The following is a 55,935-nucleotide window of genomic DNA, read 5'->3' as shown; positions in this document are numbered from 1 at the left end:
AGGGTGGCTGGACAGTTGGGCAAACAGACGGGGACAAGGGGTAAGTGATTGGCATCAATGGGTGGATGGATATTTTTTTCAAATGTTATCTATTTTGAATGCATTCAGCTCGTTGAAATGTGTTTACTTTGTCATTTTGTGTCAGTTTAGCTGCTGAATTCCTTTCGATTCCTTCTTTTCCTCCACATGTAGAGTTCCTTCTGTCTGACTTTCTACTCGTCTTATCCATCCAGAGCTCTGTGGTCTTTAGGTTGGTACCAAGAACCAGTTGAGCAGTTGGTTGGCAATCATTCATACATTTAACTGTTACATACATTGTGTGGAAAGTGGTTATGATGGATGTGTTAAAAGTGTGTGCAATCTTCAGTAAAGCAAATGAAAATGCAGCTGATGTTGAGTGTGCTTGTTTTGTGTAACAGGGATAACCCTTGCAACCCATTGAGACAATATGTCATACATTTGTGGTGTTTTTTTTTTAATCAAAATGGCTGCTGTGCCAAAGTCAGTGTTGTGTGACCACTCCCCCTGGATGAAGTATGTTGGCAAGCTGCTCAGAGGAGGATATGTTCATATTTGACTTTTCAGGGAAGTCGTCTGTTGAATTGGGGCACAGGGTTTAGGGTTTACTTAAATCTAAATGTAGTTAGAATTTAGCCCAGGTATGGTGGCGAACGTAATGCACGAGTGTTGGGAAGTAGTGCATCAATCTTGATCAAGTGTCTAAGACAAGAGCAAGTCTCTCAGATGCAAACTGCCCCCATACTGAGACTGGAATCATAAATGGGGTAAGATGATGAGATCAGTCCTTCCTGACCACCACTGCTCCATTTCATTTAATATATATATATATATTATTAGAGGATAACCTCTGGATGACATGATTATACCTAAACATTTTTCTTCTGAAAGAGCGGACTCCTCTCCCCTGCAGCCCCACCCCCACCTTTAGACTCCTCAGGTATGCGAGTGCAGCTGGCTCCTAACACTTTACTCAAGAGTTATGCTCCAGTGCCTGTTTTGGCTTGTCCTTTTCTTCACTATCATCCTTCCCACTGTCCCCCAAAATGCATATACACAGTGGCATATGCCCTGCTATTCACATTTACACACACACACACACACACACACAGTTCGTTTCTCAAAGGTGTGTTGCGATTTGCTCAGCAAAGAGTTGTAGACCTATTGCCATGTGCCCATTATAACCTGCTGCTTGTGCAACCTGAGCTTAGCACGTGTGTGTGTGTGTGTGTGTGTGTCAGCTTCAGATCCTCAGGTCTGCCTTTGAAACAGCTGCTTAAAGAGCCTTGAATACCTCAGGAGGTCAAAGGACACAGTTGCTTAAGAACAGTGTGTCAGAGCCAAAAATGGATTACGTTCTTTATTCTGCTGTGCCCCCCCCCCAATGAATTACCCGAGGCTTCATTGTTTTTCATCTCCGGTCGAGATGAATGTGACCAGTTGGGGTTAAAGAAAAACACTGGATTACAAATGTTTTTCCAGAGTTTAACTGGATTAAATTACTTGCACTAAAAAGTGGTGACATTTGCGGTAATAGAATCTGTTTCCAACCTCAAATAATTCATCTCTCCCAGTCAGAAATAGGCCTGTTTTTGACCAGCATTAGTGACAGTAAATGAGTTTCACATCGTCTATTAAAAGACTAGAAGCAGAGACTCTGACTTTGGTTACCATGTTTCTACACCTTAAGTTTCCTGCCTTCTTCTTCAGAGATGTTTTTGTGTGACACTTGATGGGGTTATTTCTGGAACATCAACAGTTTACATGGTCAAACCTTGTTTTATCCGCTGCTTGTTTTGTTTGGAGGTCTGTGGAGGAAGCGCAAAGGGACTCCATATCCAACTCAAACAAGAACATAAAGAGCAGTCTAAAAACACAGGACATTAGTAGTGCTGTTTTTATTTCATACTGCTTCCAATTTCTGCACTGTGGGGCTTGTTTTCTATCCAACTCCCTTTCTCTCCCTTCTTTTTACCCATACTGGGCTTGAATCCTCGTCTACATGACCATCTTATTGAAGACAAAGGTGTTTCTAATTTCTGTCTCTACATAATTTCCTCCGTTTTAGTCAACAGACAGGTGCCGAATGTAGATGGAGGCTGTGAAAATGTCGTCACCGTGGCGTGCATGTGATACGATGCAGTGAAGATGGCTAGAGGGAAAGGATTGACAACATGCGTAGAGATATCTGGTTACAAAGGCTGGTGGGCATACTTCTTTGGAGGGTGTGTCCACCCACGTGACCTTAGATCCCTCTGAACAGCACATTCTCATGTATCTCCCTGTGCTCTTTTGTTGACATCTTGGCCTAACCTTTCTCAACTCACAGCCTGAGGACAGGAATGATCCCATCCTTAAGCTAACTTTTTCACAATAAATCAGGGCTCCATTCTAGGACCCTTTAGTGGTATTTTAAATATTTTTTTCCTCTCAATTTAATAATTGGTTACTCTTGAGAATGTATGTGTGTGCAGGCGGGGTGATTGATTGAAACTAAAACCACACTTTTAACAAATTAATAGTTGCCAGGAACGTTTGAGATTACTTTTTGTATTGTGCTGTCAGAATAGTAAACATTAGCTATTTGTAGGTATTTGTACAGCCAGCCGCTGTCCCTGTCTGTCCTCGGTGTGAGAATAAAACAAGCAGACGTCAGCCTGTTCACAGTGGCAAAGAAGTGCCACTGGACACTTATCACCAAGAAGTTCTCGGAGGAGCTGCTGTGTCGGCTTTCTGTAACACATAAATGTCTGAAGTGTACAGCAGTGAACACATGCAACTTTCTGCTGCTCCATTTTGACCCAAGAATGCGCTTATTGTAAGTTGCTTTGGACAAACGCATCGGTCATATGAATGTAATGTAATGAATGTATGGTACAACGGTTCGTTTAATATTTTGTTATGTTGAAACAGCACTTGCTAAGTGTCTTCAGGTGAATTTCCTCTTAAGTGTTGCTTTGGACTGGGACAGTTGAAGTAAGTGGCAACTCAATCTGGAGCCCTGTAAACTCATTCTCATGTTAGCAGAGAGTTGCAGAAAAATATTGGACAGTTTTTCAAACCTATTTTACCTTCTGTCTGCCGGCTAGTTATGTACTTTATCAGCATGGGCATTTGTCTAGATGTTTCCACGTGTCTGACAGCTCAGGGTTTGCAGCAATTCTCAGCTGGAAAAACAAATTGCAGTCTATGTGATTTTGCACTGTCAGGTCCTGTGTGTGTGTGTGTGTGTGTGTGTGTGTGTGTGTGTGTGTGTGTGTGTGTGTGTGAGCTCATATACAGTATCTGTGTATGCAGAAAGAAAGCAAGCAAGCAAAATGGACAACCATACCCTGAGAGAATGTGTGTGTGTGTCAGAGATGAGAATGAGAGGACAGAGAGAACATGAGAACAAGATAGTGTGTGTGTGTGTGTGTGTGTGTGTGTGTGTGTGTGTGTGTGTGTGTGTGTGTGTGTGTGTGTGTGTGAGAGAGAGAGAGAGGGGGAGAAAAGAGGGGGAGAGAAACAGGCAGCAGCGCTGCTATTTTCTGGGGCAGGCTATCAGGCAGCGAGGCAGCAGGGAGGGATAATAACAGAAGCTGTTACATTCTTGTGGTTTCTCTGATTTCAGCATGAGGCAGGGGGCTGGCTCTGGCTGACTCACGGCTGCTCTATGCCAGCATGGAAGCTACTAGCAAGAGGACAATACATGACATTTCTTGGACACTTTAATCTAAGACACATCCATTACAGGACTATGAATGCGCATATTTTAGCACCTCTTGCTCAAGAATTAACCTAGCAACTGATAAACACTGGCTGGGCTGCCACTGTGAGCAGTGGCAAGCATTTTACTTTAGAGTTTGTTCCTCAGGCTATTTGAGGTCCAATTTCAGATGCTACAGTTGCGGACTGGCCCTTATTTAGATATTAAATGTCCTTGTATCTGACCGGTTGTGTTTCAATACAGCTGCAGTGTATTGATTTTCAGAGGACTTGATAAATCGTCATAGCTACATGAACATAACAAAAGCGCTCTTTCATTGATTAACTCCAACGACAAAAATACTCTAGAAAAACGTAGCTGGTTGGAAATGAATGGGATGCTACTGTGCTTATGGTCAATAGGAGCAAAGTGACAAAACAAAAGCATTTCGAGAGATTTCACTGAAAGAGTTAACATTATGACAAGAGCAGGTGTTCATCTGGATAAAGTATGTAAACTGGCCAAACTGGTTCAGTGACTTCTGGACATTGGAGTCCAGATAATCAAGACATACAAACATCTGTATGGCCAGAACCCTAATGGCCTTAAAATGCATATAGTTTACATATTTAGTGGAACTAGAGAGGAGTAAAAAGGAAACAATTAGAAATACATATAAACATAATAGATGTTACTCTACAGCCAAACATTACAACATCAAAAATGTATGACGCCAGGCAAAGTCAATGTGCATTTGTATTTGTGTCTTGTGCTTGGTGGCTCTCAGTGTTGAGTCCATTTTCGTCACGTTGCTATTCTGTACAACAAGAGCATGACTGAATTTGAATCTGTTTCATTGGTTCATTTAAGCCTTCACTTAGGTCTGGGGTTGCACTAATCTTCTTTTGTAAAATCAGATTAATGCGGAACAGGCTAAGTCAAGCGCTGTTTAACCCGTGGTTATGAAGGTTGGAGGTTGTTGTATGCCAAGCCAATGCTGCAGAGGAAATGCCATCTGCTTAGTAACACAAATGCATAACCTGCACTGACCTACATATGTAACCTTTATAAAGCCACAAAGAATGTGTAGTTTATGGACATTACCAATGTAATGTCACAGTAAACATAAGAAATGCTACAGAATACATGTAATCAACCTAATAGTAATTGCTAAAAGCAGTTGGGGTTTTCCAAACGGTTTGATAAGTCATTATCACACAGTATTCTGTATCAAAGCTCTGCCACTTCTATGACAAAAAAGGCAGTCACTACTATGTCACTCACTGCGTTGAGTGAAGCAGGAATTATACTTCCCTTAAAAAGCCTGATGCTGGGAGATCAGCCGTTTGAGTTTAGCACAGGAGTGTGCACCTTGGTGTTTTGTATGAAGCAAACTGTGGATTTGAAAGAGACTAATCCAGACAAACATTTCTGCCTTCATACCTCAGGCCATGCAAAAAAACAACTACAGCTAATTGCTGTCTCAGTATTTTTCACCAACAGCTAACCTTATTTTCTACAGCGTGGAAACATTGTACAGGCTGTGAGGTGATTGTCAGGTGAGCCCACGCTTTCCTGTTTTGGCCCTGTTTACCAACCACAATGTGTTCCACCCACATCCATCTCTTCATCTTCACCTCTTCATAGAGCCAGTGGTACAGAGACATCCCCTAACACCTCTCCCACACACATGCATCTTGTTATATGAGCTATATAATACATTCAAACAAGCTGTTTAATCATCAACTCCATTTTTGAATCGCCACTTCCTCTTGAATCGCCTGTGTTGCAGCAGGGCCTGTGACTGTTTAGCTTTGTAGGCATATAGTTTGCACTTAATCCACCTTAAGGATATTAAGTTTACTGATTTTTATATTTGGATGTTTTTATAGGTCTTCTATCTTCAGCATTCGTAGGGCTGGTAGACCAAACCCATGTTGAATTGGTATAAGAGAGAATGCAGGCAGACAGAGCAGCAGCAACCGTACATTAAACTGTGGGTTTTCTGAACTAAGTCACAAGCAGACCATTGTTTGTGTATAAGAGATTAGTGTTGAGGTCATTTTGAATTAAAAAGATGACGGCGATGATCACAAAATAACATGGGGGGGAAAGAGAGGTATAGCGTAGTATAAAACTTGCGCAGAGCTTCAAGATTCCTGAATTATGCATCGAGCCGAATCCCTTTCATCAGCAAAATTTAGCTCTATAAGCCTACAGTATGTCCCATCCATGAGGCATACACACACACACACACACACACACACACACACACACACACACACTGGCCACACCAGTTACAACTCTGTAAAATCTGCTGAAGGCAAAAACCGTTTCTCTCAGAAGTGAACATTTGTCTTGTAGGCACCTAGACAATTAACTTTCAGATGTTTTTAAAGCAGCAGATGTTGTGCACGCGTTTGTGTGTGTGTGGCTATGTGACCATGTGTGAATGAGACAGTGTGTTTTAGCATGTTGTACTGAGTGTGTATTTATGGTAGAAGCGATTTGTCTGTCCTCACAGGGTTGTTTGATATTGTGGGTTTACCCCTCAGCTTTCAGCTGACATTTTTGTGAAGGACAGGGATAGGCTGTTGTGTAATAATGCCCATAGCCTGCTGTACATGTCTAGCTAGAGGTAGGAATTTAGTTTCTTTTGTGTATCATATTTTGTCCTTACTCTCCCAGTTTTCTTTAATATAAAGAGGCCTGCAGATTAGGCAGTCTTATCATTTTTCCGAAGAGACCTTGAGAACTCATTGTTAAATGGGAAACATTAATCAGACAATCTCTTTTCAGTGCCTGAGGAAGTGACCTTTTGGAGACAGTATGGCAATGATAATATGGACACATTTTAGTAAAACCTCCATGAGCAGCAGAAGGAGGTGCAGAGTTTCCAGGAAAATGACTGTTGTATTGCCTCTGAAGGATTAGGCTCATGATAAAAGCCTTTTCCTAGTACTCTTTCCTCAACTACCCCCTGCCTATCTCTCATTTTAAATGTCAACCGCAGTCTAATTCTATTTCTCAGCAAAGGGCAGGAATAGGATATCCAAGGCTTCTGAGAAAAAAGGCTTGAGTCGTGAGAGTGGAGACAGGTTATGAACGAGACGGGTAGAAATTTGATGAGATGAATCCTGATTGGTTTAGTGTTTTAGTATCATGGCCTGAACAGCTATAGCTTCTAAGAATAGGAATACAGGGTTATCCTGAGGGTGCAGCAGATTTAGTAAATCATGCAGTCATCATGACTTTGTCACATGCCATTCCCTCTCTGTGTTTTTCTATGAGACTGATAGATTTTGTTACTTCAGTGCCGTGAGAGTATGTTTATATTGAGCTAGTCTGTGTTTTCACCAGTGGCACAAGGTAAAGTATACATTGGTGTAAATGTCTCCACTGACAAAACACAGTGTAGAATGACTTAACACTTTGATTCGGTTAATTATTATTATTATTATTTTTTGCCTTTTTCCAGAGGAAATCGAGTAATTCTTAAGTCATCTTGACATACGTTACCTTGCACTCTACGCCACTGAATTACAAGGCAGAATAGCGTGTTAGAATAGCTTCATACCTCGTGGCGTTCGTGTTCTTTCACTGTAAGACCTGTGTGAGTGCCTTGGTGCACTCAGGCAGGAGCTAGAGCTGCTTTCACATGATCAGAATCAAAGTGCTTAACGCTGTGTAATTCCATTCTTATTTTTAATGTTTGGAGGGAGTGTTGACGCCCGGAAAAAAAAAAAAATCTCTGTGCCCTGATGCTCAAACTGTTTAAACTTTGACCCAGTTAGACAAACACTACTAAGCATGTTTGCCTGAATGCAGCAAGTCTTGTACAGCTGGATGTGCATGTTGTGTAGTTTTATTTTTATGTATTTAAATGTAATTTCAAACCAGTTTTTTTTAGCTTTCAACTGAATTGTAATCCTTCTAGTAATACGGATAAATGGATAAAAATGTACATGTTAATATGTGTATGTGTGGATGCCAGATCACCTAGGTTACCGTAGATATTCATACATACTAACATAGTTCGTACAAGCCTAAACAGCTGAGATGCAAAAGAGCTAAGTTGAGCTCTCACATGCATGAATATACATCTATTTGCTTGTTTACAGTGTGTGGTGTCAAGGGAGCTTTTACAGTCTGATTAAGAGAAGCTGATTAATTTATTGCTTATTGATCCTACACACTGTTAAACACACACTCACGAAACCTGCTGAGAGTGGTGGTTAAAGAATTTCCACCATCCAGATAGATCTTTTATCTAAATTAGAATAACACCATGTACTGCAGGTACAGAAAGGCTTGAGCTGCACACAGAAGCACTCACTGAATCACAACTGTAATCCTGAGGGGTCAAAGTTCGATACTTACTGATTAATCTTACATCACTTCAACTAGTCACTGTGTATTCCTAGAAGTGGTTCTAGGTCTAATTACATGTTACTAGAAATAACAGCAACAATTCACTTGATAATATTTAATTACAAACTTGTTTATGCTGTTGTTCTTTGATTAAAACACACTGACTTTATTTGTTTATTCTGTAATTTTAATTCAAACCAGTGAAACTTTGCTATGTAGTTTTTCTAAATGTGATATTTGTGATGTTATTCAGCTTATTGCTTGGTTTGACACACAATATCAGAAGGTTCTCACCTAAATCTAAAAGACAATATTGATTAGAAAATTACCCTTTTGATTCTGACGGAAAAGATACAAAAGTTCAGACAAAAACATGTAAAATTTCAGTTTCTCAATGTGTGTAGTTACGTGCATTATTGTTTCTGACAGGTGCAAATGTGGCTGTGGTGCTCAGCCATGTAGCTGAGTAGTTATGCCGCTAACCCAGCCTAGCAGCAGGGGGTGGGGGGGGGGGGGGGGGGTGCTTGGTGCAGAACACCTGGCCTCCCTGCTGGCGGGGCAGGAATGTGCAGTGTTGAGGTGGATGCGGGTGGAAATTTGCAGCGTGTTCAGAACACGACCCCTGGTAACATTTAAAGGTGCCAACGTCAGCAGGAAAGGAAAAATCAGGGGAATGTGCTGCTTTAATCAAACCTGCATCTCTGTTTCTCTGCTTTCTGTTTTTCTGTGTGTGCATTGGTGTGTGTGTGTGTGTGTGTGTGTGTGTGTGTGTGTGTGTGTGTGTGTGTGTGTGCCCACATTACTTTAGAGAAGAGGGCCTTGTGTTATTAACACCCTCAGTATTTCTAATCTGGGTGTTCAGGTACATTGCAGTGGTGGTAGATAATGGCCCATATGTTTACAAGCCTAGATATTATTTTATTCTTCTCCGTCTAATCCATTAATCCAGGGAAAGTTGACTTTTATCTTACCAGCGTTTTCATCAATCAATCAAGGTAGCATAACAACTCAGTAGCAAATAATTGTAGAAAGCATCAAGTTTTTATAAAACCTGTCACCTGTAAAGAGCACACAGATGCCTGCAGAGGTGGTAACACGTTTCTTACCTGTTCGACACAATAAAGCTTTGTGAGATGATTTGCAGAAATGCAAAAGCAGCAGTCTGTGTACCACAAAATAAACATCAATTGGATTTATATTTTTTGTATTTTTTATGTTTAGTGTTCAGTTATTTTATGGAGGACCATCGCATTGTTACTTGCAGTGTTAGCTGAAAGCAGGAAACCTCAAAATGTGGGCTTTCTCCACCACTGCCAGCCAGCCATCGCGGTGACATTTGTGCTGCATGTAAATTCAAAACATCAAGGGAAGTCAACCTGGGCGTTTGCATGCCCTGAGGAAGAACCTAGGCGTGTGTCAGCTGTGTCAATCTCACTGCAGTTATGATCATAATGCTGTTGACGTAATGAGACGAAGGTGTTGACATGAAAGTTTCCATAGCTGGCTCGTTTTCTTTTTCAAGTTATTGGTGAATTTTAGGGACAGTCACATTAGTGGAGATATCAAATTCTTGGCTGACTTTACAAGCACACAACAGGGTTGTTAGTTTCTTTCTCTGTTTTGTACAATTTCAAAGAATTATTTGGAACTTTAAGAAGCCTTTAAATTTATTTTAGTGTGAGCTGAATGTTGTCTCGTAGACCACAAAACTGTAAATTCTGTCATGTAAAAAGGCTAACATTTTTAAATCCAACACGTCTGTGGAAGTTACATAGATTAGAGGTATGGGTTACCAGAAGAGGTTATACAGGGGGCGTGTGGTTGTTTCTCCCCAACATGTCCACCTGTATCCATTTGTAACCACTCCCCGTGCAGTGGTAAATAATTGGAAAACCCTGAAAAAAACATTGTATATCTTGTAGAAAGAGAACAGTGTTTTTCTTTTGTGCTTTTCTTCTATACAAACACAAAGCAACCATCACTTTGCCACTTTTGTTTCTTCCAACTTAAAAAAAAAAAGAAGTAATTCAAGAACATTTTGATCCTAAATAACCTTACAATGACTCTACAGAAAGAATGAAAGTTATGAAGCTGTTTGAGGGCAGGGGAAATATCCCTGTGCATTCATTTGGGCTACAGGAAATGCATGTTAGCAAGGTCAAGAGGGAAGGAGAGAGTGAGTGGAACAACAATGGAGAAGAGATGAGGGGACACAACAAGAAGGTGGAAGCAAGATGAAAAGAGAAAACTAGCTAACAAACAGGTGTGAAGGAGGAAAAGGTGCAGGAAGACATAGAAGATCACACTAGAGTGGAGAGTAGGAGAACACGGAAGCTAATAAGAGCAAGGAGGAGGATTGTCTGGTATTATGAGTATATTAAGATGGTCAGGTGAGAGGACATGTGAGGTACATCTAGAGGAGACGAGTGCAGTAGTGTCCAGAATGAATACAGCTGAAAATGACTGTTAGTCTCCATTATCTGTGTCTTTGATTCAGTAAGGAATCTCTGTGACAGGTGTTAAGTTTTTATGAATGGCTCTGTGTGTGTTTGTGTGTGTGTGTAAGTAAATGGCTGCTGCCTGGCACTGATGACTATAATTTGCATAATGGACTCACAGGCTGTACTGACAGTTAAAGACAGGAGGAGAGGAGGGAGAAAAGGAAAGCAGCCGTGATCAAGGAAAGTCTAGCAGGGCTTCTCTCGTGTTGTGGTCCGGTCAAAATTGGATCTGATAACCGTTTTTGAATCCCCTCATTTCAGAAAATTAGGATGTGGCGGTAGGGTTGCATCAGAAATGTGTCAACTGCTGAAATTCCATGTACTGTAATAGGTTTTATCCATATAGGCTACCACTAAATCCGTTACCTTTTCAGCTTACTGATTGACTCGCCTAGTTTGACCCTTGTGGCATTCAGTTGGATAATATTTACTGTAGGAATATTTTACTGGCAGTGGCATTGGGCCTCTGTAGAAACCGCAGAGGAAACCTAGTGGATCAACTGATGCACAACTTTCTTCTCTCATATGGCACGTTTGTTGCAAAACAGAACAAATGTACAAATGGAGCACACCATCTGAAATGTACCATGTGGGGTTTGCATTGTAAACACACACGGTTCTGTTTACATTTCTATCACCAAAAATGGATCCTCTGTAAGTCCAACTGAAATCACAAGCCGTTCCTTTTTTTTTTTTTGGTGACAAATCGGCGTCAAAGTGATTTTCATATTTGGTGTCAAATAAGACATGCATCTTTGTTTGTAGATAAGGGGACACTAGCTAGAAAGCTAATGCAGGTTGTTGTAGTTTAAAGTCTGAGGCTTTTTTTGTTGTGTCTTGTGATGTGAATGCTGTAGCATAAAAACATGCAATTTAAATTCAGTTGGACTTTAAAGCTGCTGTCGGTAAAATGCGGCTCATTAGTTACATCTAGTGACAGCCAATGGCTTGCGACAAGAATGAAAATCAACTCTGAATGAAAATACAATAAAAATAAAAGTCAATATTCAATATTCAAAGACTCTGATTAGGATCCTGCGCCCTCCTACTTCGGAGAGTATTGCTATTCACTGTTGTAGCACGTTTTTATTATGCTGAAATATAAAATGAAGGGCTGTAAACAGCTGAGAACTGGATTGGACTGTCTAGTTTTTCTAATCCATGCAGTCAGGCAGGCTGACTCAGGCTTTTCATTCATGCACTTGAAGAGGCTTATTCCATGAGGGTTCTGTGAGGTTCAAGCTGAGGTTTGCAGACGTTTGCAACTCTGTAGAACTGAATTGTGATGAACTTGAGACCAAAGGTGGGAAACCTGACAGGATATTCTCCTCTCATAATAAGCAGTACACTTGACTTATTTACACTAGCTCTTTATTAAAAACTGAACCACACTTCATAAACCACGTCATTGAAATTGGGCCTTTGTGCAGTAATTCAAACTTGAGCCAAGAAGTAGCTCGGAAAGTAGCTCTAATGGACGATTACAATGCACCTTTATGAGTAACTGTAATTCATTTTTGGAGATTGATACAGACTGGGAAGACTTTAACAGTAGCAACACTTTTTTTTCCCGTCATGTTTTTGCATGAATGATTACAATGAGCCCTAAATCAACACTCTGTCTTAGATAGCCTCAACTCTCACGCATATTGTCAGATTTGCTCACTGTTGTCCTTCATCTGATGGCATGTGCATCCTGTACTCTTTTGGTTTCACAGTGGTAAAAGTGTGAGAACTAAAGGTTGTCCTGCTACAAGAAATGTGTGGTTTAGCAGTAGACCAAGACAACAATTTTGACCACAACATCCAAATCTTCTTAACAATTCTGAGAAAAATTGACTCTTCAGTGTAGAACATCTTTATTATACTGTTAGGGTCATAATGTCACTCTTCTCTTCATTTCAAAGAGACTTTAGCAGTCAGATTACAAGCTGCACTGTATGACTTTACCATCAGCCAGGGCCACATATGGCTATCCCTAAAGGAGGTCAAGGGTCATTCTCTGCCCACATTCCTTAAGCTGCAACTTCGCTGGCACCCCACCTCCCCCACACAGACGCAATTTAAATGCTTTGTTTGAATCTGTCAATTACACACACACACATACAGACATGTAACAGCACTCTGTCTGCTGCTGCTGTTGCCCTACATAAAATAAGTAGAATTAAAGGGATCATGGGGGTGGTCGGGTGCGGGAGGGGGAGGAGGATAGTAGGTGGTAGGACACCAAACATTGGGGGGGAAGGGGTGGCAAAAACTGGGTGAAGGTTAATGAGGGACAGGTAGAAAGAGGATGGGTGATTGTGCTGTGGGGGGTGCAGAGGAAAGAAAGCCCTTCCAGGCTAAGAGCAGATCTTGGCCTTGCTAGTATTAACCAAGCATACGTCTTTGTTTTTGAAGAATATAACATTGGGTCAGGGCAGGTCAGCTTTGAGTCTGCCACGCCAGTGCAGACCTCCACTGAGTGTACAGTGCATGTTTCATTTCTACGTTCTTATTTAAATGTCATATGCAGAGAGAGATAAGGATCTATGAGGGCTTACACACACACACACACACACACACACACAGAGATACTGGCACACATCTGTAATTGACCACCTGTTTGTCTGTGGCCTAGTTTGTGCTTTGTGAAACACTGTGGAGCGGTGATGTACAGTTCCTCTGGGATTCCTAACTGCTAGACTCTTATTTCAATTGTTCCAAAACAACACAAAGGGACAGAAAAAAAACATACGTAGCATGTCTTTTGGGTTTCTTTTGAAGAAATTGGGAGTATAAATAGAACTGTATGGGGCAAATGAAGTTCAGTAGTCGGCCCTTATTCGAACTGGGAGAGGGCGCTGCTTGTTGTGTTACTTTTCCCTTTGAAGACTTTAGTTCTGTTAGTATAAATAAGAAATATGGGGAGAATCATAGTTCAGTAGGTAATGCTCGGATAACTTTTATTGTTGTACTTCTGTGTTTGTGAGCGCGACTATGTGTGTGTATCCTGATTCAGTGGAGCTATATACAACCTGATTCTGATGTTAGATAACGTGCGTGTCCCTGTTTGTATGCATGTGCGGGTGTGTTCATATATGTGTTTATATGAGGGGCGTGTATTCCTGTGTACAGACAGGAAGGCTCCGCTGCCGTCTGTGTTTGCAATAAGCTGAGAGAGAGACAGAGGAGCCCCACCACTGAGGGCAGATTTAGGGTCAAGACACACACACACACACACACACTCACTCCTGCCTGTTTGTAAGCTCTGCTGACTGCAGGAAGCAATAATGGTAGCGTGCTTCCGGAGTTCCGGAGGCTTCTCTCAGGGGAGCGTGGCTGGCTGCCCTGTCCAGCTCAGCAGAGCAAAACTGAAAAGGACACAGCAGAGCAGAAAATTATAGAACATTGAGAATAGGATTGAGTAGAATAGAAAGTGGTACAATAGAGTAGGATAGTGAAGAAAACAGTAGAGCAGGAAAAAACAAAAATTATTAGCGATTAAGTGGTAGCGAACTCCAGAGACGATCCAGTACTGTGGCCTGTGGTTTTTAAATTGTCCTCAGCATGATGGCAGAAATATGTTAGGACAGGAAGAAAGCAGGGAAGGCCTTTGGAGAGAGTCTATGTGTCAGACCTCATCATCTGTGTGTCCTGTAGCTCTTTCACAGTGTGAGCCAGTGATAGGAGAGCGTCCTCCCTCCCTTCCTTCCTTCCTTCTGCATGGCTTCATCTCTGCGTTCCTCTCGCTGGTCCATTCGCTCTGTTTCCCCAGCTGACAGTGCCGCAGCTGGCATCAGTGTGCATGCGTCAGTATGCATGCTTGCCTGTGCTCATGCATGCATTTGTGGCTGTGTGTGTGCCCGTACTTGTGCATCTGTGCCTGATAATGTGTGTATGTGGTTGTTCTGTTGCCAGTCAGAATGTATATTGATCGCACCAGAACGACCTACAGTATAACCAGCGCCACACCATGTTGGATATTACCTGCTAGCTGTCAGCCACTGGATTCTACATTTCCTGTAATGCAGCTCAGCAGCATCCCTTTGATAGGTCCTGCCTGCCTGAAATGCCCACATTTTTCAAACTCCACGTTTGTGACAGAGGCCAGGGTTTCCCCCAGGAAATTGTGAGTGGAGGTGGTGAGCACCGTCACCTGCTGCACTGACTCAGGCAGATGCTGATGCATCTCTTATTGTGATGAGTTTAGTTACTAAATGACGACATAAACAATTGCCACACTCATTATGTATGCTGCTAACGCCTCTGCCCTTTTCATATGTAGGCTAATGCTGCTTTATTTCACAATAGTGTCATTTCTTCTGACATTAGTGGAGGCTGTCTTAATTTCAGGCGAGGTTGTGTGCAGCTGGAATATTTCTGTACTTAAGCTTCTCTTCATTAATATTTTAACATACGTCTTCGATGCTCCTGAAGTCATCAGCCAGACCTTCTAAGGTGTCATGTCAAAAAATGGACGTGTGCCCATTGACTTGTGGTTGAAGCACATGTCTCTGTCAAGCACTTGGACTCGTGTTATGTGACCACCACAAGCGCAGTTGCATGTGATAAAACATTTAATTTCCTGCTTGGTGCAGTAATGTGAAGTGTAGACACATGGTGGTATTACAATGAAACAAGTGAAATCTTTAGAAATTATAGGTTATCAGAGATTAGCAAAAATGTGTCATCATGCACCCTGATATTTAAGAATGATTAATATTAATCTTAGATAGAGATAGATAGAAGATACACATATATCCATCATGGATGTCCCATGTTTCCCTCACATCATATGACCCTGCTTCAGAAATGTTTCTCTTCCTCAATTAGGACTGTTTCTGTACTTTCTGTGCTTCATATTCAGTTTAGTGAGAATAACGTGTTTAAGATGCTATCATACAACATATTTTATATTCTACTTTATATATTTTATATTTTATATACTCCTAAAATAATAAACTACTACTTCTAATTTAATATACTATGTGTATATTAAAACCACTTGTTAAAGATGTAACAATCTAGACTCCTTGGACTTATAACTCAGTCAAATGTGAACACACAGACATGATACACATGATAGACATGATATTTTGTGTGTGCAGCTTGAATGTCTGAAGGTTAGAAGTCGGGCTGTTGCTGCTGTTAGCGGTGGCCTGAAGTATACATGTGTATGTGTGAGTATGTACACAGTGTGCACAGCATATGCCAGTGGTCATGGAGGTTTGTGCTGATGTGTAGTGACAAGCAGCTCAGACACACAGAGAGCCCTCAATATATACTATATACACACACAAATACGCTCACACAGAGCCATCGTTATAAATACAGCAGCTCTTGATGACGGGGCCATGACCCTTGTGAGGTTATTATGTCTCCTGTCAAGATGGATCACCAAAGAATAAGAAAAAGCAGGGGGTGGACAGAAAGGGCGCAACTCCCACTGCAATGGCATATGTTACCCAACAAAATATTTAAAATAATTAAAAACACTGCTGTAACTACGCAAAAACAAAAAGAGCTGGTATGTGCGTATACTTGGTCGCTCAGATGGAGCATTTTGTCTCTCACCTTCTGGTATTGAGAACAAATGGAAAGTCCATCTTTTGATATACAATTATTTTACATGAAGCACCTCTAAGCTCACTAACGAACCCATACAAAAAACAAAGTATAAAATAAAATACAATGCTGTGTTATGGTGGGTTATGAGCCGGTTATGAGACTATTTTTTGGCCAGACGCAGTAACTTCCTGGAGTTTGTGTCCGTTTGTAAGGCTACCAGGCAACCAGTGAAGACTTCAGCAAAATGGCAAGAAAGTGAAAATTGTAGTGAAGATTAAAATAGTGGAAATTTCATAAGTGCGTCCACATGTCAAACCAGGCAGCTGAAAGGACTAGATATCCTGATTGTTGGTTTTTACTAACTTTTTAGCATTATTTCTGCTGTCGAAGATCACATACAGCCACATTTTGAAACAATGAAGCATGGATGGTTGCAAACAACACTGAGTTCTTTTTTTCTCGTTTTATTTCATTATATAGAGGCGTGTGAGTGTTTTAGTGCGAGGCTACTATATAGTTTCCACATCCCCTGCTAGGGAATCTGCTGCTTGCCTACTCATTGACATTCTTTTCACATGAAGCAGTCAGTCTTTGCTGCTTTGCTGTGCTTGCACAGGCTTGCCTTACTGTGTGGCTGCCTTCTCTAAGACAGCGGGGTAAAAAGTAAAGCATGTCGTACTGTACATTGGCTTATTGTGTTCTTTGCAGAAGGACTGAGCCTTTCCCAAAGGGCGTTTTCTTACCTCAGCACACCTAAATAAGTATAGTACGTGTACATCAATGGTTGTCCATTTCTTTTTCCATCCTACTCTTTTGCGTTTTCACCTCTTCTTTCTCCCACTCATCGTTGTCTCCTCTGTGCTGTGTGTTTGGTTGTTGCAGATCCTGGTAGGAGCGTGATGAGCGCGCGCTTCCGCTTGCCTGCTGGCAGATCCTACAATGTCCGGGCGACGGAGCTGGAGCGAGACAGGCAGCACACACAGGTTGTGTGCAACGTACTGCTGCTGGACAACACTGTCCAGGCGTTCAAAGTCAGCGTAAGTACCTGGTCCTGGTCTATATATATATCTGACTTTATATTTTAATGAATCAAATCAATGGCCTTTAAATGCCTGATACATGATACATGATACACATTTTTAGATTCAGTCTGACTTATACAAGAATGTTTTATTTCTGATGTAATTGTATGTATTTTTTTTTTTTTTTTTTACAGTTATCGCAATAGAATAAACAAATAGTGCAACATTTAGCCACATTTCTATATAAAACCCTTTAATTTGTATGTGTGAAGGAACATGCACCTGTTTCCCCTCTCAGTTAAATCAGTTTATATCTGCTCAGCTAACAGTATTTGATTATATCAAAGTATAATACTCTCATTTTGGACAACAGTATGAAGAATACTTAACATTGCTCTACAGAAATAGAACTATACAGGAAGTATGTATATTCATGGAATGTGTTTTTTTTATTGAAGTTTTTACAAACACAGAGAGGACATGCAAAGTAAAACTAAATGCTGAACCTCTGTGCTGCCCTGTGGCCTGTTACTGCCTGTGTGTGTGTTTCTGTCTCACTCCTGGTCCTGCTTCTCCTTCTGCTTCTCCTTCTGCTTCTCCTTCTCCTGCTCTTTGTATTTGCGGCGGTGTTTTGGAGTGACAGACTTCTTGAATCGCCTCCACAAAGAAGGCTTCTTCTGTGTGTCCTGGACCTTCTCTGGAGCGCCGACCTCTTTGATAACCTCAGCGCACTCCTTCAGGTGGATCAGCTCGCACATTTGGATCTTCATCTGATTCGTGAGCACCTCCTCCTTTTTCTCCAGCGCCTGATTGGCCTCTTCCTGCTCTTTCAATTCGGAGTCATTTCCTGCAGCTGCCTCTTTAAGTCCTCCAGCTGCTTAGAAGTCACCTCTTCTCTACAGGCGTCTTTCTGCTTCATCCCCTCCATCTCCTGCTCAAGGTCTCCTTTTCCGGCTGTCAGCCTCTCAACCAGTTTCAGGTCCTTGGAGACTCCATCCTTGAACTGAAGCCTGAATCTCTCTGGTCCTGTCATGGGGACATGAGACTGAATCAGATAGTTTCTACCTGCAGCAAGACTTTCCATCTCTTTATGATCCCCTATGAGCTCCTCTTTGAGTTACTCAGTGGTAGTTGACTCATCCACAGTCTCAGCTGGTATCGATCTGGAGGATTCTTTGAGCCTCTGTACCTCCATCTCATGCTTGACTCTCAAGCGGGACTCCTTCGCCAGTGTCGTCTCTGATGCCCAGAACCTGCTCCACGCGATGGCTCTGTTGTGCTCCGCCATCATCCTCATTTCTTTTTCCCGCTTTAGATAATAGTGGGTTTCCTGCAGGCGCCTTTTCTGACTCCTCACTTCATTCCAGTGGTATTGTGGTGGCCGTCTTGCCCACACTGGATGAGTTGAGGCCTGGGACTGGAGCTCCTTGTGGACATCCTCCATCGCTTGGTGGCGAGCTCCTTGTTCTCACTTCGATTGCTGCTGCTGTTATTGAGTTCGGCTATCATCTCCTCTTGCCTCTTTAGCAGAGCCTTGATTTTCATTTCGGGTCAAGTTTGCGGGAAGTGATGGTTCTTCCATTTCTGTTTAATGAAGACTTAATAGAAGTCAGTCTCTTGTTTGTGAAGTGTTTTCAGTACTTGTTGTTAACTCACCAGCCTTGTGCACAGATTCGGCTTTGGTGAGTTCCAAATTTTTTTTTTCCTTTTATTTTTGCCAACATGCTATTTACATCCTATTTTTGTACAGTGTTTTCCCACATGGCTAATAACTATAAAAACTATAATAGACTAATTAAAGTCACAGTCTGTGATCCAAATGTGAACAAAATGGCCGTCCCGTCATCAACATTCAACACCACCAAATTAAAACCTGCTGTCAACCCCACACTGATCCACAGTTCTAACACACTGACGTGAAAGAACACAAAAACTATGTTAAAATTAAAGTCAATGATGTTTTCTTCAGTGGCAAATATTGTACTTCACTACAGTTATTTTAAAGCTTGTTACTTTTCAGATTTTATATGTAAAACAAATGTTCAGTTTATAAAACATTATTTATTGTTGTATAATAACACTGAAAGGTGCTTCCTGCATACAAGTATGTTTACTTCAGATACTTTCAGTACATGTTGCTGATAATAATTCTGTACTTTTACTTTAATAAGATGTTTACCTTAAACCTTTAACCCAGCTGATGAAAACTCCATCCAATTTAATTTGAAATACAAACAAAACTATACATGAATGCTCATTAAGCCATGGAGTGAGGATTAAATGAGTGAGCCTTCAAAGAATCATACATGAACCCAAGCAAACCCCCAAAAAGGAAAAGCAAGAAATGAGAGCACCCATATTGCACCTCCTCCTCCTCCCCCCCCTCTCACAACTCCCTCCACTTCTCCCATTACTGTCAAGTTCCCCTCCAGCCCACCTCAAATTAACTGTGTGTGTGTGTGTGTGTGTGTGTGTGTGTGTGTGTGTGTGTGTGGAGTATGTTTTGCCCAAGATCAGGTGACGAGTTGGCTTGTGACGGCTGTTACTGTCGTCTGTCACTCTGTGATCACACATTTCCTTTCCTTCTCTCTCTCTCTGTCTCTCTCTGTCTCTCTCTTTCTGTCTCTCTGTCTCTCTCTGTCTGTCTCTCTGTCTGTCTCTCTGTCTGTCTCTCTGTCACCATGTGTTTGATCAGAGTTATGACAGTACGAGTAGGGAAATTCCCTTTGTGAGTCAGAAAATGCCATTACTCTAATAACATCCCCTCTGACAGATCACATCCTGTTGGTTTTTAAGTGTGTGTGTGTCTGTGAGCTCAGGGGGTGCATGCGTGTGAGTACATGTACATGCATGTACATGCATGTGCATATGTATATCTATCAAGCGAAACACACAAATATGCACATTACGACTGTGCCATTCAGAGTACTTGCATAACAGCAAAATTCGTTTTTCTTTCGTTCTGAGAGAGAAACGGCTGATGAGAGAGAAGAAAAAACTTGTAGCTGGTCGGTCTAACTTCCTGACACTCGTCACTGTTCTGCTCTTTCTGCAGTAACCACCAAAAGGACTTGAGATTTACATTTCGCGTGTGAACCATTCGGAAGAATTCCTGTGAAGTTTTATGAAGTCCACAATGATTCAACCAAAAGACCAGTGAACTTCAATTTGCACCATACATCACTTTCCCCTCATGGTGTAACAACCTGTCCTGAAATGTGTTCATGAATTCCAAAGTAAATAAAAGACTTAATCTGATTAAATGATAATAATGAAAATATATCATAAAATCTCTCCTCTCCATGTTCTTTCTTTACATTTCTCCCTGCACACATTCTCTCTCTCTCTCTCTCTCTCTCTCTCTCTCTCTGTTTCCTGCTCCAGACTACCCCCCATTCCCCCCCCTCCCTGTCTCTTGCTGAATGAATGACTCGGTCTCTGTCAGTCTCTCTGTCAGTGTCATTGATCAGACCCCTGCAGCAGCAGTGACTTCCTGGAAAGACGAGCCATCCTCGGAGCAACAATACTTCTATTGATCCTCTCCCTGGCCGACTGGCCTTGATTCTAGCGGAGAGTGAAAATCCAGAAGCAGTCACTTATTGTCATGGGAACCGAAGCGCTCGTGGTGCTGGGGGTGGGGGGGGGGGTGTACATGAGGGCTCATACTGCTGTTTTTATAGATGGGAAGTCTTTGGCTGAAACGATACGAGTGTTAAGAAGAATCCGGTGTAGCTTGAAAGCTTGATAGATGATGAGAAATTAAAAAGCCCAGCCCACTACTGACCAACCTCTCTACAAATACAAAAGCAGGGTCAGAAGCAGGATTTATTCAGAGTAAAGAGACATGCAGCAGTAACCATAGTAACCTCTACACACCACGTAAACATTCAGCTGTCTGCAAGAGCTATTGATAATCAAGTAGCTCTTATTAATGAGCAAGTAAAAGCAGCAAGAGGCAAAGGATGAAAAAACCTGCAGGACAGCTTTATTGCTGAATGAGATACGACTGGGGGATTTTTTTCTAAACGATTCTAATTTTGCTTTTAATTTTGAGGACAGGGTTTACGTCCTGTCTCACGCTTCAAGTCGGCATGGATTGCATCAGTGTTTAGTGGAGAACATGCTCTTTCCCTAACTTTAACCGAGTACTTTGAATGGCCTTAATCTAACCATAAAAAGTACACATTGCCACAAGCGGTGGCAGCGGCATGTTAGAGAGGAAGGTTTCATTTAACCAAAGTGTTACACAAGAAATAACTCAGTGGTTCTCCTAAGCAATGTAAAGACCATGGCAATGTGTTGCTGTCTGAAAACAGCTCTGACACCTGACACCTGCGTTTTAGTACAGATAGTAAAGTAAAAGCCATATAGTGAAGTCAGGCTCTCTCCAGCACAGCACTACAGACGTTAGCTTGACATTTTTTCCACTCCATATATCTCTTTCCCATTAGTTGACCAGCGACCCATCATCCCAGACACTTGTTCTTTTAGAACAGTCCTAATAACAAATGCTCCGTCAGTTAGCGTGCCGTCTCTGCGACTGGGTGAGCCAAAATATAGACTGCAGCTGCTCTGTTTTTGTAAAATTATTTTAATTATGTGTTTCGATTTAGAATTTGTGTGAAAACTGTGGAGAATGGCTCAGCATATTTGTGTTTTGTGCTGTGGGACGGGTGTGGCTGTGGGAGCTTTCTGTTAGCTTAGCTCCCTCTCTATCCAGAAATGGGGAGGTATGTGCGGGTGGAATATACTGTGTGTGTGCCTCTTAAGTTATTGCTTCCATATATTTTTGTCTGTATCCATGAATATATGTAACATTAAGTTGTTTTCATAGATGAAGTCTAAAGAGACGAGCTTTTGAGAACCTCATCACAAGGTGCATTTAGCAGCTGTTCGGGGGTCTTTCTTGCCCAGTTGGAATTGTCGATGTGATCACTACAATTTAATCAAGATCAATCATTTAATCACTAAACAGATCTTGTAGTGAGATTTTTTTTCTCTCAACTGCCGTTTCCATGAACCGTTTTCTGATAAACTGATCAAGTAAAAGTCCCTGGTTACAAATATCAGTGAGCTAGCTAAGATGTGAGTGTAGTTAAGTGATACTGATATTTTGCAGCCTTGAAAATGTTCACTAGCTGTTAGCGGGCTGTGATTGTCAGGCCTACCTTAAAAAACAACATTCATGTAGCCTGGCTGTGTGACACAGGTGCTGTTTTTTGCATGTAAATGTGCGTGTGTTGAGAGTATGTGGGTTGATATTGTTTTATAGGAGTTTTTTTGTAGGGGTGTGTGTGTTTTGAACACAGAGAGAGTAAGACAGAGGTAGATGTGAATGACTCCTCCTTCATGTAGTTCTCTTCCTGTCTGAACACGCTTCCTCACGCATTCCTGAATTTCCACTGTTCTCCAACACAAACACGTACACGCAGCACATTCAGCTGTTTCCTGTGGAAGGAAAGAAATAAGGAGGGAAATAAATGTGTCACATTTTGTGTTTTTTTTTTTTTTTGTTAACCTGCCATAAAAAACATTGGGATTTTCCCTCAGCCTATCCAGTGTGATTGATGTTTGCGGTCTTTTCCCTTCTAACACTTGAGATAAACCCTCGGGGTGAAAAACTTATCAGAGCATCACACTCTCTCTCTCTCTCTCAGCTGGTCTCTTGTGCTCTGATTGTGCTCTATCACCGCTCGTCGCCCTCTTCTCTCCTTGCTCTCACGCACACAGACACTATTTCAGTCAGTGGTGCTGCTGCACTGATGAAGATCAACACAAAGAGTGTTTGTCTCTCACAATCGCATCGTCAATCACTCTTTTTCTCTGTCTCCCTGCTCGCTCTCTCTTTTTCTCTCTGTGCCTCTATGACTCTCTGTCTTCCTCTCACTTTCTCTCAGTCGTCTGTTGTTCTACCATCTCTCTCTTCATCTTTGTTGGTCTCTCCTTTAGTATGTGTTGTGTGACTCTTTCTTCTCTCGCTGAGTATCTAGCCCATGAGCTATCCTCAGTATGGTCTTCACTGCTGTAGTTTGTGGTGTAGAAGAAAGAATGTGTGAAAGTGAGTGTGGACATGTTCCCGACTCAGTTTTAACAATGTATGGCTGTTTTACTCCTGCAGTGGCTGTGCAATCGTACATTTGGCTCGCATGCTTGTAGAATACCAGAAGAGGCACGCACACACACACACACACACACACACACACACACACACACACACACACACACACACACACACACAGTGGCAATGGGTTTCCTGGGAGCACAGTATAAAAAGTGCACAGAGGGATCCCACATCCAGCTTGAAAAGCTGCTTCATACAAAGGAGAAGCGGTACACGCACACACACAGGCACAGTCTCTGAATAGCCTTACATGGAGAAACATCATAATGGAGGCTTGCATGTTTTTTCACTTCCTCCTTCTCTGTTTGACCCCAGTTTGCAAATCGGCCACTTTGTTAAATCATTCCACTTTTCGGTTACTTTGTTAATCCAACAGCCTGTTAATGATGTCGCCAGTTTGTCTCTGAGTCAGTGTGTGTGACATTTTGTCACGTATATTGTCAACTAGACAGCCCCGAGTGTCTGTAAACAGCTAGTCGGATCATTTCTGATCGCTTTCAAACAGCTGTTATTTTTTTAAAAGCTGATTCCCTATTAAAAAGCGTGGTTGGTTGGTTTGACACTGTTTTTTCAAGCGGCGGCACCAAGTTAAGAATCTTAAGAAATGAATCACCTGACAATCAGACGACAAGAGACCTCATGACAGTCAAGTGTGAGCTTTTTTGGGTCTGCTTTTCTTGACCACAGCACAACGCAACGTTTCAGATGTAGTCAACTTTTTTTTTTGTAGTCAGCATAGTGTGGATGTGAAAAAGATGTACATTTTCAAATTCAGCCGACTTGGTGTGGACACGTCCTGAGAGACTGTCCATTTCAACAGACAGCAGTTTGAGATTTGTTGTACTGAGATGTACGTGTTTTTAACAGATTTATTCATTTCCTTATCATTCAAACGTGACACTAAAGCTGTAGGGAAGTGAGCAAGAAGGAAGGAAAGCATCTCAGAGGGTATCAGAGTTGACTCACACTTAACGAGGCTCGCCAGCAGACGCACACACACACATTCACATTCACACAAACGGAGTGTTAAAAGACTGCCGGTGATCCTAGAGGGCTGCCATGTCAACATGTCAACTATCAACCCCTGAACAACCCCCCCCCCCCACACACACACTCACACACTCTTTACTCACACATGCTGGACAGTAAAAGTGTGTCACCAGGATAAAGGGGAGAGGTGGACGAGCAGTAACTGTGTGTGGGAGCTCTGATGGAGTTACACACTCACACCCTCCCTTCTCTCCCTCCTTCTCTCAAAGTGGCGGCAGGATCAGGTGTGAGTTTCTGCTCCACTTGTGGTCCCACAGTTTATCCTCTCGCCCTTCCTACTCTCTCATGAAACAATGCGATATTAATGATCTGTTTAATAAATGATTCCTCACCCCCTTCCCCCCCCCCAGCCTTTCATCCCTCTCACCCTCCCTCTCGGCGCTTTAGCTGAATTCAAGAAGCAGCACTGAGCACTTCCTGTCCAAAACCTTCGCAGTAGGCTTCTGAAAGCAGAACTCACAGAAGACTTGAAGTTACTTAACTATGTGAAAAAGTATGGTCATTGATTTACTCGAAAGAAATTGCCACCCTGAACTCTCGGCCTCTTTCTCGAAACGTTCCTCTTTCCACGCCTCTCCCTGATGCAAGCTCGACCACAGACAGACAGTGGTTTCAGTGTTGAAGTTTGTCAGTTCTTTCTTTCTTTTTTCTTTTATCACGGTGCTTTAGGTTTGTTTGTTTTTTTCCAGTGCCAAGTGTTCCTCAGTAGTAAACTTCTGACAGTCTTCATCAAATAACTGCCCGCACATTGTGTTTGTTTTCATAGACTTATTTATCTCCATTAGTTAAAGGGAGCAGAAAGTTGAATTGCTGTGAAAATGTAACAATGAGTCTTCACTTCTTGGCTGCGGCTTTTCACACGTCTCTTTCCTATAAGTGAATGACATATTTATATTGTTTAATCAGTGATTTTCTTCATGAATGGTAATCATATGGTGAATGGTTTGATCAGATGCTTACCCAATAACCCAGGTCCCCAAATGTTGTTTTCTTGAAGACAGCTGGTGAACGTAGGGAACTGAGATCACATTTAGACAAGCTGCATTTAAAATGAATTAATGAGGAAAAAGAAAAGATAATTCACAGGTTTAAGTAGCCGAAACTTTTTTGAAGGAGTGATACATTTAACGGTGTTTTTATATGTTTTATTTGTGTTATATTTAGGACTTTATAACGTTGCTCCAATGCTTGCTTACACGGTCGTTGAGCAAACCATGTAGCAAGGTAAATATACGACAATAGCCCACAGGCACACATCAACTTAATCCCTTATACATGTTCTTACCCATGTGGTTGGAAAGCTATTAAATAAGGCTTAAACATGGATGAATCACACATGAATCTTGACTTGGTGAAATGTTTCTGTAGCAGTGTTAAATAATTTAGATGTCTGTGAAGGGAAAAGGGGGTTTCTTTGTGTGAGGAGCACCAGTCTTCTCTACAGTATGGCACAGGATATGGTTTAATCGGTTCCCCTCTCATTCATGTGCCATCGCTGTTTCTCCTGTGACCTTTCACCAAGGAGTCCAGCAAAGAGGCGAGGACGTGATTCAGAGATGCGTCCCCAGTCGTCCCTTCCTTCCTCCTTCTTCCTCCTTTTTTTTTCACTGTGGAAACAATGAGCAAACAAATCCTGACTCATTGTGTGTTTTCTGTCCCTCTCTGTAGAAGTCGGATCATGGCCAGGTGTTGCTGGATGCTGTCTTTAAGCACCTGGAGCTGACTGAGAGAGACTACTTCGGCCTGCATTTGGCTGATGACTCCTTAGATACACCGGTCAGTATGATCTACAGGAGTGTGTGTGTGTGTGTGTGTGTGTGTGTGTGTGTGTGTGTGTGTGTGTGAGAAGGAACGTGACAAGTTGTAGGATGCTCCAGCCATAAAACATGTAGTTGTCTTAATCCATTGTGTTGTGTGGGTGTATTGATTGACATTACATTAACAAAAGGCCATCTTCAAACCTGTGTGTGCATGAGGATACGTGTGTTGTCTGACAAAAGGACTCTAGAGATGCTCTTGATCAGTCACATAAAATCAGATGCATCACGACTGTGTGTAAATAACTATCTAGTATGTGCATTTACTGTATGTCAGCGTGTATAGTATACTGATGCACGTTGTTTGAGTGTTTCTTCCAGGTGTGTGTGTGTGTCTGGCCACTGGTGAATAATTTAGGCTGTGTATTCATGCTGTGGAAGCGTTATGGTGTCTCTAAGTGTCTCTCAATCAATATTTTACAGCGCTGGCTCGATCCCAACAAGCCCATCAGGAAACAGTTAAGAAGTAGGTGAAAAATCCACCACATACCACCTTACCTAACCCGTCCAGGTCATTTTCAAGATTCAACAGAAAGTTGTATAGCCAAGACAGTTAATTGCTTGAATTTCAAGATTTACCGTCTGTTTGAAGCAGCAGTCTGCAGTCCAGCCTCAGTGAGGGTTAAAATCCACACACCACCTCAAGCTAAAGTCTCCAGTCCACCCTGAGTGTGATTTAAGATTCTCATTCTGCCTTCAGCAATGATTAAACTTCATTTCAACTCTTTTTTTTTTCGTCTTTTGTCTTTTCTTAATGATGCGTTATAGAATGTGTAACGTGTAGAACAATTAAGAAGTAGCCCCAGTGAGAAATGCAGTCCTCCTAGAGCAATGATTGAACTGTGTTTCAACCCTGTTTTTATGCTGAGTGACTGATTCATTGAGGAATAACCACAGGGTTTTGTACTTTACACAGTACATGGAGTTAGACTGATGTGTTTATATGAAGCTAGGCTTGCTTATTTTACTCTTTGTATCCTAGTTTGTATCCTGTAACAGTTGGAAAAAAGAAATAGGTATTGGCTTTGGCTTTTCATTACCTGATTAAAACCTTTTAGTTATTTTTTTTTAAGACACTCTCATAGCCTTCCATATACACAGTATCTCATTATCATAATAGAAATGAATATGTCACACATTCTCAGATAAACGTTCCAGTTCTTAGATAAATACATTTAGCACAGCTGAAATTGTTGTCTCAATCGGTCATTTGACTGTTAGAAGACATCCAGTCTTACAGTATAAAAGCTGACATTGCTCTCACAGTTTGTATCCACTCACTGATCTGCCATGTTGTGTTTTCCCCGCTTACTGATCATCATCATTTTTTTCCCAGGAGGCTCTCCCCATAACTTGAGCTTCAGAGTCAAATTCTTTGTGACAGACCCCAATAAACTTCAGGAAGAATACACGCGGTAAGAGTTTTAATAATACAGAGAAAGAGACTGATTGTCACGCACGTAAATGCTCAATATTATCTGATGGAAGGGGGTTCATTTTGGAAAGGTGTTCAGCAGGATTCATACCCACAGTACTCACAGTAATTGTTTCAGTTTGTGATACGAGCGATGATGGGATGGTCCGACTTGTTTCACTACCGAATATGAGACTGGTGTGTTTATGTAGTTTCAGGTTTGCAGTGGAAATGGCTTTGCTTTGTGTGTTACTAAAAAAGAGAACTATTCGGTGTTTTCCCAATTTATTTCTTGTTGTATTCACTCTCAATACTATCAACCGGCAACAGAAACACAAGCCGTCCAGACACAGATCTTCTGGATATTAATTTAGTGTGTAAGTGCCACGCACAGCTGCAAATGCTGTAAATAATGTCCCATCATGCAAGATGGGACATGTAAAGTAAATGCATTTCCTTTCTGTAGATCTTAAGTAAAGAAAGGGTTTTATGAAAAGAGCTTTTTGGATCTAGTCATTACAAATGGATTCCCGGGACCAGAGATTCTCTCGTTGATGCGGGCTCATTAAAGAAAATAAGAAACCGTTTGAAAACAGTGTTTTGTATCAAGGCCATAATGTGGACTCATCAAACATAAGGTCTGCAACACTGCGTTCTGCATAAACAACATGCAGAGGAAGCATCAGAGTGCCATGACGCCTTTTCTGCCTGGTGTTTATTTCAGCCCTCTCAGCCATGGCCTCGCTCCCTGAGCCTCGTCAACACTTTGTATATAGCTCGTAGCTAGCAGTGAATAGTGAGCCTTGGATCTGACATGCTGATCTGATGTATTGTGCATTCAAGTCACGACCGAAACGCACTCCTGATAGCTTTGTCGGACTATGTTTATGACATCGGTGGTGTAGTACACAGCGACACTGGGTTAAACAGTACTGATAACAAGAGCTTGAGTAGGATTCTCACTTATCATATCAGTTTATATATACAGTGTATATTGTATAATATATTTCAATTTTATAGCGTTTTCCAGTACATGACAAGAATAGCTTTTTCTGAAATTAGCCTTATTTCTCTTACGTCAAATGAGCTTTGTTGTAGTACTCATTAAACAAAGGCCTCTGCTAAAGGGTGTCCATTCATTTTACATAACAGACACTTCAATCAGAACTGTCACCATTATAATCTGACCGGCAGGCATCTGTTGGCTGCTTGTCTTTACATCATATAATATCCAATTTAAACAGAGGGAATGGTTCACTGGTCTCTTATCCTAATGCAGTGCATTGTCCCCCCCCCCCCCCCCCCCCCCCCCCCTCAGGTACCAATATTTTCTTCAGATCAAGCAGGATATATTTACTGGAAGGTGAGTGTGTCGTCCTTTGTGTTTTAGATGTTGCTGTATAGACAGAGTGGACAGTTCTGCCTCATTAAGAGCTGCTGTAATAGAACTATTATCATGGCATTAGTATTGGTTGTAGTGGAGAGCGTTAGTGGTCTAAATTCTGCCAAGAGGTGTATGACTGGAGGAAATATGAGTTTATATAGAAACACACCCAACACGCTCAGTATTGTTTTTGTCATTGAAAATAAGTGTCAGTGTTTTTGACTATATCTGTCTGTTTGTGTGTGTCTGTGTGTGTGTGTGTGTGTGTGTTCCTGTGGCTTCCAGATTGCCGTGTCCACACAACACAGCCGCGCTGCTGGCGTCCTATGCTGTTCAATGTAAGTAGTGCTCCCTGGATACATCCACTCTACGTAACAATGGAAAGGCAATTCATTAGGACTCTCTCTTTAGCTGCGCACACTGTTAAATGTAATGACTTCGGTGGCTCCGGTGCATTTGTAGCTGCTGCTCTGAAGCCATTATGATTCAATTAAGCCGCATGGTGTTATTTGATATTATTTGCAGTGATATAAATATTCAATGTGATTGTGGTTTGGTTTTTACTGTTGGGACTAGAAACAGATCCTCTTTATTTTTCCCAATATGGCACAGTGGCAAATGGAAATGTGCTAGAGCATTATTCCTTCCCTATTTATTGAGTAATCAAAACTGAATGCTGAAAGAACAAATTAATAAATGTTTTGGATGTAATGTCCTATTGAATTTAGAGCAAGATGATATTGTTGCCAACAGTATCACCGCTTTCACTACAGAATCCCACATTTTGCTACAGGCATGCAGTTGGCAACCCCAATAAATGATATAGCTGTTTGTTGTTCCTAGCTTACAAATCTGTTCCAACACCTCATGGCCTACATTTTTCCAACACCATTAAAAAAAAACCCCATCTCTTCAGACCTACAGACCAGTGTATGCCAGTGGACGTTCAGCCCCAGCGCTAATCTCATCTACTGTTGTGATTTAGTGTTTGGGTTAAATGCTGACTGGGCCCCTCTGTCATCAGAATAATGACTCCTGACACACTGCTCTGTCTGTCTGTCTCACTCGCTCTTTCCCTTTCACTGCTGCTCTTTGTTTTTATGCCGCCTGTTTTGCCCTCTGTCTGTTTCTTTTTTTTTATCTCTGTTCAGTCTTTCTCATCCCTTTCTGCTTATCCCCCCTTTTCCCCCCTGCACTCATAAACCCCCCTCTCTTATCCCCCTCCCCTCTGCTCTCTTTCTCTTTCTGTCCTCCACTTCTCTGGCATATTTTGTGGGGAATTTGCACTGCTACAGTATATAGGTCAGAGAAGAGATTTGGCCTAGACTACAGACATCATGACACTACTGCTTTTACCACACACACACACACACACACACACACACACACACACACACACACACACACACACTCTTTAGCTAGGTCCATGTTGTCACTTCTCTCAGTGCCAGCCCAGATTATGAAGATAAATGTTTGCTTTGGGGAAAAACGAACTGAAGCAGCTGCTATGTTGCTAATTCAGTTAGCTTGACCTAAGTGCCAGCACTGATCACCCTAAATCCTGCACTAAAGCTTGCATTCTCAAAACACCTCAAATCCCACCCAGTAGACCTAAATTCTTGTTAAAAATTGACCAATTTGTCTGAAAACCACAGCAACCCCTTCCTCAGAAATGAGCCATTTTGGTAAAAATGACACATTTCAAAGCAGTAGGTGTGGGCTTGTGTAATGCAGCTTTTCATGTTGCGTCACCAAACTCTTTTACATCTTTTAATTCATAGTGTTGCTTTTGTTAATTCATTCATATTGACAGTGCTGGGTGCTGGATGTTGGGGGAGTAAACAATACAATGAGGTTTTCTGTCAAATGTTCATAAAGGGAATGCTTACACACACACATATGCATGCATACACACTCTAAATTACCCACAATGCGTGTCCATCGTAAATCTATCATCACAAATGGAGAATTGAATGTATCGTTTGTGCTTTGTTGGTCAGTTGCGTCATTATATGGAGCCTGAGCTCAAGCTCTGAACTCACCTGTAGATTGGCTCAAAGTCAAAAGGTGAACATAAAACGAGTTCCGAGTTAAAACGAGTCTTTAAGCTTCATTGGCCTTGTTAAAATGCAGCATAAAAGCCTACTGTTGTAAGATTGTAAGCTATTAACTGCACATATATTTCTCCCTGGAGCTGTGTGCACACATCAATACGCGGGTGAGGTGGAATTGATTCGTTGGTCAATATGCTTAGGCTACCGGCTAGTAGGTTAGTCCAGGGACTACTTGAGTGAATTAATGCTTTTGAGCTCGCTGGTGAGCTAATGACTTTGGGGATCCACTTTGAGCTCCTTCTCTGTGATGCTTCTGAAAGCTACCAGAGATCTGGGAGTCATTCCACGCTCTGTCTTCCTGCCTGTTATCTGCCATCACTCCTTCCTTCATCTTTGAGTAAAAACAGCTGTATTTTTCATCCTACTGTCTTTTGTAATTTTGAGCCACATTTAAATGCCATCTGCCATACGAAACACATTCTCTGGAAAAGGGCTAATTCCTAATTGATCTATACTTGCCGTTTAGTTTTTGACATGTTCTTTAAGATATTTATTGTATTCACACACAGTCTTGCCATCACTTTCACATGTATTAGACCAGCTTGGTACTGTGTATATGTTCACACAATGAGTGATCTTAGCTGGTCTAATGATATCATTATTATAACAAGGCTGCGTCGCCTTTTAGCTCTGTTGAAAATCTACAAGGACATAGTAACACAAATACATGCAGACCTGTATACACCAGCACACTCAAATATAACACTGGGTTATTGAATGGAATGATTTAAATCTCCTGGTGCTGTCAGTGTCTATCCTTATGTGCTTGTACTGATAACACACACATACTTTGTTACTGGAAAAGGATTGTCAGAGGCTGTGAGAAATTTTGCAGCCAAGATTCATTCGTGTTTTTTCCCCATTGTGATCGCTCCAATGCCTTCCTGTGTAAACAAAATACACACCACAAAATAAATGAGATGGCAGAAAGAAGGATCAATTGACAAATGCAAATTTAACTAAAGATGATGACAAGAAAAGAGTTATTTCGGTTAATAATGAGTCAAAGCATACAAACGTTCATACCTTGAAGATGTTTGTCAATGCAGGTGGTTACGGACAGCATTGGATAAATGGTTTTCTCTTTGTGTCTCTGTGTAGCTGAGTTGGGGGACTACAGTGAAACGGAGCATACACCAGGCTATCTGTCGGAATACTGCTTCGTCTCCAACCCTCCGCAAGACTTCCACAAAGAGGTCTCCAAACATCACCAGCAGCACAGGTACACGGGGACACACACAGCTGTGATCCCACACACCTTCACTTGCATGTACAAACACAAAGGGACTCACACGTGCTGTACAACCGTCCGTGTGGCAGAAAAATCATTGAAAAATGAATGGGATTCCAGGCCTTGAAGATTACTGCATGTCCAGATAAAGAGGCTGTTCATCTATCGGTCACTGCAGAGCCACTGTCATGTCAACTATTCTCCTAATGACACAATTTGTTGCAGTAAAAGTAATTAATTCTGCCATCAATGTATATCATGTTGGATCACTGTCGTATTAGAGATTGAGAAATATGAGAAAAAACTGTGCTTATTTCCCCTGCTGTTAGTTCATTCATGTTTCTGATTGCCCATGTCTTTTGTTTCTTTTTGTGCCCCTCCCTTTCTCTCTCCTTCTCCACCCCCCCTGTCATCATCACTCCCTTTGCTCACACACACACAACCTCCCTCTCAGTGGTCTATCTCCTGCCCAGTCAGAGTTTAATTATCTGAACACAGCACGCACGCTGGAGCTCTACGGGGTAGAGCTGCACTATGCAAGGGTAAGTAAGGTTTTATTCTGTGACTGTTGACACTTGTCTGTTGTGGTGTGTATGTGTGTGTGTGTGTGTGTGTGTGTGTGTGTGTGTGTGTGTGTGTGTGTGTGTGTGTGTGTGTGTGTGTGTGTTAAAGACTGCTATATATGAAGTTTATATTAGTGTGTGTGTTGCTGTTTGTCTAGTGCCTCAGTTTTTTTGCCATAGACATGTCAGTGTATCTGTGATCTCACTCTAGCCCCCTCTCCCCTCCCTCTCCCTTCAGTTGTACTGTCTTCAAACAATGACTTCAGAATTGATATAATAAAGAGTCACTCTGCACCCCACTGTCACAACATGGTTGAGTCGACGCCGTTTTCATTCCCTCAGCAGCTGAGGAGAACAGCTCTCATTGAAACAGCAACAGATAGCAGAACAAACAGCAAATCTTCATTTAGATTGATTTGTTTCATATATTTCTATTGGGTAGATATGACCTGTCTAATCTACGCTGGCTACTGTGCTACAGTAAACGCTCATCTCAGCTGCTGAAGGGATAAGAACTATGTCTATGATGTCATGGGGTAGTGGAAATCATGTTTAAACCCTTTTATGGATTTGGACAGTAAACCTGTCACATGTTATGAGGTGATTGTTTTTTTTTTGGTCAGAAAGTGATCAAAGAAAAGTGATTTAATGCAGATTATTTTGCGAAGGCAATTAAATAAGCATTGCTTGCATCATTTGGGTGGGGACTAGCCTTACTAATAATCTTTTCTATAGGAGTAAAAGATTTATATGCAATATATTTATGAACCTTAATATTCAGAAAAGGTATGAAGCTGTGAAATAATCATTCCTTCCATTTCTTAAATGGGTCACCAGCTAGAAACCATCATCCTGAACCTCCAGTCTCTGGGCTGGTTTTCCAATGTAGGGTATTCATGATTATCAAAACTGAAAGAAAATCAAATATGTTTGTCAGCGGAAGACAAACATGCAGGATGTCCAGTGCATACTGTATAAAGTTACAATTCTAAATTAGATCATCACTTAGGACAAACATCTAAACATGTTGGAAGGTCTTCTCTAATTTACTGTAGACGTTTATTGGATCCTGGCCTGAACTCGTCCGTCCTCACATACTCTGTGTGAGTTCAGTGTCTCATTAACCTCGACTCGACTTGTTTTGTAGCAGTGAGGAAGCCAAACAGAAAAACATCTTGCTCTCTTTTTTTTCCCCCTGTTGTATTCTCTGTTCGGCTCTGCTCCACCTTCACCACACACACACACACACACACACACACACACACACACACACACACACACACACACACACATACACACACTCCTTCACACACTCACTTCCCCTGTCTTCAGGACCAGAGCAACACAGAGATTCTTATTGGAGTGATGTCCGCCGGCATCGTGGTTTACAAGAACAGGGTACGGATCAACTATTTCCCATGGTGAGTGACACACACACACACACAAAACATAAACATAAAATGACATGTTTCATTAAGTGTGCAGGTCCTCTACCTGAGTGTTTCTGTGAGATTTTGCTGCCATTTTTAATTTAGCAAGTAACCATGATAAAGTAGGAACCAAAAAGTTGCATCCATGATTTAATTTCAGTGAGGCAGTTGGTCAGGGTCGAGTGAGTTGCAGCGGTGATGGATTTAGTGGATATGCAGTCATCGGGGCAGCAGACCAATGAAAACAGATAAAATCACAGAGGGGGAGCAGGTAGAGGATGAACAATAGAAGACCAAGTACCAAACCCTGTGGGACACCTTGGAAGTGAGGAGCAGTGGGAGGGGTGTTGTTGTTAATTTTTAACACAAACCCTCCATCCGTAGTTTCAGTTTGGTAACAAGTGGGTGCATTCTTCTGTGGGTTGGTTGGAGGGCTAAATATAGTCAGAAAGAGAAAAAACACACGCTTTTTGAACAAGCATGTGAACCTGCAAACAAAGTAAGTCTTTCAGAAACTCAGTGCGAGACATAAAAGTAGTTTGTCACAATCAGCAGACCCACTGGAACAGTTGAATTGTGCTTTGCTGCCTTGCTTTCTGCGGTTCTTTAATTGTTGCCAAGACTACAGAGCGCTTCTCTGTCATTTCCCACAGCCAGATGTTTCCCTGATCTGGGGAATCAAACTGTGGATGTTCTTGTCACAAACCCACCTCTCTGTCCATCAGTCAGTTGCCAGCTCCACGTGAACCGCCTCCAGGGACCAATTTTGCTGAGAAATGCGTTGCATAATAACCTCTCACATAGTGATTATTGACATGGTGTATTAATGTTTAAGCCTCAGTTGATCTTTTCCAGAATTATGCAGATGATTCCACCAGATTTTTCTACAGAGGGGGCCTCGTGTTAAACTAGGTTTCCTGGAAATATTATAGCCATCAAATCTCCTTCTCTTTTTGTCCTTTATTCACCCCTTTCTCGGTTTAATTCACTTTCTCCCATCAATCTTTATATCCCTTGCTCTCGTTCTCTCTCTGAAGCATCGATCCTTGGAAATCTCCCATACTCTGCTGCAGCACTGTGGGAGGCTAAATGTTAATGGCTGCCGGGGGTGGGATAGTAACTACTCAAATCCCTGTAACTCCGGAAGATAATTCACTCGTGTGTAGGCTTGACACACACACACACACCCCCTGACCAAATGCACATAGCAGCTGGTGTGTATGAGCGCGCGTGTGTGTGTGTGTGAACATGAACGTGAATGTCTGACAACAGTAAAACGTTTGTGGTAAGATGAGTTTAAGTGTGTGCTGATGTAGGGTTTGTAGAATGAAGGATTTTATGTCACTGACATTGTGGAGATCAAATTCATGAATCAGGGGACTCACCTCCCATTTGGGGACAAAAAGCCAAAGCATGAAATCTTTAGGGTTTTTGGTTAGTGTTAGGATAAGTCTCCGTGGAATGGAGCTAAATAAATATAATAAAGAATTGAACATAAATCAATGCAAAGTCCTCCTAAGTGGAGAAGAAAATAGCTGAAGCCAGTGTGTGTGCATATCCAGTCGGTTGAGCTAAATTTAGAGACCAACAGTGGTGTCCCCAACAGCTGTCCACTACCATGTGTGTGAGAGAGAGAGACACACACACACACACACAATAGTGTCTCTCAGCCCTATGCTCACTGATTTTCTTCTCTCTCTTTTTCACTTTTTTGCTTTAACAAAGGCTCACTGTTTCTACATCTGCTTTAGTCCCTTCTGTCACATCTCACGGTGTCTCTCCTCGTCATTATTCCTCGTCCTTGTTTTGAATTGAACTGTGAGATACAGTAAGGAAGGGTCAAGAAACATTTAGACTTTTGCCTCTTTCCTATTTGTGTTCACAGCAGCCTTACAAATGAGACACACTTAGATGGGGCATGACTCACACGCATGTGTGTGTGTGTGTGTGTGTGTGTGTGTGTGTGTGTGTGTGTGTGAGTAAGTATGTAAAATATATTTAGCAGGGAGCGATGAGTCACAGCAGTAACAGAGCTCTAGGAAGGGATTATGTTATTCTGCTGCTCATCAGCAGACCTCTTACTGTGGCCGCGCGTGTGTGGTCTCCAGATTGGAGCATTATTTCATACCGTTTCTGCCTCTTTAGACGCATCGCTAGATAATACACAGATTGATGAGAGAAGATGGGCATCGTTGAACCACTGGGAGACTCCAGTGTGTTCTTACTCTTATGACCCACACCCTCCAGCTATGGAAGGAGGAACGGGTCGGAGGTTAAATGAATAGTTGGGATGCGACTCGTGGGTCAGCTTACTTGAAGAACAGACGGTTCTTTGAGAAGTGTGCTTTTCAGTTCTATTTATTGATTCCTGAAAGAGAAGAATGGATCTGTCGTGCTTCTATCCGCATTGTCAGTTATGAATGCTTAGAATATGGTGGACTCAACTTGCCTCGACCTGTGCATGATATTTTTCTTCTATTTCATATTTAATCTGTCAGGGTCAGTTATTACAAAGTTATGCTGCTCATTCAAACTTTAAATACCAGTTTTTATCCCAAAGTTTTCAAAGATACCAAATATGCATAGCCTGGTTTCAGACAGAGATTTAAATAGGTCTGGTGCTGCTCTTTGACGGCTGTTTCTGCATGTTGGAGAAACAGTCAACCAGCATCATCCTCCTGCATAGCCTGCTAGATACCTAGTTACATCCATGAAACATAGCAACCTACTATCACTGATATTTTCTAAAGTACAATGACTGACCTTTAACTAACAAAAGTGTAAAGGTTTTTTTCTTTTCCTGCTTCCAGGTTGAAAATTGTGAAAATCTCCTTCAAGTGCAAACAGTTCTTTGTCCAGCTAAGAAGAGAGGCGGTAGGTGTACACACAACGTGTGTGTGTGTGTGTGTGTGTGTGTGTGTGTGTATACTGTAGATGTACTGTAGATGTTAGCTGAGCTGTGTCTGCATATATGTGTGTAATCAGTGTCAGATTAACCCCCTGCTGGTTGTGTCCTGGCTGACTCTGCTTTAATCCCCTACTGTGTTCTGCATCCCTTGTTTGACATGTGGATCTCTTTCTATTCTCAACACAACAAACAATTTTACAGACTGCTGATCTGTCACTGTCACACTCAATTTGATGTTTATTTCCACCACAGATATTTGTATCGTCATCACTTAATTTGAAGCCTTCTTTTATTTTCATTCTTACTCTCACATTTCTTCTGTCAGCATCCTCCCTGAATGCATCTAAAGAGCTGCACTGGCCTTGAACATGGCAAATATTTTATATAGCGTTATTTATTAGCATTTTTATTCTCTCCCTCTATTTCTCCATACTTGTCTAAAAGTAATGGATAAAATAGTTAGCTAAAAGTAATGAATGAACAGTAGAAACAGTTAGCTAAAAGTCTGACAAAAAAGGTTTGGTATATCTTAGTTTGATTTTAACAAATCTACACACTGCCTATCTTTACTTGCATTACTGTTGAATTTAGATAAACTCACACCTGAATGCCAACGTGTTATTCAATGGCCCACTAACTATTGTCTTCTCCTCCCCACACACAGACCGAGACCCGGGAGACGCTGCTGGGTTTCAACATGGTGAACTATCGGGCCTGTAAAAACCTTTGGAAGGCCTGTGTGGAGCACCACACCTTCTTCAGGCTGGAGCGGCCGATCCCGCCACAGAAGAACTTCTTCGCTCACTACTTCACCCTGGGCTCAAAGTTCAGATACTGGTGAGAACAAGAGGCACACACACACACACACACACACACACATAGACTGGACTCGTGGATGCTTTGTCTGTATTTCCTTCTGTTTGACTCTCGTACATGTTTGTTTGGAAGTTGATGCAGTTGTTTCACTTTACGTGAGAGGCTAGTGGGTGCCTGCCATGCTACCTTCCCCCAGAAAACCGCAACTTAATTATTCAGGGTTTACCTCAAAAGAGGGAAAAGTAACTTGTTTGTGTTTGGCCTTGCAACTGTTATTTAAGTTTTGCAGGAATCGTTTGCGTGTTTGTGTCCATGTGCAAGCCCATACCGCTGCTGCCAACCCCTCCTCAAACAAAACCCTTGTTTTCATTGGTGATATACTGTAAATATTTCAGATTTTAAAGTTGGAAAGGGAAAGAAATCAAAAATAAAATCACTTCTACAAACTCAGTACTGTATTATGCCATTGCCTTGTGGCAACTTAGTTTCACTTCATTGGTAGCTTTTTTTATTTAATTTTTTCTATGAAATGTAAGTGAACTGAGAGTTGGAGGTCTTGTGATGCATTATTGAGCAGCAGTGATGCAACGCGAGCAAGCTTAGCTCTGATGTTTGGCTTGATGGTGTGTGTTTTTGCTCTCAAGATATTGACTGACTTTCCAATAAGGATACACCTTTTGAATTTTCAACTTTGTGTTGTTAACTTGTTATTAACAGTGCCTCGTATGATAAAATACCCATATTGGAAGAATTTGATTTGAGGGACTGATGCCAAAGTAGCTCTTATTATTGAAGAACAAAACCAAAATCAATTTTTGAAACCTTGCTAAACCCAAGAGTTAAAGATTATCAGCCGGTTTCACTTCAGTTGAAGTTTAATTTTCCTGTCAGTCCATTGACTGTTTTTGTTGTTTCTGTCTCTAGCGGGCGGACAGAGGTGCAGTCTGTGCAGTATGGAAAGGAGAAAGGCATCAAGGACAGAGTGTTTGCCAGGTAACACTACAGGAACAAACATGTATAATTACTATCCTTTCTATTCTGGCCACAACTGAATTAATGTCTTGGTCTGCGCAGATCTCCCAGCAAGCCATTGGCCAGGAAGTTGCTGGGCGGAACAGACTGGGAGTCGGTCAGCAGGAACAGCCTATCAGATGAGAGACTGGAGACCCAGAGTCTGCCCACTCGCTCACCGCCCGGGACGCCGAATCAGTGAGTCCAGGTTTCAGGGTTCATACCAGGTTTACCAGGTTTAGGTTCACGTCCGATACTTGTGCCAATAGTATCAATACCAAGTCAATACTTGGCCTTACAAGAACTGTGCCTAAATAAAATACAGTCTAAAATTGTAATCAAATTCAGAAACTGATTTAAGAATAAGTTAATAAGAGTATGGCTCTGAGCATCCATTGGATGCCAGCTTTCGGCTACGTCAGTGTTTGATATCCAAATCAACAGACACATTTCGGTCAATACCATAAGAAATTACAAAAAATATTATGTGTCTTTGTGTTTGTCAGGAACTCGCTGTTTGTACAAGAGGGCACACGACTACGCCCGTCGTCCGTTGGCCATCTGGTAGATCACGTGATCCACGCTTCACCCAGCCTGCCTGTCTTCTCCTCCAATCACAAGTCGGCGTCGTCCACGCAGGCCAACAGCATCAGCTTGGACTCCACACCGTAAGTCTCACCCCTGCTGCACGCTTGATGAAATGATGACTGTCAGGCGAAAGTTGTCACTGTCATTCTACTTTTTCCGTGCGTCTCTTGTTCTTTCCTTTTCTTCCTCTGTATTCTTGTTTTTGATGCACACACATCCCGCCCACTTCTTTTAAAGCTGTTTCTCTTTGGGGAAAACACACCAACCTTTGACTCGATGGCAGAGAAATGGATTTCACTGTAAATGAACTATCTCATAAATAAAGCACCCCCTCCACACACACACACACAAACAGCCGCCCTTTCATTTTGAAGTTTAATTTTACTCATCAGCGATAGTGCCTCTCTGTCTGACTGTACTGCTGAGTTGACTGGTTTTTAAATGTCTGTCTGTGTCTGTGGCTTCTCCCAACAGTTCACACCCTCTCCCACTGTCACTTAGCCGGCCCCATTGAAAAGATGAACCCTTTGAAAAACAGCCTGTAAAATGTGTTTATAGTGGGTAGCAGGGAGGAGAGCTTGTACTTGGCTGAACTAGGAATTAGTGTGCGTGTTTTCTGCATGTCCTTATGGTGCTCACACACTATAAAATATCTGGTGAATTCCTTTAACTTCTGCAATAAAGTCCCACATTTCTGTTTCAAGACCTGTAAGCCTGTGAGCAAAAGTCTGTACAACTACTCATTATACATACTCATTGATTCTGAAAACAGAAAACACTGGTACTTGTCTAGTATCTGTCTTTCAGTAAACTTCAGTGCTCGTATACCTCCCCTTTTAATCATCTTTGTTACAAATATTGTCTCAAAATGTTGTAGCTTGCACGCTGTGTGAGCCTCTGTCTGAGCTAGCTAGGTGCTAAAACGTCTAAATCTAAACAGTATTGTTCTGTTGTTCTGAATAGAAAAAAAAAAACTAAAAGCCACTTAACATATGCTTCATATATCAATTTTGATTTGCCATATTGAGCCGGAAATGAACGTAAGATGCACATGTGTTGTTGGCGGTCAGCATGCCTTTTCAGTTGATACAGTAGGAGTGTGTGTGTGTGTGTGTGTGTGTGTGTGTGTGTGTGTGTGTGTGCGTGCGCGTGCGTGTAAGAGAGAGCAGGAATAGAGATGGAAGGCTGGAACATTTCTCAGTTGGAAATCAGAGTGGTTAAGTAACATTACAGTGGTAGTTCCGCTGCCTACAAAGCTAAACACACACGCACACGCACGCACAAACGCACGAACGCACGCCAAGTTGTTGGCTCATCACTCTGTTACAGAGCCAAAAGATGACATAATCACCTGCTCCCTCTTCCTCAGACAACACACACATACGCTTTATGTAGATTGGTAGGTAGTGATTTGGTGAAAATTACTGTTTTGCCAGTGTGTCAATCAGTTTTAGTGTCCGAAATTCCCAATCTGCCATTGCATAAACATTTAATCATTTATCTATTGAGGAGATTAGTTTATCCTTTATTTGGGACATGAAGAACCCAAGAATGGGAAAAGAAGTCCTTCAGAGACCTGATCTGAGGGTGGGCTGGACCTTCCTAATCTCAGATATTTCTATTGGGCTGCAAATATTCATATTACTACTCTGTTACTGGTTACAATTTTCAAATGTAAATTATTGTCAAAAGAAACAAAATCATGTTTTTTATCATCTCTCTGAGCTTTGATGGCTCCGAATTACCTCCTCTGCCAACCTTTGTGATGTCGACTGAAAGATTTGGTCCCAATCCAGATTACATTCTGGTTTTTGGGAGCTATGAATTCTAAATCTAGTATGTAATAACCACCTCTTTGCCCCAAATAGATTAGATTCTAGCCTTTTTCTTTGGTGAGAATCAGGCATCTGTAACTTTGAAGATGTATATAAAATGTATATTTACAATCTTAACTGATATGACTCAAACTTATTTCAATATTTTTTCAGGTCCATCACTTTGCTCTGACCCTAATCCAAATTTTCCCAATGTTCCTCCCAATATATTCCTCCAATAAAAACTAAATTAGAATCTGCTTTCTCTCCCACAGGCCACACTGTGTCAGTTGCACACATAAGCAATACAACAAAGCCACAACCCATGAACACGCTCTATAAAGTTCTGTTTTTAGTTGTGTAGAGTGAAAATGATCTGTGTAGCTAACCACGGTACATTACAGTGATGGCTTTTAAAATGCTGTCTTTATTTTTTTGACTGTGGCAGGGAACAATTAACGCACATGCAACTGTATGGTGCGTTATGATAAATGGCTCTGTATTCTGTAATCAAACCGGTTTCTTCACGGATGCAAAGCAAAAGCTGGCATCGGAAAATAATTTTATTTAGAATAAGTCACACTTGGGTGTGCACTGAAAGTGTTTTTCTTCTGGTGGTTTTGAGCGCAACATCGTGCTTTTATAGCAGCTTGTTTTAGACCTGGTCTACTCATGTACCCGCATGTGATTCTTCTGTAACTATGCAGGCTTTCAAACATTAATTTCACATTTTCAAGACATTTAGGATTTGGTTACAATCAAAGCATTTGACAGAAGGAAAACTAAAAATCAAGGCTCAGTCATGTCCGGTGTGGACAGGGTTTATCCCGGGGCCTTGGCTAAGTTGTGGTGAGGTATGAAGATACTTGCATATCCATTTCACTGGTCTGTGTCATGTTGAGGAAACACAGTAGTGTAGGAGGATGTGCAGTCTTAGCTCAGGCCTGCTGTGCACTGCCCTGCTTCTGAAAGCTTGACCTGGTTTTGACCCATAATAAAAGTTAGTTTCCGTGCGTGTATTTAAGACACAAAGTGGCACCAGTAGCAGCAGCCAAAACAAAGGCAAAGCTCTTTGACTGGTGCTCTCGCCCCTAAGGAGTTCCTGCACACAACCTCACACACAGAGTGAGCCATGATGCTGCTGAAAGCCTTACCTGACTGACTGTGTTGTTTCATCATACACACTGCCTTTTATTGTCTGGATGATGTTGGGGGGTGTTTTCCTTCCTCTTGCAGCCCTTTTATTGAGGTTAATGCATTGTGACTAACACAGTGCTATTAAGCCTCTCTGTCGCTTGCAATCTCTCTCTCTCTCTCTTTTGTCTGCTTTTCTCCATTTGTCTCTTTTTCATTTTCTACCAAAGCCCACCTCTTTAACAAACAGGGCAATCTTCAACTAGACCATTACTTATATATTGTGCTGTATGTTTGTACCTTTGGTTTGCCACCATCTTTAAAAGGCCAGGCTGTTGCCCTTGTTTCATCAGCAAGTAGTGAAATTCATTTTGTCATTATACTATTTTAATGAAGCAGTGTTTTGTTCTTTACTGGATACGAGTGATCATGTAGAATAGTGATGCAGAAGGGAAATATCACTACAGCTGCAGCATGTCTTTTCATGAAAACTAAACAAGTTCCTCCCTTTTCTTTATTTCTCCCTCAGGTCTCCAGAGGGGCTAGACGGCCAACCTCCAGCTCTTCCCCCCAAGCAGCTGAGCAGGAAGACCCTGAGCCAGATCATCCAGGCCCACTCCCAGCAGAGCCTCCTGGACAACCACCTCAACGAGATGTACGATGTTCCCGTCAATGCGGATAAGACCACGGTCAGTACGGCATATAATACAGATAACACATGATAATTACATAAAAGTTAGGATGCTGTCCCTTTGCATAAAGCATTTTAATAAAATATTCACCTCAGCAGTCCTCTTGAAATATGTTGCACAAATGTCACCAACGCATGTCCTCAGGAGGAGATATCCTTACATAGATTCTATACTGATGTAGTGTTCCTTATAGGGCTGAAATTACGGAGACTTACCATATTTTATTCCCCTCTAAGGAACATTTCTTCTTTCCTCTTTAAGCTTATTGTTTTGATTTTAAATCCAAAACATTTTCTGTATGATTGAGTCTCAGCAGCCGCCATCAGCCCCCTATAGGCAGCCATTTCCAGCAAACAAACTGAATCCCACTCATTGTTACTTGTCCAGCATCAAATGACAAAGTTAGTGCAGGGCTGGTGAACATAGCTGAACATCTAGTGCTAAAAGGAGAGTCAATATTGGGCCTACATTCATCAGGTTAGGAATGAATGTTTGTGTTGCTTTGTGTCTGCTGAATTCAAAGAAGGCACTTCTTTTATTGTCTGATTCTGATTCTTATTCTGATTTTGTTTTGATGTTTTTTCTGCCCTCTAGTGGCCAAAAATCATTTTTTTACACTTTAAATCTTGATCTTACATTGAAGATGTTGAGTTCGCATTCAAGTGCAAATGTACACTTAATGCAACAGTAGAATGGGGTACATTTCTTTTCTTTACCAAATTTATCAACGAAGTAATATTGTTTTGAGCAACAGCCAATATTCCTGTGCCCCAGAGGAGTATGGTATGGAGGAAAGCAGTATGTGAATTTAAAGTATCTGTGTCCAACTTTACTCTGCAGCTAAATGGAGTTGTCCCTCATGATAATCTGGTCCTGATCAAAATGAGACCTGATGAACATGGACGTTTCGGCTTCAATGTCAAGGTGAGAGCTGATACTCGTTTGGGACTCAATAACAAAACGTTCACGGTCCTCTATCTTTTTTTTGTTTCTTGGCTCATCTATCTTTTCTTCGTTTTCTCTCCTTAAGTCAAAAGTAGCCTTGGCACAAATTGTCTGTATGCATCGTGAGACAGAGAGACAGTCCTTGCCTGACATGTTAACTCTTCCCTTTAAATAAAGGACATTTGTGCCAGGTTTTGTGCGGTTAACTGATCTTGCCTACATGTATGTCTCCAGGGTGGAGCTGACCAGAAGATGCCCATCATTGTGTCTCGAGTGGCTCCGGGAACATCAGTAAGTCAACAACCACCCCATACAGTCAGTAGATACTGCTACATCTTCTTCCACCTGTGCACTTTAAGCATATTATAAAACAAATGCAGCTTCACAAATAGCCACTATTTTAGACATTTTCTCCTCTATTAGAAACATTTTATTAAACTAAACACGTTACTAACATCAAAGTTTCAGAACTCACACTCCTCACCTTTCTCATTGTGTCTCTATTTGTCCTTTCTCTGTCTTTCTGTCTCCTCCTCCTTTGTCCTTTGCCCTGTTTCGCTCTCTCCCTCTTCAGGCCGACCTGTGTGTGCCTCGCCTTAATGAGGGCGACCAGGTGGTCTTAATAAATGGACGGGACATCTCTGACCACACCCATGACCAGGTGGTCATGTTCATCAAAGCCAGCTGTGAGAGCCACTCTGGGGAGCTCATCCTATTGGTCAGACCAAATGGTGAGTTGTTCCCATTGGTTGGATCTGCTGTGTTTACTCCACTTGTCACTCCTCTATATTTCAGCTTTGACAAGAGACTGATACAACTATCTGTTGTGACACTATCAACTGAGTGAGGGATGGCAGAGCTAAGCACAAGCGTCACCCATTTACTAGTGAACCAGCTATTCATAAACCCTTTACTAAGTTTGTTTATAAATTTCTTTCTAAGGAATGTCTTAACTACCAAAGACAGCGTTGTACAATCAAAAGCAATCAACATTGTATACAGGAAGTTGCTGTAGCATCACAAGCTTCAATCCTAATATAGATATGACTATTTATTGTGTAATGTTTTGTTGTCTTTTTGAATTTTTATTTTATTTTAGGTACATTCGATAGTTAAAAGTCCTGATGATTGTTTAAGGTTATTGTTGATACCTGTAGTTTGAAATTGGAGCTATGACCTGGTCTTCCCAGCCTTCCTCAGAGTTTGCTCTGTTGTCTTGGAGATAGCTCAGTTGGCATCTTGTGACCGGAGTATAGAACTTCATATATTACACTTACGTATACTTGTCATATATCAGGTCATATATTAGCAAGCTAGGTTTTCAGTTGGTTCAGCCAGCTACGTTACAGTTACATCTGGCATTAGTAACAACTAATCTCTGCGTAAGAACTACTTTGTGAGATGCGACCCGTTTTTAATGTAGTGATGCCTGAATCCCCAGTTTTGTTCTTCTTCTGTTTTTTTTTTTCACCCTGCTCAGTATCAGTTTTGTGATATTAAGGGAGATCTATGAAGTTCTACATTTATCTTTCTGTGCATCTCAGCTATATGTATTCCCCATGTAGAAAGATGGAGAAGCATTTCCTTTAATCAACATCAGCGGGGGCTTTTGAAGATGATGAAACTCTTGGTATTTCAACTGGGTCAAAGAGGGATTTATGCATTCTATCCCCTTACATCAGAGCAGATATAAGATTGCATCAATGTATTGAATGCATGTCAATTCACATGATTTGATTTGATCTGTTTTTATGGAAATTCTGCATATAAATATTTGCAGATAGATTAACTATATATTCCTATGGTGCAGTGCATTAGTTGTGGTGTTTAATGTTTCTTTTCCTTGGATGTTTTCTTCCTTAAGTATATACTTTAATATAAATCAACGCCCCTGGGCCAACAGCTGTGTGTGTGTATAAACTGTGACGTATTTCGTATTTCTTTCCTGTCCCATTCAGCCATCTATGACGTGGTGGAGGAGAAGGTGGACTCGGAGCCAGATTTTCAGTACATCCCTGAGAAGTCCCCTCAGGACCCTGCCCAGCTAGACCAGCATGCTTTGAGGGACTCCATGGTCACACTGAAGGAGGGCCTGATCAGTGGAGCCATACTGGCACAGTTTGACGTAAGAAGAAAAACAGAAATGAACAGACACATGAACAGACACTGTGCATTTCTACACACAAACTTGTGGAATTGTAGGTTAGATTGAGAAGTTTTTGATCGATTGATTGGTTTGACTGTTGTTGAGCCTTTGTCCCGCATTTCTTTCCTCCTTCACATTCCTATGACTTCCTGTCCTTTATCACAGTCACTAAACAGCTTCCTGTTTAAGCTCTGTGTTGTGCTTTGAAGTTAGATACAAATACACACATAAATGCACATAAAACTTTCTGGTTTCAAGTGTGTTCGTGAACGTATTTTCATACATTTGAACTCTCATAGACGTTTGTGCATATTTACAAACACCAAAGAGGGCAAATCATTTAGTGATCTTCTTCCTGTCACCACAACTTTAATATAAATGTGTTTTCCTTTTTCTTACAGCAACTGTACAGGAAGAGGCCGGGGATGACCATGCTGTGTGCCAAATTACCTCAGAACGTTTCCAAAAATCGCTACAGAGACATCTCTCCTTGTACGTGACTGCAGTTTTTGTTGGCTTGTGTGTTTTAAATATGTACCGACATTGACCTTTTGTTCCTTCCATCACACTCTCTCTCTTCTCCACCTGTTTTTTTTCCCCCTCTTTTCTTTCTCCTTTTGTCAATTGATCTCTCTCTTTCTCCATGCCGTATTTCTCCATCTGTAATCTTACCCCCCTTTTCTTGTCTTTTTCTCTCCCTCTACAGATGATGCCACGCGGGTCATTCTGAAAAGCACAGATGACTACATCAATGCAAATTACATCAATGTGAGTTTGTTCCTCCACATTTTTCTCTTTCATCTTCGCGTCAATATCTCTGTGTTTTGCTGGTTTGAGGCATGGTGGGTGGTCTGTTTTGCTAACCATCAAAACACATGTTAAAACCTTATGGGGGCCATACTGCTGAATGAATGAATCAGCTTTACAAGCGAATCACAAAATGTGACTTAATGTTGTGCGTTTAATGTTTTTCAGTCAGCCAGTTAAGCTAACAGCAGCTTGTGGATGTTGTACGCTGAAAACAGCAGTGAGTTGGAAAAATATGATATGAAAAGTTTTGTAGTTGAATGATTGTTTATCTCTGTGGCTTAATTAAAGATCATCGTGAGCTTGAAGAACACTCGCCCCCGCTCCTCACTCGTCTAATCAATCCCTTTACATTCACTAATACATTTTCACATCAATGTCATCATTTATTAGATAGAGTACATCCTGCTGCCTATTGTCAATCTGACGGTGCCCCATAGTTAATAATGACGAGACATTCAGTTGTTACTCTCATTTAGTTTCTGTTTGTTCTGTATGTGAAGTGTTTGGATATTCATCCTGTAAGCAGTTGGCATTGATGAAAGATGGACATTAAGAGAAAGTGATGGTTATAGAAGTTTTCTGAGGTGTGTTTTCCTCTTTTGCACCCCACTGTGAGGCAGAAAGTATCCATGAAAAGCGATTGTTAGACTGATCTAACAAGCTAAAGTTTCAAGTTATGCATCCCTCTGTTTATTCCACCTCCTGCTGCTATAACGTTGGCATTATGTGATGGCATTCAATTCAGACTTGAATGTTATGCTAATGTTACTACGTCTGACCTTGCAAGTGACTCACAGACTTATTCAAACAGGAGACCAAACCGCTGTTAACTTGCCAGCATGTTTAAGTATTGAAGAGTCTTATTTTTTGGCTGAAGTGTTTGTACCTTTTTTTTTAGGGCAACCTGAGAACATTTAGCTGTCTGCACTGCTGAAAACACACAAAGCACATCCTTTCAATTGAAAATAATGAGAAACAGAAGCTGTAAAGTGAGATCCTTGCAAGCTAATATCTCTGTGTCTCTCTCACTGTAGATGGAGATTCCAGCCTCCAGTCTGATAAACCGCTACATAGCATGCCAGGGCCCCCTGCCCAATACCTGCCCTGACTTTTGGCAAATGACATGGGAGCAGGGCTCGTCTATGGTGGTCATGCTGACTACACAGGTCGAAAGGGGGCGGGTATGTACAAGACAAGGACTGGAACCACATATGGACTGCAGCATGTTCAAAAAATGTGTACATGTGGCATTTCTGGAGGCAACTACACCATAAAGTCTTACACTCAAACATAAAGAGGGTGCTGCATCGCTTTGAATTTAGCTTGCCTGATGAAACCCAATTTTTGCCATATGTAGAAATCCCAAGTTCTGATGCTAAGTGAGTGTGTTTAGTGCCAAAATAATGGCTGTGTATCTTGAAATGCATGTCTAGATAAGATACTGTCAATGTTTAATTCTACTGTCAAAATATGTCATTATTTTCTAGTTTTCTGCAACTTCATTAAAGACACAAAGTGAGTAAAAGTTGTGTTACTGTGAAAACAATACAGCTAAGATCCCTTAATCATCAAACTAGGTGTGAATTTCCAACAAAACATGCATATTTTTCTCATTTCTCTTTTTTTTTCAAATTAGAAAGAAGTGTTTATTTGTAAAAGTAAAGGCCTGAATTTTGAGAATCATCATCTATACCACTGGAGGTTTTGTAATGATTCCAGATGGAATGAGTGTACTGCATATGCAATATATTTGTTCACTAAACATAATAGCAAAGAACAGATGGCTAACCTGCTAACCTAAGAGTTAAGAGACGCTCCTCTGTAGCAGAGCCTGACCTCTGACCCCTGAGCTGAGAATAACAGCTGTGTGACCTGTTGAGTAAAATAAATGTTGTTAACAAGAATTCTTTGTCTGTGTTTACAGGTGAAGTGTCACCAGTACTGGCCCAATCCAGACAGCAGCGCCACCTATGGAGACTTTACAGTAACATGTCACAACGAAGAGGGAAACTCTGCCTTCCTGGTCCGGGAGATGACTCTCGTGCACACACAGGTAACCACACACACACACACACACACACACACACTCAAGCAAATAAGAGGAACAAGTGAGTGAAGAGGAGGAAGTGAGAGGGCGTGTGCTGAGAACCATAGCAGGTTAGAGAGGAGGACGAAGGCAACGCAGAGAGAGACGCTGGGCCCAATCAAAGAGAGGGACCAGTGTCTCAGGAAGGATGCGCCGCTGAGGACCCCGAGGAGGTGTGTTGCCATAGTGACCAGTGTGGGCTGTTCTTTTTCTGGCTCCCGCTGCTGCATGCGGGCCATGTATTGGGATCTGGTTACCATGCCAACCCAACCACCCCAGTCAGTCACATTGCTGAAATAGAGAGCCGGAGAGAGGAGCAGAGAGTGGGACGATGATAGTTTGGAAAACAGAAATGGAGAATGCAGGTTTGTTTGCTTATTTTTATGTTGAAGCCTTTTGATGCTACGATGTCGTACTTCAGCATGTCACAGTGAACTTTTGTTTTGCATCCCTCAAACTTTTTGGATGCAAAATGGTGCATATGTGAAATGCCATCTACCATGCTGGTATTGAGGACAAGGTCTAATTGGAAAAGAACTTCTAAGTTTAACTTCCTTGTCATTTCCTGCTGCCTGTGTTTTCCTGATTACCTCCCTGTGTGTTGCCCATGTATCATGGCCTTTTAAAATATATGGCTATAGGAGGAGGCAATTAGCATTCTCCTCTGCCTGTGATTGTTGCTATGGAGATACGTGTGTTACCATGGCGATGCAGCGAGGCAGTATTAAAGAGGAACACCAGGGCTCCGAGTCGACCAACAGTGGTCAGTAGTTATCTGCTGTAGGCTCTGTGTGTCTCCCTGTTGGGTTTAAATCTCGCTGACTCTTCTGATCCCTGAGTGCACATGACTGTTTGTCTGTTTTTTTTATTTTCCTTTTGAGTGAACAGAAGAGAAAATGTGACATGTCCTTAATTATAGGTTGACTTCAGCTACAGAACATATTGACATCAGTATCTGGTGTTTCACGAAATGGTCGAAAGAACATTGTGAATCACCAAGTGGTCCGGCGGAGTGGGAAAAAATAAAACCACTGTTTGTTATTTGCACTACTCGTTTCATAACATGTTTAAAGGCCATAATTACACAAACAGGGTGCTGTGCAGTCTCCCCCCTTAGGACACAGAGCTCATTGAAACATGCTAGGAGGTCGCCCACATGAAATACAATAACTTGTTTTTGTTCTGAGTAATATTTGAGAATAATTCATTACTCTGTAAGCTTGGGTCTCCGCCGAGGTGAGAGCGAATGCCCTCAGTTTGTTTCTAAGAAACAAATTATAATATAAGGTCATTTTCCCTTTCTGTGTGTGTGTTCAGAGTGAGCAGCAGAGAGAGCTTACCCAGATTCAGTACTTGGCTTGGCCAGACCACGGCGTTCCTGATGACTCCACTGATTTCCTGGACTTTGTGGCTCTGGTACGGACCAAACGGGCTGGACAGGACCAGCCCATGGTGGTACACTGCAGGTACAGTTGTTGTATCTCTGAATGATTTCAAGTGGAGACCCCATAATGATGTTGACTGACATAATGAGCTCATCTCAACTCTAATCCTCGGTTTGTTTCTTTTTTCCAGTGCTGGGATTGGTCGGACAGGGGTTCTGATCACTATGGAGACTGCATTGTGTCTAATGGAGTGCGGTCAGCCGGTGTATCCTCTAGATATCGTCAGGACCATGAGAGACCAGAGGGCCATGATGATACAAACACCTGTATGTAGACACGTGGATCTGTCTGTCCAGCTGCTCCCAGCCTTTACACCATCAGCTAAAATATCTCTTCTCTGTCTCTCTCTCTATCAGAGCCAATACCGCTTTGTATGCGAGGCCATCCTGAAAGTCTACGAGGAGGGCCTGGTCAAACCACTCAAGACCGCCATCTACCAGCAGAGAGAAAAGGTGGACGAGGAGAGGGAGGAGGAGAAGAAGGAGCAGCAGAAAGCGGGTGAGGGAGAGGAGACGGCAGCGGTGGAGGAAGGGGAGGCCGCCGTGGTGGAGTTGCTGGAAGGAGGTCTGGATGAAGAGGACGATGACGATGAAGAGGTGGAGGTGCTGGATGTGGGAGAAGTGACAGAAGAGGGGGAGGAGGAAGACGAAGAGGAGGAGGAGGAGGTGGAGGAGCCGAGCGTCGCGAGCGCCACCAGCGTGACCAGCGTGACCAGCGAGACCAGCGCGAACCCTGACTCTGATCCTGCTAACCCGTGACGTTTGACCTTCGGGGGTCATCGGGGGTCACCAGGAGGAGGCCGGGGGGCCGGAGGAGAGAACAAAAGCACTGTTGCACTTTATGCTGACAAAAATGGAAAAAAAAACAGACACACAAACGTGAAAATCATGGACAAGCTAGAATAAAAAAAAGAAATCCAGCTGTGTTGAATAGGTACCATTAGGGGATATTGTATGTTCAGGGTACAGAAAAAAAGTATTCAAAGAATGAAAAGATTAAAGTACGAGAGAATAAAATGTGGATGGGGAATTGCTGTAGTGCCATAAGTACGGAGGGGAAGGGCTGCCCCCACGGATGGAAAGGTTTTTTTTTTTTTTCCATAAAGGGTCGCCCTGTCTCCTTCTGAGCGAGTCTGCCAGACGGACCTGCCTTTTTTTTTAGTGTCCTTTTAGCTGATAAAGAGATATACCTTATCTTTTGTTCCTCAGAAAGAGTATTTATTGTGTTTTAGTTTGTGTCAAACCCTGTCCACTGAACAAAAAAAAAAACTTGTATGTTTGTTTGTATGAATCTAGAGCTTCATGCTTTCCTGATTAAATCTTAGGTAGTAAAGTAGTGCGATTCCTCTTCTTCTAACTACTTCTTTATTTCTTTTTGCTTTTTGTGGAGAAAAAAAACAGTGATTTAATTTATTGTACTTGGTTTTTATCTTTCTCGGCTTTCTTGTCTAAGTTTCTGACAGATGGACAGCTGAAAGCACTCTGTGTCTCACCTCTTGTTCAATGCTGTGGCAAGTTGGATTCTTTATCCTGCTCTGTGCTGTGTTTTTGAGCTTACAGACAAGCAACCTCTGAAGCGGCCATTGTTTGGCGTGGTGAAGAACATAACTGGTTTACAATCCTCAGGGCCTGTGTTTACTGGGCACCTCTCTTTCACTTCTGTTATAGTCACAGCGGCTACTGGTCCTCTACGACTACAGGCAGGATGATATCAAATTTGACTTTTCAGCAGTGATCGATTCAAAATAAATTCTCCTCATATTGCTCAACAGCACGTTAATGCGACGCAAGAAGATGAAGACAGTGTTGGAAAGAGAGGCCCCAGTCGACGCAGGGCCTCACTGAGTTACAATCTAAGCTATTTCCCAGCCGTCGTGGCTGATAAAGCTAAGAAACAAGGCTGAGGTCAGTTCATGTCTTTCTTCAAATTCACGTGCTGTCAATAGAATATTTAAATGAAACCTCACTCACAGCTGGCAAAGTGTGCAGCAGGGTCCCTGGTGAAGTGTCCTTGAGCCAGACACTGACTGTATGTGTATGTGAACCTCTGATTGGTTTTCTTCTGAGCAGGACATCTTTTAGCAAATGTCCATCAACTTTGTGCAACCCAAATGTGTCTTGCTCGCTTTGCACAGGTCAGTATGTTAGAAAGCTGAGAAACAAATAGCGGTCATAGTACCCAAACAAATGAGACACCAGGATCAATCATTAGTTCTCAAGTAGTTGAAAGCAGCTAGAATGTTTATGCAATCAGTATTTGTTTCCCCTCTCGAGGTTTCACACAAAAAAAACAGTGAACTGATCTCAACCTTAGTGTGAATGGTAAAAACATGACTTTAAAGGCTCCCTCCACTAACCCCCCCCACATTTTTATTTTTTTTTACATCCAGAGGGTCAAGACTATTACGACCCAGCTCGCTAGGGGAATGGGAAGCAACATAAATCCAGGTGTAATTGGTCAAATAAATGTGAACGCATGAACTTAGATCATTGACACAAATACAAAACACATGAGGCAAACGACAAAGGAAGAAGGGCCTGTGGGTGCCATTCTAATAAATCTAACCAAAAGAGGACCCTTAAAATGAGAGCTACAAGTAACCTTTCCTAAAAGAAACTAAAACCTTTTTTTTCTTTTGCTAAGTTTCTGTGGGTTCAGAGGTCAGTGGATCGGGGCTTTAAACCAAGCGTTGCTGTAGTTTGTTTTTTTTCTAAATCTGTCTGATTGTCTGCCAGAGAACAGTTGACAGTTCAAAGAAGCAGCACAAGCAAAACATTCAACAAGTACTTTTGTTTTTTTTATTGATCTTTTCAAATGGTACTTCATTTTAAGGCACATGTTGTTTTTAAGACAAGATGACGTGTTGATGATGAGTGGTAAGAGACTAAATGATGACTTGTATTTTTAATTCACAAAACCCAGCATCGAGTTGCTTGTTGAGTCTTATTTTTTTTTTTTTTGTCTTAAGTACAGGTTAAGCTGCCGTTGTACTTTACATGGCGGCATGGAATTAAGTGTAGCCTCTTCATAATTTGAGATATTTTTCTTATCGGCTGCTTCAGGACCTGCTGCCATTGGCTCCTTCCACGGATTCTGCTGGAAAAACCTACTGCTGTGAGTGTCTGTGAGTGTGTGTGTGTGTGTGTGTGTGTACTCAGATTTCTGTCTTTCTCTATCTCTTTCTCTGTACCTCTCCCTCCTCCATTTCTAACATATAGTTTGTTAGCTGTCTGGTCTACGCCTGCTTGTCCGTTAACTGGAATGAAAGGTTTGTGCCATGAAGCCACAAACCTAATCTAACCTGACCTGGAAGTTTTGTTTCTGAAGGAACACAGATGGAGACTTCCTGGAGAGTAACTTTTTGTTTTTAAGTCTGTCCTAAGAACCAGGCTGAGTCTTTGCCTGTGAAACATTTCAAACCGTGCTCATCTCAAACAGCTGAATCATACTTTTGCCACACAGAGAGAGAGAGAGGTGGGATCAAGAAGAGCCTAGAAACTGCTTTCTCTCTCGGCCCCTCTCCCAAAATCTGCCTAACTCTCTTCTCTAAGGCAACATCAGTCATTTCAGCAGAGCCCACGCAACATCCACAGTCCATTCTTCTCCTTGTTCTCCCCCAGAGGCCTCTCTTTTTGGATCATTATACATGGATCCCACTCTCTCTGCACAGCCTCAGGCAAACGGAACATCTGAGCAGAGTAACACGGGTACCATAGCGCAGTATCAAGCTTGTTTTACACACAAAGACAAACTGGCAGAATGACTGACTGAATAATTGGTTTCAACTTTATTTTTTTATCAACAGTCACAAATACATTGCAGACACTAACTAACATGTATGAGCTTCTAATCAGAAGAACAAAAAAACACCATTCAACTCCCAGTGGCTTCTTATCAGTTTTTTGTTTTCAGCAGCAGGGCCAACCAAATCAAATTACCACCAAATCCAAACTGATTAACGCTGAAGGCCTCCTCATAAAGTGGCATCAATACCAAGTTCAAAAAAAACCTTGACAATTTCCAACAAGAAAATAGAAACATCGGCCCTGCAGTGGCAAGTTAATAATTGATCAATCAGGGCTGCCGGGGTTTCCATCTGCACATGTCCAGCAAAAGAGCTGTCTGTCTGTGTTCAAAGTGTTTTGTTGATTCATAATTGGTACTGTCTGTGCATATATGTTACTGATCAAAGGTAGTTTGGAGGGGACCAGACACGGGGAGGGCTCAGGTTAGTTGTATTTTTGTAAAAGATGAGAACGGCTCTAGTCGGGTAGGGAAAGGACAGCACTTTGTAGAAGGCTGAGTGGCAGGTAGTGCTACTGAAGAAAAACAACAGCAAAAAAGTTGGAGGCATAAAGAATTGTTGAAATGAGTTGTTCTTTTTTTTTTTTTTTTTTTTTTTATTTGTCATTTTTATTTTGTTTAAAGGTAAGACCAGTAGGAAACAAGAAAAAAGAAAAGAACTCCTAACTACAGAGTGCCACTTGTTAATTTTGTGTAAATAATACTAGACCATGTAAATACAATGTTGTATATGAAAAAAAATCTTTAAAATAAAAGGGAAAATCATTTGTGAGCAGAAAGATTTTGTTTTCATTTGATTTTTTGATTTTCTTTTTTTTTTCCAAATGTGACACAAACGGTGTGTATTTCAAGCCTGCTATTTCAAACATTTTGTTTTATTTGAAACGTAATCTATAACAGCGAGTGTATATATAATGAAACACAAAACAATGAGAAATGTTTTACCGTATTATACCCTTGGTTAACTCCTACCTGTGTCATAAAAACTTTTTGTCCTCAGTTGCTTGTTTCTTTCTGGTATCATGGTTTTTACGGTGCTTTGGACATGTCTTTAAGCTTGACTGTGAACAATTAAAGCTTGTCTGTCAAAGCATGGAGATGTGGCTTCAGATCACCTTGCTTTTCCACACTGTAAAAGTGAGGTTGGGCAATGTTAGAGTGAGCAGTGAGCAGACGAAAAAGACGGCACCAGCGCTGAAGACCTCGACCAGAATCACTTCTTTTAAGTTTTTAGATTTTTTTGACGTTTGAGATTGAACCATAGAGTGAAGCCATTACAGTCACATAAAGTAGCCAAAGTGCTAAATATCTGTAATGACAGGCACTAAAGAAAATATGAAACCCAGTGACACTAAGAAGGCTTTCCGAGAAGAAAGGAAATAGGTGTTGAGTTGTGAGGAAAATACTGCAAAAGTAGGTTTTCTATGGAAACAAACTGCTGAACAGCTTCTCTACTGTCTTTGAA

The 55,935-nt window shown here is 41.6% G+C and overlaps 1 protein-coding gene across 1 annotated transcript; it reads left to right on the top strand.

Annotated features, from left to right (window-relative positions):
- The first annotated feature begins 17,024 nt into the window (after positions 1–17,024).
- ptpn4a (protein tyrosine phosphatase non-receptor type 4a) lies at positions 17,025–51,987 on the top strand. The gene is made up of 26 exons (XM_070914198.1): positions 17,025–17,162; positions 25,987–26,094; positions 26,559–26,601; positions 27,472–27,550; positions 28,868–28,912; positions 29,219–29,271; positions 32,149–32,269; positions 32,733–32,820; positions 34,174–34,262; positions 37,082–37,145; positions 37,844–38,016; positions 38,920–38,988; positions 39,070–39,204; positions 39,513–39,674; positions 43,072–43,231; positions 44,075–44,158; positions 44,414–44,470; positions 44,754–44,910; positions 46,138–46,304; positions 46,727–46,817; positions 47,032–47,093; positions 48,170–48,316; positions 49,060–49,188; positions 50,539–50,687; positions 50,797–50,932; positions 51,023–51,987. Exons 1-26 carry the CDS (start codon positions 17,025–17,027, stop codon positions 51,422–51,424), a joined length of 3,108 nt encoding a protein of 1,035 aa, XP_070770299.1. The 3' UTR covers positions 51,425–51,987.
- The last annotated feature ends 3,948 nt before the right edge of the window (positions 51,988–55,935 follow it).

Source organism: Enoplosus armatus, chromosome 11 (genome assembly GCF_043641665.1).
Source record: "Enoplosus armatus isolate fEnoArm2 chromosome 11, fEnoArm2.hap1, whole genome shotgun sequence".
In the NCBI taxonomy this organism is placed as follows: Eukaryota; Metazoa; Chordata; class Actinopteri; order Centrarchiformes; family Enoplosidae; genus Enoplosus; species Enoplosus armatus.
The sequence above is the reverse complement of the archived record's forward strand: the minus strand, read 5'-3'. Positions and strand labels throughout refer to the sequence as shown.

Excerpts from the sequence above, each read along its gene's own strand:
- ptpn4a (XM_070914198.1), top strand. The coding sequence starts at position 17,025 with ATGAGCGCGCGCTTCCGCTTGCCTGCTGGCAGATCCTACAATGTCCGG. Across the intron at positions 17,163-25,986 it reads TCCAGGCGTTCAAAGTCAGC|AAGTCGGATCATGGCCAGGT; the intron begins GTAAGTACCTGG and ends CCCTCTCTGTAG. Across the intron at positions 39,675-43,071 it reads ATCAGCTTGGACTCCACACC|GTCTCCAGAGGGGCTAGACG; the intron begins GTAAGTCTCACC and ends TTTCTCCCTCAG.